Genomic DNA, 60,074 nt, shown 5'->3' with positions numbered 1-60,074 from the left:
GACCCCCTAAATATAGACCCCAGACCTGACCCCCTAAATACAGACCCCAGACCAGACCCCCTAAATACAGACCCCCTAAACACAGACCCCAGATCCCTTAAACAAATCCATGATCCCCTTATACTTACCTCGCAGTTCACCTCACAGTCTTCTCTCTTACTGCTGTTGTAGGACCTGTGGTCATGTGACCAGCAGGTCTCTAATCCGTAACAAGAACTGCAGACATAAAGTCATGTGACCTTTATGTCTGCAGGTCCTTTTCAGGACATACACAATGCCGTTTTGTCGCAGTTTTTGCCGCCCAAAACGCCCAATGATGATTCGCCATTGGTTAGCGGATTAGATGAGGATTTAGGTGCTCCAATGCTAGCAGGGGCCCATACTTTGTTGTTGCACAGGGGCCACCCTGTATCTATATAATATACCCTGTGATAATATATGGCCCACAAGCACTGATCATGGAGACCGCAGCTCTGGACAGGGATTGGTTATTGCACACACGGCTCATTCATATCGGATGCTCTGTGTGTAATCTATAGACGTATCCTGTGCAGACAAAGTGTAAGACAACTTCAGGATTTTGTTAACTATGATGCTAAAGCAAAAGAATAAGTATCCCAATAACTGCACTCTCATCATCTAATGTCCTGATCACTGCACTCTCATCATCTAATGTCCTGATCACTGCACTCTCATCATCTAATGTCCTGATCACTGCACTCTCATCATCTAATGTCCTGATCACTGCACTCTCATCATCTAATGTCCTGATCACTGCACTCTCATCATCTAATGTCCTGATCACTGCACTCTCATCATCTAATGTCCTGATCACTGCACTCTCATCATCTAATGTCCTGATCACTGCACTCTCATCATCTAATACCCTGATCACTGCACTCTCATCATCTAATATCCTGATCACTGCACTCTCATCATCTAATGTCCTGATCACTGCACTCTCATCATCTAATGTCCTGATCACTGCACTCTCATCATCTAATGTCCTGATCACTGCACTCTCATCATCTAATGTCCTGATCACTGCACTCTCATCATCTAATACCCTGATCACTGCACTCTCATCATCTAATATCCTGATCACTGCACTCTCATCATCTAATGTCCTGATCACTGCACTCTCATCATCTAATATCCTGATCACTGCACTCTCATGATCTAATGTCCTGATCACTGCACTCTCATCATCTAATGTCCTGATCACTGCACTCTCATCATCTAATGTCCTGATCACTGCACTCTCATCATCTAATGTCCTGATCACTGCACTCTCATCATCTAATGTCCTGATCACTGCACTCTCATCATCTAATGTCCTGATCACTGCACTCTCATCATCTAATGTCCTGATCACTGCACTCTCATCATCTAATACCCTGATCACTGCACTCTCATCATCTAATATCCTGATCACTGCACTCTCATCATCTAATGTCCTGATCACTGCACTCTCATCATCTAATATCCTGATCACTGCACTCTCATGATCTAATGTCCTGATCACTGCACTCTCATCATCTAATGTCCTGATCACTGCACTCTCATCATCTAATGTCCTGATCACTGCACTCTCATCATCTAATGTCCTGATCACTGCACTCTCATCATCTAATGTCCTGATCACTGCACTCTCATCATCTAATGTCCTGATCACTGCACTCTCATCATCTAATGTCCTGATCACTGCACTCTCATCATCTAATGTCCTGATCACTGCACTCTCATCATCTAATGTCCTGATCACTGCACTCTCATCATCTAATGTCCTGATCACTGCACTCTCATCATCTAATGTCCTGATCACTGCACTCTCATCATCTAATGTCCTGATCACTGCACTCTCATCATCTAATATCCTGATCACTGCACTCTCATCATCTAATGTCCTGATCACTGCACTCTCATCATCTAATGTCCTGATCACTGCACTCTCATCATCTAATGTCCTGGTCACTGCACTCTCATCATCTAATGTCCTAATCATTGCACTCTCATGATCTAATGTCCTGATCACTGCACTCTCATGATCTAATGTCCTGATCACTGCACTCTCATCATCTAATGTCCTGATCACTGCACTCTCATCATATAATATCCTGATCCCTGCACTCTCATCATCTAATATCCTGATCACTGCACTCTCATCATCTAATGTCCTGATCACTGCACTCTCATGATCTAATGTCCTGATCACTGCACTCTCATCATCTAATATCCTGATCACTGCACTCTCATCATCTAATATCGTGATCACTGCACTCTCATCATCTAATATCCTGATCACTGCACTCTCATCATCTAATATCGTGATCACTGCACTCTCATCATCTAACATCGTGATCACTGCACTCTCATCATCTAATATCCTGATTACTGCACTCTCATCATCTAATATCCTGATCACTGCACTCTCATCATCTAATATCCTGATCACTGCACTCTCATCATCTAATATCGTGATCACTGCACTCTCATTATCTAATGTCCTGATCACTGCACTCTCATCATCTAATGTCCTGATCACTGCACTCTCATCTAATATCCTGATCACTGCACTCTCATCATCTAATATCCTGATCACTGCACTCTCATCATCTAATGTCCTGATCACTGCACTCTCATCATCTAATGTCCTGATCACTGCACTCTCATCATCTAATGTCCTGATCACTGCACTCTCATCATCTAATATCCTGATCACTGCACTCTCATCATCTAATATCCTGATCACTGCACTCTCATCATCTAATATACTGATCACTGCACTCTCATCATCTAATGTCCTGATCACTGCACTCTCATCATCTAATATCCTGATCACTGCACTCTCATCATCTAATATCCTGACCACTGCACTCTTATCATCTAATGTCCTGGTCACTGCACTCTCATCATCTAATATCCTAATCACTGCACTCTCATCATCATCTAATGTCCTGGTCACTGCACTCTCATCATCTAATATCCTAATCACTGCACTCTCATCATCATCTAATGTCCTGGTCACTGCACTCTCATCATCTAATATCCTAATCACTGCACTCTCATCATCTAATGTCCTGATCACTGCACTCTCATGATCTAATGTCCTGATCACTGCACTCTCATCATCTAATATCGTGATCACTGCACTCTCATCATCTAATGTCCTGATCACTGCACTCTCATCTAATATCCTGATCACTGCACTCTCATCATCTAATATCCTGACCACTGCACTCTCATCTAATATCCTGATCACTGCACTCTCATCATCTAATGTCCTGATCACTGCACTCTCATCATCTAATGTCCTGATCACTGCACTCTCATCATCTAATGTCCTGATCACTGCACTCTCATCATCTAATGTCCTGATCACTGCACTCTCATCATCTAATGTCCTGATCACTGCACTCTCATCATCTAATGTCCTGATCACTGCACTCTCATCATCTAATGTCTTGATCACTGCACTCTCATCATCTAATGTCCTGATCACTGCACTCTCATCATCTAATGTCCTGATCACTGCACTCTCATCATCTAATGTCCTGATCACTGCACTCTCATCATCTAATACCCTGATCGATCACTGCACTCTCATCATCTAATGTCCTGATCACTGCACTCTCATCATCTAATGTCCTGATCACTGCACTCTCATCATCTAATGTCCTGATCACTGCACTCTCATCATCTAATGTCCTGATCACTGCACTCTCATCATCTAATGTCCTGATCACTGCACTCTCATCATCTAATGTCCTGATCACTGCACTCTCATCATCTAATGTCCTGATCACTGCACTCTCATCATCTAATGTCCTGATCACTGCACTCTCATCATCTAATGTCCTGATCACTGCACTCTCATCATCTAATGTCCTGATCACTGCACTCTCATCATCTAATGTCCTGATCACTGCACTCTCATCATCTAATGTCCTGATCACTGCACTCTCATCATCTAATATCCTGATCACTGCACTCTCATCATCTAATGTCCTGATCACTGCACTCTCATCATCTAATGTCCTGATCACTGCACTCTCATCATCTAATGTCCTGATCACTGCACTCTCATCATCTAATGTCCTGGTCACTGCACTCTCATCATCTAATATCCTAATCATTGCACTCTCATCATCTAATGTCCTGATCACTGCACTCTCATCATCTAATATCCTGATCCCTGCACTCTCATCATCTAATATCGTGATCACTGCACTCTCATCATCTAATGTCCTGATCACTGCACTCTCATGATCTAATGTCCTGATCACTGCACTCTCATCATCTAATATCGTGATCACTGCACTCTCATCATCTAATATCCTGATCACTGCACTCTCATCATCTAATATCGTGATCACTGCACTCTCATCATCTAATATCCTGATCACTGCACTCTCATCATCTAATATCGTGATCACTGCACTCTCATCATCTAATATCCTGATTACTGCACTCTCATCATCTAATATCCTGATCACTGCACTCTCATCATCTAATATCCTGATCACTGCACTCTCATCATCTAATATCGTGATCACTGCACTCTCATCATCTAATGTCCTGATCACTGCACTCTCATCATCTAATGTCCTGATCACTGCACTCTCATCTAATATCCTGATCACTGCACTCTCATCATCTAATATCCTGATCACTGCACTCATCATCTAATGTCCTGATCACTGCACTCTCATCATCTAATGTCCTGATCACTGCACTCTCATCATCTAATGTCCTGATCACTGCACTCTCATCATCTAATATCCTGATCACTGCACTCTCATCATCTAATATCCTGATCACTGCACTCTCATCATCTAATATTGTGATCACTGCACTCTCATCATCTAATGTCCTGATCACTGCACTCTCATCATCTAATATCCTGATCACTGCACTCTCATCATCTAATATCCTGACCACTGCACTCTTATCATCTAATGTCCTGGTCACTGCACTCTCATCATCTAATATCCTGATCACTGCACTCTCATCATCTAATATCCTAATCACTGCACTCTCATCATCATCTAATGTCCTGGTCACTGCACTCTCATCATCTAATATCGTGATCACTGCACTCTCATCATCTAATGTCCTGATCACTGCACTCTCATCTAATATCCTGATCACTGCACTCTCATCATCTAATATCCTGACCACTGCACTCTCATCTAATATCCTGATCACTGCACTCTCATCATCTAATGTCCTGATCACTGCACTCTCATCATCTAATATCCTGATCACTGCACTCTCATCATCTAATACCCTGATCACTGCACTCTCATCATCTAATGTCCTGATCACTGCACTCTCATCATCTAATGTCCTGATCACTGCACTCTCATCATCTAATATCCTGATCACTGCACTCTCATCATCTAATGTCCTGATCACTGCACTCTCATCATCTAATATCCTGATCACTGCACTCTCATCATCTAATATCCTAATCACTGCACTCTCATCATCATCTAATGTCCTGGTCACTGCACTCTCATCATCTAATGTCCTGATCACTGCACTCTCATCATCTAATGTCCTGATCACTGCACTCTCATCTAATATCCTGATCACTGCACTCTCATCATCTAATATCCTGATCACTGCACTCTCATCATCTAATGTCCTGATCACTGCACTCTCATCATCATCTAATGTCCTGATCACTGCACTCTCATAATCTAATGTCCTAATTACAACATTCTCATCATCTGGTGCCCTCTGAACAGTCCGGGGAGGCACCCCACCCAATAAATGTTAAAGGGATATTACCATCTTACACATATGTGGCATTCCCTGTAATTCCATGATTGGTGTGGGTCCCACCAATGCTTAGCACTTTCTTTAATCGAGGCGGCACAGAACTGGCGAACCGGGGATTCACGGGACCCCCTTCTCCCAAAGTGTGAGCCCCACCTCCAAATCAGCGTTGCAGACCTTATTATTCTCAGGATTGGTGGGGGTCCCAGAGGTCGGACCCCCACAGATCATAAAGTGATGGCATATCACAGGGATATGGCATCAATATAGGAAATGTCTTGTTTCTCTCTGCTCTGTATTTTTCTTTTGATCTTGTGAAAAATTCGCATTACATTGCAGTTCTGTGCTGGAAGAAAAAGTGACGGTTACTGGATCACTGAATACTGAAACATCTATTCTAACTTGAGTTTGAATTCGTCACTATTTTCAAGAGTTCTGCTTGCTGTCAGTGAACATCCATATGTTGAAAACCCATCCCTACCTAAGGCGTCATGCACACGACCGCAGTTTTGTGGCCGTATACTATCCACAATTGCAGATAGTATAGAACACATGTTTTCCTATGGGCCAATGCACACGACCGTGGTTTACATGGTCCCGTAATCAAGGACCGTACACACAGCTATGGCCCTGTGCAGGAAGCCTAAGGGCATGTTCACACGCAGTGTTTTCAGACGTAATTCGTGCGTTTTACGCCTTGAATTACGCCTGAAAAAACGCCCCTAATACGCCTACAAACATCTGCCCATTGCTTTCAATGGGTTTTACGATGTTCAGTTCCCCCGAGGTGTAATTTTACGCATCTCTGTCAAAAAATGGGGCGTAAAAAGACGCCCGCGTCAAAGAAGTGCCTGTCACTTCTTGGGACGTTTTTGGAGCCGTTTTTCATTGACTCCATTGAAAAACAGCTGCAATAGTGCCCGTAAAATACGCCGCGAAAAACACGAGTTGCTACAAAAACGTCTGAAAATCAGGAGCTGTTTTCGCCTGAACACGGCTCCGTATTTTCAGACGTATTTTGCTAAGCCGTGTGAACATACCCTAATACTTCTGACTGCTCAGAGTTTGCTACAATTGTATCTAGTCTAAGGCCCCATGCACACGACCGTATTTTTCATCCGCAATTACGGACCCATTCTTTTCTATGGGCTGCGGACACCTTTCTGTATTTTTACGGATGGGTGTCCGTTCCGTAGAAATGATCCGTAAAATATAGAACATGTCCTATTCTTGTCCGGAATTACGGCACGGACTCCCCATAGAAGTCTATGGGCGCTTCCGTAATTACCAACGGCTACGGATGTGCACCCGTAGCCGTCCGTAATGATGAATGCGTTGCTAGGCGACGCCAGGTTTGCAGATGTTGCACATCATTTGTGGTTTTCTTCTTTCTGCGGACCCGTATATACGGCTGTACTATGGAGCGTATATGCGTATAAGTTGCGGTTATCTACGGATCCGTATTCATGAACAATATTTACTTATGGATGAAAATACGGTCGTGTGCACGGGGCCTAAGCAACATCAGCAGCACAAATCCCTCTCCTGTTCTACTGTCATATTATAATGTAGAGAAGCATCCTCCTCACCACTATGGTTCGCCCCTGCTTCTGAGTAATTCCCGGGTGCAGCAGGCTGTGTCTCCTGTCTCATAAACTCTAGAACGACGTCACAGACTGGTTTATGGTTATAATAAATAAAAAGGAAAAGAAAATAACATCACTACTCATGCAATGCCGTATATGGCCAGCAGGTGGCGAGCGTTCTTCTCACTGTCTTTCTATCCCAGCCGCTGCAGCCTCCTTGGTATCGCCCAGTTCCTGTCTGTGTAGGGGTTCTCTCTATGGTGGTGGCTGGGCGATACCATTGAATAGGGAAGCGGGGGTGCATTGCCGGTGTCCACGGAGGGTGACAAGAAGATGGCGCAAGCTCTGTCTGAGGACGAGTTCCAGCGGATGCAGGTAACTTTGCACTAGGGCCTGTTCAGGTGATGGCTGACGTATGACGTTATTACAAACAACACGGTGACGTCATGTTGTAGTGGCGGTGGAGGTTTTAGTGTAGTGCAGTTTCTCCACCCAATTAAATGAATGGAGGTAGAGCGACAACCGGCTGACTGGCTGCCAGTCATTGTTATTCCCTACTGTGCATTGAATGGTGTTCCTGTTATGTCATCTGTCAGTGCCAGGTGCGCCCGTGATGTCAGACGTGCCTGCCATGTGCGCCCGTGATGTCAGACGTGCCTGCCATGTGCGCCCGTGATGTCAGACGTGCCTGCCGGGTGCGCCCGTGATGTCAGACGTGCCTGCCAGGTGCGCCCGTGATGTCAGACGTGCCTGCCGGGTGCGCCCGTGATGTCAGACGTGCCTGCCGGGTGCGCCCGTGATGTCAGACGTGCCTGCCAGGTGCGCCCGTGATGTCAGACGTGCCTGCCAGGTGCGCCCGTGATGTCAGACGTGCCTGCCAGGTGCGCCCGTGATGTCAGACGTGCCTGCCAGGTGCGCCCGTGATGTCAGATGTGCCTGCTAGGTGTGCCTGTGATGCCATACATACATGCCTGCCAGGTGCGCCCGTGATGTCAGGCGTGCCTGTCCTGTGTGCCCGCGATGTCAGGCGCGCCCGTCCTGTGTGCCCGCGATGTCAGGCGCGCCCGTCCTGTGTGCCCGCGATGTCAGGCGCGCCCGTCCTGTGTGCCCGCGATGTCAGGCGCGCCCGTCCTGTGTGCCCGCGATGTCAGACGCGCCCGTCCTGTGTGCCCGTGATGTCAGGTCATTATCAGGCATCTGTCTGCTTGAGGCTAAACATACATATAAAAGCCTTCAATATGCCATCTGTCATTGCCCGTGTTTTACCAACCAATAAATGGAAAATTACAGGCAGATTGTCTGGTATTCTGATTAGTGATGCTCTGTAGTGCCCATTATGTATAATTGGCATTGTATGGCCTGGCAGGTGGATGTGGGATGAGATGTGACTGCAGGATATCCTATTCCCCTATGTCGCTATCATCTTACTGTCGGGTATCTGCGTTGTCACCCATAATATAATGTAAACCTCCAGGGTACCAGCCATATGTCACAGCTGGTAAAGGCCTTGTGTGTCCGCTGGGTATTGCCCATATAACCCGGCACCACTTCCACTGAAAACATCACTTGTAACCTAAACCTTCACCCATCAATGACCCCCATTATTCAGTATGTATTGGCATGTTTATTGGTCGTCGACCAGCTTTTTCCTCTTCCCAGCATGCCGCAGTGTTTGCCCGATCACATGTTCGGGAACGGCGGTGATTAGTTCTGCATCCATCGCTCGCCGGGGTCACTAGGTTTGCATGTGACAGAGCACACAGAGCTTTGTGTATGAGGTCAGCAGCTAAAGTCTAATTCCGGTGTGCCCTCTGTTGTGAAACTACAACTCCCAGCATGTTGCGGTCAGGGAATGCTGGGAGTAGTGGTTTCACAACAGCTGGAGTGGACCTGATCTACATAATATACATTTGTGGTGCAGTTGAATATCATCTACTGAGATATTTCAGATTGGGGAGAGGATGACCCCCCCCCCCCCCCCCCCCCCTGTCACATATGTCCGGCTGCTCATCTCATGCTAGATCTATATTGTGTCTCTTATATAACAGGCTCAGCTCCTGGAGCTCAGGACCCAGAACTACCAGCTGTCAGACAACCTGCGGAAAAACAACCAAGGTGAGTGTGCCCCCCCCCCCCCCCACCTTCCCCCCAATGTCACCTCATCTTTTATTTTCCTTCTTTACTGCGCCTGACTCTTCACTTTCATCTCTCTTAAAGGGGCTCTCCACCTAACCTTTTAGAAAAATCTGATTACTAACACAGGCTGAGATGTGACATGACCTGATGTGATTCTAAACCGCACAGGGACAATCTGGTTTTGAGTCCGACACCTCAGTCATGTCTGACAGATTGGTTGTTAGGCACCTTGTCCTTAGCAACCAGTCTGTCATTTATTCAGATAATTGGAGGTGTCATGAGGCTTGACATAAACCACATCATCCTGTGCCAAGATAGACATTTATTACTTATTCACAGGGTAGGTGATAAATGTCTGAACGCTGGGGGCCCCCCACTGATGGGCGCTCAGCAATCACTGAAATGGTCCCGAGCCCCCCTTTCCACCCCCCCTGTAGTGAGAAGTATGAATGAATCAGCGATCCAGCGTGCGCCCTGCTGCTCCATTCAATGTCTATGGGGCTTACGGAAACGGCTCCATTCGAAGTTCTCCTCGCTGCAGTCGTGCCATGAGGAGGATCGGGGCCCCGTTCTAGTGATCAATGGGGGTTCCAGTGATCAGACACCTCACCTACCCAGTGTCTGTCTTGGCACAACCCCTTTAATGCTTTTATAAGTAACATTTTTGTACAAAGTGTGCATTTAGGTTGGGGTTCCCTTTTACTATTTTGCCTGGTTCATGAACAGTTCTGTTGGGCACTCCTGGATAATTAAATCTTTTGTTTTCCAGAACTTACATTTGTTCGTCAGAAACATGTGTCTCTGGAGAAGGAGTTTCAGAAGGCCCAGAAGGTAAGTGTTGTAAATGTGGGGGGCTGCGCCCCATCAGAGGGCCACTCCGGGTAGAACTGATCACTGTGTTATGGCTAGTTCAGGGTCTGAGGGGGCGGAGCATGACACAGGGATTCTTTGAATTCCTGTTATATTCTCCACCCTCACGGGCCCTGCACTAGACATCACACAGTAGATCAGTTCCTACATGGAGTGTTCCTTGAAGACTGGTGTGACTCGTCCTTCCTAGGGCGACATGTTGTGATGCGTTTCCCTCTGATGCCGCGTACGCCGTGTGGTTTTGTATCTTTCGCTGCGTCCGCAGCACTTCACGTGTTTCTGGTTTGTTCACAGGCACTCAGCAAAAGCAAGAAAGCCCAGGTGAGACGAGAGCTCTTGGACCCTTTCCGTTCAATGTCTTGTTATTATTCAATGGAACTTGTTTGGGTGGTTGCATAGCAACAGTCCATGTATGCAGCCGGTGACCACTGCAGATGTCCAACCTGTGTGATCTGCCAATCTGTGATCTAATCTGGCTAATAGTGGGGGGTTCGGAGCCGGTGACCCCCCTCTATATGCCCTGATAGGGGGACAAACCCTTTAACAGTTCAGGAGGAACTCCCAGAGTTTGTTCTTAAACATTTTTATACCTAGAAAGCGATCAGAGGGCACCCGCAGAGAAATATTTAACTCGGGGTTAAATCAGTAGGGGGTTTATGGTGGGGGGGGGGGGTGTGCCAGTTGGCAACGTGGCAATAACTGAGTTATCCGCATGCTCTTTCCTCAGGAGGTGGAGGCCTTGTTGGGTGAGAATGAAATGCTCCAAGGAAAACTCCACAGTCAGGAAGATGATTTCAGACTGCAGAACAGCACCTTAATGCAGGAGCTGTCCAAGGTACGTAGGCGTCCGCTGGCACAGAGCGGAGGGTCCGGGGTGGGTTTAGTTTGTTTTCTCTTTGCTCGCTCATTTCTTATGTACGCAGCTCTGTTCCCAAATTGAGCAACTGGAAACGGAGAATCGGGAGCTGAAGGAAGAAAGTCCGTCCCAGGAGAGCGTCGCCGGGGCTGCGGAAGGCGAGCTGAGACGACTCCAGGCTGAGAACACCGCGCTGCAGAGGACTATCGGCTGTAAGACGCTTAAACGGACGTATATTTTTTCATGAACGAGCGGTTATACAAAAATTCGTACAATAATCGCTCCGTCTAATAGGACCTTTCGTTATATTGAATATTAGGGGGTCCCGTGTGAGACGTCCTCCTTTTTCTGAGAAAATTACAGCTCCTATGATGATTATCATCCAACTTTCCCAGAATCCTGAATGTCACATCTGCCTATTTCTTCATTGATACAGCCCTAGATCCCATAACAATGCTTAAATGGGTTTTCTGAGATATCCGACAATGCACTACATGCAAGATATGGCATAAAATAATAATAAAAAAGAACCTGTACTCCCCTGATAAACCCGCCGCCACTCCGGTGTTCCCTGCAGCGATGACGTGCCCATATACCCACACGTGTCCGCTGCAGCCATTCGTATGTCTGGAAAGCAGGATGGCAATGCTTATGGGAGCGGAAATGGCAGCCATATTGGATGTCACCCAGCTTTCCCAGAATCGGATACAAAATAGAACTTCGCAACTCAGGGATTATTACTGGTGATATTTTGTTTTTAAGGGGAAATGCAATTGGATCTATCCTTGGTGGGATCATGTATATATTTGATCTGTGGCTTTCAGCACTTCAGGAACGACATGAGAAGGAAATCGCGTCACTGAGGAGCCAAGAAACGCAGGCTAATGACCTCCGCACCGCACGTACAAGCCGGGAGAGCGAGGCCCAGGATGCACAGACAGATGGACAGACCCACGTACAACAGGTGATCCAAAGCTATATACATATACATATAGAATGAATGGATGACATTTCATGATCAATGGCGCCATCAGGAAGGACTATCGCCCCTTTAAGAATAACTGTTGTCAGTATTTATGTCCTTTTGTATAGACACGAGACGGTGAATTATAATTTATTACAGGAGGGCGAGCAGAACAATAGCTGGGAGCTGAAAGATGACAATCTGCACGGTGAGTGGGATGCCATTACTAATTTTATGGAAAGCTCCCCAGGATGGGTCTGCCCTGCAGCGAGCGTACATCATGCTCCGATGCTATATATATATATATATATATATATATATATAGCGCCATACATATCCGGTAACTGGCTCAGCTGTTTGTCGTCCATTTAACGGTCATATTGTGCCATGCATGAATACATGGGTCCGGTAGGGGCTAAGCAGCAAGGTGTGAATCCATAGTAATACATTATTAATTACAAATACTTCTATTGGGGGGCTTGTGCTTTACACAGCAGCTAATCTGAATGAGCAGGGCTGCAGTATAAAGTACAGTAGCATCTTGAATATAAATTTTAGACCTCAAATTCTGCTTTGATAGTCCCTCTTGTCCTAAGCATCTCTATTTCTTCAGGGGTAACGCTGAAACTGGCGACACAAACAGAAGAGAACAAACTGCTGAGAGACAAAATAAACACGCTACAGGTCAGTGCCGAGCGGCGGGATCCATTGTGATTATTGTCTCGCTTGGTTAATTGTAGTTTTACTCCTCAGAGAGTCTTTGATCCTCAGCGATTTCTCACCGTTTGTAGATCTCCTCCCATTATAACTTGGGTGGAGTAACCTTATGATTCTCTGCTGTTCACCTGCTAATAATACCTGTGTACAATAATCCCCGCTGGTCCTGCATGCAATAGTGTAAGGCTACACTCATACGAACGTAGCCCACCTCGTATACGTGAAAAACTGCCGTTTTCCGAGTCCGAGGTGGACCCGTGCGGGACGCGTTGTCACGGATCCCCCACAGACTACAGTCTATGGAGGGATGCGTGACACGCGGTAAAATAGGACTCCGTTGAAGCAAAGGTCATGTGAACGGCCACATTGAAATACATGGGTCCGTGTGACGACCGTTGTTTTAACAGCCATCACACGGACCAGATTCCCGTTCGTGTGAATGAGCCGTTGATGTAGTAGCGGCCCTGTGACAACACTTAATGTCACGGCTGTTATTTGTCATGAGTATGATGTCATGTGTAGTCCTGTCAGAGAGAAGTGAAGCTCAAATAATAGCAGGATATCTCTAAGGCATTGAACAGGATTAGAAAAACATGGCTGCTTTCTACCCTAAACCGCGCCACGCCTGTCCTCTCCTCAGGTATTACAGCTCTGCTTTATGACTAGGGGTCGTCTCATCAGAGAGGACAACCCCCTCCATAGTGAACCTGTACGGTGCTCAGCTGATCGCTGCGGGACCAGCTACCCCCACAGCTGATTTTGAAGGGGCAGGAGCCATTTGCCCTGTAGTATCAGATGACAACCATCCAGATATGATACATGCTCGGCCGTGAGTCCACCAGAACCGCTCTTATAAAGTGGCTCTCCGTTCTGGCTCGTAGAGGGAAGTCCCGATTTGAGGACCCCCCTATGACATTCATATTCCCTAATAGTGCCGCCTTCATGAGACAACCCCTTATAGTGAATGGGGCTGAGCTGCAATACCACACACAACCCATGTAGAGCTGCGGCACTGTTTTTTGGAAGAGACCAGACGTATTTCTTATCCTTTCCAACCCTTTTACGAGTAGGTAATATTGTATTCTACCTGGCTTTCTGTTGCAACCCCTCCCCCAACCTCTGTTACTGATTCACTATCGCCTTTGTCAACAAAAATAATGTCCCTCCTGCCAGTTTTCACCTCCACGGCCTCATGCGTAAAAATAGTTTGAAGAAAAAGTGCCAGCAGCCAATCAAATTCCTGCATTCATTTCCCCAGAAAATTCCAGTTCTGAAAGTGAACAAAGTAATCTGATTGGTTGCTATCGGCAACGTCAGCACTTTTTGTTGAGCAGTTTTTGCGCGCCCGTGTTTCCTTTTAGTTCATACGTAATTTTTTGGGTGTCCAATGTTCCTTTTGTTTATTTGCAGGGGGAGATCTCCAGGCTTCAAGACGAAAACACAAAGGTACGAAGATGCTAAATCACTGCATGATGAAAAGCTCTGCAACTCTGATCTGTTTTGTGGTTTAAATCCTTAACGTTTTCGAGATCTCTGCTTGCTGTCATTGAATGGGCATATGCTTATTTACGTCTAGCGGCTCATAACTGTTCAGTTGTATCCAGTCTAGACAATAGGCTGTGAGCCATCTCCAGTTGGACATATTTTACCTGCGCTGATACATTGTGACAAAGTATCAAGACAGGAGAGCGTGTTGTGCTGTTGTTGTAACTAGTTTGCAAAGGGTTGTACTGACTGGATACAATTGTAGCAAACTTCCAGTTGTGAAAAGCATGAGGTCTGTAAAACCTTGCGATTTTTAAAACCGAGCAATTGAAAAACAAAGTAAACCGGAAAGTTGCCGATTTTTTTTTGTTATACAATGAATAATCTTTACATAAAACGGGAAAATCCCTTTAATATTGCATGTGGGTCAGTTTCCTAGGGGGTGTGTTGCTTTATAATAAGGATCTGTAGATCACGGTTACCCAGCAGGCCTTGCCAGGGCTGTGACCTGACCCTCAGACGGGGCGCAGCATGATGGCTCTTCCTCTGATAGAGAATCTAATACAACAGTTTGGGCATTGCTGATAAGAATTACGCCCCATGTCGGATTAAAAGGGATTTACCTGATAGACTGGAATTGCAGGGTTTATTTACTGTCTTTTTCTGGGGCTCCAACTCATCAATTGGGATGTTAAAGGGAATGTGTCGCTAGAAAAATATATATATTTTTTTTAGTTAAACAGTTAGTGTATAAGTGATTAAACATTGTTCTAATTTTTTTAATTTTTTCACGAGTCAGGAAATATTATAAATTTAGATTCTAATTTATAATATTTCCCAGTGCTGGTCACTAGAGGGAGCAATTCCCAAAATTGCAGCATTGGCATGTGGTAAAGCAACCTCATTGCTTTATGCTGCAAAATTGGAGAAGACACACTCGCTCTAGCGTCCCCAAACAATCCCCCCTCCTTTATCCTGGCTAGTGCCAGGAGAAAGGAGGGGGTTGAATGTTCAAACCTCCGACACTGTGTGCCGCCATTTTTTGAGTGAATGCACAGTGTAGGAGGATTAGATACAGTGGTAATCACACCGTAAAACACGAAACAAACACAGACATAACTTACCTGCTCCTGCCGCCGCCGCCGCCGCTCCTAGTCCTTGCTTCTGAACATATGGCCGGAAGCCGTGACCGGAATTAGTCATCTTACTGTCCGGACGCAGCTTCCGGTCCACATGAAAATGGCGCCGGATGTCGCTCTACCGAAGACCTTCCTTTTGGACTGTGTGGGAGCGGTGCATGCGCCGTTCCCACACAGACGGCGTACGCTATAGTGAATGGAACGGCTCCCGTTCGCATTCTCTATGGGGATGTATGTGCCGTATTCCATCTCTGTATGTGTCGTTAATTGCCACATACAGAGATGGAAAAAAAAATGGCAGCCCCATAGAGAAGTAAAAGAAAGAAAAAAGTACAACACAAATAAATAAAATTGATTTTAATGACATACTAAAAGCAATAACATATATAAAAAAAAAATTTGTGACACCTTCCCTGGGCCGCAGGGCACACGTTTTAGAGCGTTTGGCCAAAGCTATTCCTTCCGGCTCTCCCATACACGTGCATACTCGGCTCGGCGGAGCGTGGATGACTTCTCCGGGAGAGAACCGGTGCCAGCGGCTTATCTAATAACGAACAAAAGGATCGGGCATGTTGAAAGTCAACATGCCTGGCCTTCTATCCCCCGAGTCAGGACTCCGCCATACACATTAGATGGTCGGCCGGTCCCGCCGTGTTTGGCCACCTTTATGTTCATGCACATTCCAGCGCTGATGTCCGTCATCATTAGAATATGGGGGGCGGTGGACCTGAGCTGGGGGGTTAGTGTGCGTAATAAACACACTCACGCTCATCCAGAATTATTGGAATTTTTCTATTATCCTGCCCCTAATTTTGATTCCTACTTTTTTCTGTGACAGATATCTGAAAAGTTAAAGAAGAAACATGACAGGTAAGTGACCTACGGAGAAGCCTGTGGAGAAACCGGACTCTGTCATGTGTAAGTTTAGTATTGAAGAAAATGAAATCTCAAATCCGAGACTCCTTATACGCCTCACATATAGACTGGGCTCACGTTTGATAAGAATATGCACACGCTTAATGAGTCGGAGCAACTGCACCCACTAAATGGGCTCCCCCAAACGGTTGGGGAGAGCCTCAGACTTTCCCGACTTCTTAAGCTGTCAACTGAAAGCTATTCCTCCCGACTGCCCATACACATGCAGGCTGGACTCGGCCGAGCGTGCGCATGTTTTCAATGGGGAGAGCAGATAAGCCGCTGCCAGACATTTCCCCTTCCCGTGAAATCCAACATGCCCGATCCTTCTTTCCCCTGATCTCTGCCATTGGGGGTGGTCAGGACACCCCTGTAAATATTAGTCGGCCAGTCCTGCCAAAATTTGTCCGTGCACGCTGAGAATCCCCTCTCTTGTTTTACTGCTTGTCATGTACGAGGAGTGTTTGCTTCATTTCATGTATAACTTTCTCTCTCCCTCCCGACAGTTATCTACGTCTCCAAACGGACAAGGAAGCGTTGTACAATGACAGCAGGTGAGTCCAGTATCCGCATTGAGCAAGGGGGAAGGGGGTTCTGATCACCGCCGTGCTGTGACTTTACCTTCTCCAAAAAAGAACGAAAATAGAGGAAATCCAGCAGAGGAAAGAGGAAGAGGTGAAAGCCTCAACCACACGGAACCAGAAGTTGCAGCAAGACTTGAATTCTGCTCAACAGGTAATTGAGGACTGATGTTCTCTAAGGACCATTTGTGAAACTCCTCCTCACCTCAGTCTTACATTTGCTCACCTTGTTTCCTCCAGGCATTAAACTTACAATTCTCACCAAATTCTCACCAAATTAAGAATCCTTGTTTTATGTTTTGTCACCCGGGAGCGTAATTATTTTTTCTCTTGGGATGGACCTAAAACAAGTCTGTGTAGCACGGAGAGGCAGTGTATTGTACAGCAGATAATGCTGTGACCCCTGCTATACATGTACTAAAATAGCGGTCACCTATAGAGGTGTGCAAGTGATTGCTGGAATACTAATGTGACTACTGTATAGTATGGAGTACAAGAATGACCAGGTACATACATACCGAGACCGTCCATGTGGCTTTTATGGGCCCCAGCTCCGGTTTTCCCTATCCCCTGTGGTAATGAAGAGCTTTGCTGGGCGGGCCCATCCACATATTCGTATACAAGGAATTGAATACTCAGCCCTAGTGTCATACGTTCTTATCACCAAAAGGGAGGGGGCAAAAAAGTGCTAATCCCTTCTGATTCAAAATAAGGGAATGATAGTGTAAGCCTGGACTTGGAGGGATAGTGCATCAAAATGGGACATGTCCCCCTTTTTCTCTCTCCGCCTCTGAGAAAGTAGCTCACGACCGAGTAGTTGAGTTTTATATCGCCATTGCCTTATATCAGAAGTTTCCAACTCTGCGGCTCACCAGCTATACAACTCTCAACATGCCCTGACAGCCGGTGGTTGCTGGGAGTTGTAGTTTCCCAACAGCTGGAGAGCTACGGGTTAAAGTGCAATGCTATATCTCTCTACAGACTTGTACTGATCTGAAGGAGCAGATCCAGAGCCTGAAACAAGATCATGAGAAGGCCCTTCAAGGACTACAGGAGCAGGTACATAGACCACGGACCTCAAGGCCTGGTAATGCTGAGCGCTAACGTCTGATTCTATCACTTAACTCTCCTCTTTCCCGCTCTTCTCCCGTCGTCTGTCTTCTTCTTGCCTCTGCTCCCTTCTGCTGCTGCTTTCTCGGGTATAGGTAGCGTGGCAAAGTGCGGAGAGCCAGGAGCAGGTTGACAACATTTTGTCAGAGAACGATGCCCTGCGTACCAACTTAGCGGCCTTGGAGCAGGTATATAATCCTTCAACATCAACCGAATCATATCAATCACAACTGACCCAAATCCTCTCAATCATGTGTCATATATTTGAGTATATTCATAGATAGGCCAATTCCTCAGTTCATTCACCTACGTGATGTCAATAAGCGATGCTGAACATTAAAGGGTAACTAAACTTCTAAAAAAAACTTTTGACATTTTATAGTGACATGTCAGAAGTTTTGCTCGGTGGGGATCCATACACTGAGTCTCCCACCGATCGCTAAAACGTAACGGCAGAAGCGCTCGGATGAGCACCACGTGACGCTTAGTTTCTGATCGCCTTTTTTCAGAAAGCCAAGTGAGCGGTGTTCAGGCTCATAGACTTTATTGAGCCTGCGCACCGCTCCGAGTAAAGCGGAGTACAAATAAAGCGGCGCAGTGCTCATCTGATCGCTGGGGGTCTTAGTGCTCGGATCTCCACTGACTAGGACTTCTGACGTGTCACTATGACACAAAAGTTTAGTTGCCCTTAAAACCACTAAATGGATGCTTCCGCTTTGTGTGAATAGGATGGACTTCTAGGCTTATACAGATGGATGTCTTTTTTTGCTAATATTACCATCTTCTCTTAGAATTCTGACAACTATAGGCTTAGTGTTCGGCTTTCTAAGTTTTGTACGCGTAGGTTGGTGGTTTTGTAAGGCAATGACTTGGCTTGGTCACAGGATGTATTCTATTTACTCAGTTGTTTAGTCTTCTTTTTTTTTTTTTTTTTTTTAAAGCCCGTGCTGTGCTTTCTCTCACCCAAGTACATAAAAAGTGCACAAGGATGCGTTCTATCGCAGCCCTTCTCTTAGAAGAGAGAGGCCCCGCATAACCATTCCCCGACCCTCAAAACCATAGGTCTAGAGGATCCCCCCTCGCCGAAGCTTAGGGAGACCCAAACACACTCCTAGGCTTCTTCCTGGGCTGCCACCCCAGACGGAGCGGAAGTGAGCGCTGGCGTCTCCTAGGAGGGAGACGGGGATCAGCGCTCACAGATCCATGGCTGCGGGCGTCGGGAGGTGAGTAAACCCGACGGCCCGCGGCCATGGACGCTACACCTACAGTGGCCCATCAACCACCGGCAGGGATGATTACTAACCTCAGCTTGAGCAGGTACTACACTTGACATTAGCCAAAAGGCCGAGAAGCGAGTTGTTTAGTCATACCCAAACAGGAATCTTTTTTTTTTTTTTTTTTTTTTTTTTTTTTTAAAGGCTTTATTTTCAAAAACTTTTGTTGTACAAAACACGTACCAATATCCAATCATTACAAAACAAAAGACATTCAGAAACGCATGAGAAGGAAATGTCAATCCAAAGCAGATGCGTTATATAACATATATAAAATAAATGAGATTATCGTCCCCGAGAGCCTCCCTGAATCCCACTACCACACACACACATTCATCCTTGTGCTCAAACCCCCCCCCCCTCCCGCCACTTTCAAGTGACAATTAAACCGCAGTCCATAGAGTCTCCAACCACCGCGACCAAATTTTCCCGAATTTTTCCAGACATTTCCTACTAAGGTAGAGCTTCTTATACATAGGTATATATTTACTAGTTGCAGCCAGTGTAGCAAACTCGGGCGTTCTGTGCTCTTCCAAGCCATAATTACAATCTTACGGGCACAGAACCTAACAAAGCGAAAGAATATCTTATCATAGCGGGTGGGTATAACGTCATCCATAATGCCCAAGAGGCACAGCTGAGGGGTAAGAAGTCGCGGACTCATAATGGGTATGAAGAAATTCCACCACCTCTGACCAAAAGGGGGAAACTCTGGGACACATCCACACGCAATGTAGAAAGGTACAAACGTCTGACTGGCAGCGAAAACAACTGTCCGAAGCCAATGCTCCCATCCGCTGAAGCCGAACTGGCGTGTAATAGACCCTATCCAAGAACCCAGACTGTATTAGAAAATCCCTTGCACTCCCCACTGAATCAAAAAAAGAGGATTCTTCCTCCCGCCAGTCCTCCTCTGTCAAGGTAGGGACATCATCGCTCCATCGCAAAAATGCCTTATCAAATGGTCCAGTTCCCATGGATGTAATGATGGTGTACAATTTAGTGAGAACCCCTGAGAGATCTGGAGCCCCCGCCAGGAATCTTTTAAAGGGGGTTTTCTGGGCAAACGCATTGATGGACAATTCTTTAGGGATCAGTAGGGTTCGGGACTAATCTGCAGTACCTGACACAGCCACACGAACGGCTGCACCGCAGTTCCTGGAAAAACATTGAAGCATGTGGGGTAAATTTTTTAATTTTAGAGGTTACTATGACTGCTGGGGTGGGGGAGAAGCTCTGAAGGTGAATGTACCCGTGTGGACAGTATAAAATACATCCGTCTGCTTGAGTCTTAATTAACAGTGGCTGATTATTCATGATTGTCATTGAATTGTTTAACCCCTCCCCCCCCCACATTCTGCATCTAATTACCACCAGACTAGCGGAGAATTTGCATGGTTCACCCTCACGTCCCTAATTATGAGCCACCCAGTCCTTTGTTGCTTTTGCATTAATTATCTTCAGAATATTAATGATATTGAAATTCATTACACGTGTTTTCTTTATGACGTAGATTCAGACATCTAGAACCCAGGAGCTGAGCTTAATACGGGACCAAAACGTAGCACTGACGGCAGAACTTCAACAGCAGCAGAATGAGAAGGAGACGCATCTGGCCCTGAGAGAAGACCTTAAATCTCAGCTGCAGGTGGGATATAACACGGGTATCGAGTAGAATCAAAGTCCTTTTATCTTCTATGTATTTGGTGGTTTATCCATATTAGCTGATCACAATAATCTTACAAATCCTAAATCAATTGCTATGTTTAATATATGATCGACTCAAGATATAGGCCCGAGGCTGAGGCTGCACCACTGAGAGATTATGATGACAACATTTCTCCTGATTTCTGTCAGGACACACTAAATGGATTGAAGTCACCAAATACAACAATATTTACATCCTGACGAATGTTATATCCACACAAGGACTCCTTGACATCACTGTATCTGACAGAGATCAGAAGGGGACATGTTGTCATTAGATTTTCTCAGTAGTGCAGCCTCTGGCGTCGGCCCTGTAACTTAAAAGGTAAAAACTGGCCATATTATTACCCAGATTTTATCTCCTGTATGAGTGGATAGAGGTACTACAATCAGGTATGTATCATAGGTTTCCATTTTTTAACCCTGTCTTTTTTGGTCAGGAGTCCAGCCGTGCCCATGGCCGACTGCTGGAGCAGCTGCAGGAACAGAAGCAAGAGATTCAGCAGTTGCTGCAGGATCTGGATGAAGCACGGAAGGTACCGAGTCTTTCTCTTCTCCTCCTTCTCCGTTTTGAATCTCTTCACATCTGGCGGGTGACACGCGCTCCTTTTTCTTGCAGAGCGCTGATAAGCGGAAAGGCATGCTGGATGAGATGGCCATCGAAATGCTTCAGGAGAAGGCCCGGCACAAAGAAGAAGTGGGAAACATTAAGCTCCAGCATGAGAAGGAGGTACTAAGCATACGAGCCAAGTACGAGAAGGAGCTGAGGGAGCTCCACGAAGAGAAGAACCGCGGAGAAGAAGAACTGAGAGGTCAGCTCAGGGATGAGAAGGTATGGCCTACCGATCGGGGACGTCCTTATGAGATTATTCATGGAACTAGACCTCAGTGAGAGCAAAGCAGGTCAGGGCTAGAAAACGGGGCCCTGGGCAATAAGTAATGTAACCTCCGCGCGCTCACCGTTTTTAGACATTTGTTCTCGGAACTTCAAAATATGACAGAGGTATATATGCACTTTTTACCTGAATGTTAATACTCAAATGCTGTCATATAATGGCAAATAATTCTATCCGACCATTCCCACACAATTCTACGATTCGTTGCCTAAAAAATAATACAGTATCCAAACAGTACTAGTATAAAGTGCCAACCTAACACGGCCATATATCCTCTACAAAACACTGCCATTCAGTTTTCAAATGTTACCGCCATTCCTGAGTGTACACCTGTATATAATAATCACAACACACAATGTCTCTCTAGGCCCGCAGTCGGGAGCTGGAAGGATTGCATCAAACCACAGAAGAGCTGCGCTTACAGATTCAGTCACTAGAGGGAACCAAAGGCTGGTTTGAGCGTCGATTAAAGGAGGCCGAAGTAAGTGTGGGGTTAGTCTGTCTGTTTCACTGCTCCAATACTATGTCTCACTGACTGTATACAGCTCCTAATCTGCCCGTACACATAAGGGGGCAGTCCGCTACACATCCAACATGCTTTGTCCTTGTTTCCCTCATGGCGGTTGTTGGGGGACCGTAGGATTCTGTACGAGTCTCCACAGCCAGGTTGTGGACCTTTGATCTATGTCCTATCTCATCTATCTCATGTTCTTAGGAGACAATTGAGAGGAACCAGTTACATCATGAAGAGGATTTGGGCAAACTGCGAAAGGAGCATTTTGCTGATCTGCAGGTAAATCTGTGGCTTTATGGTACTTAATACTCTGGCTGTTTAAAGGAACACTATAGCTTTAAGGGTTATTACCGTCACAGAAAGAGATTACTTTCTGATCGGTGGGGGACCCCCCTCTGGGCCGCTAAGATTGAAAGCACTGCTTTAGCAATATATCACAGAAAGTGAAGGCCAAGAGAGCCGCCATGCAGGAAAAATAGTGAAGGGATGCAGTGCTCGGTGGGGGTTTCGGTAGTTCCCCCTCCACTGAGTTCTCGGCATCTCTTAGTGATATTGCCATCATTTTCTGTGATTGGAATAACCCTTTAAAGTGGACCGGTCACCTCTCCTGACATGTCTATTTTAGTAAATACTTGTATTCCCAATAAAATAATTATGAAACAGATTTTCTTAAAACTCTGCGTTGTGCCGTTCCTCTGTTATTCCTCCTAGAAATGTCTTAGTGAATTGACAACTGGCTGTAACCATTCCCCTTGTCCAAGGGGGCGTGTCCCGCAATCTCACTCTGTCATCACTGATTGGACAGTGTCAGACTGTGCAGGGACACACCCCCAACTGGTTACACCCAGTTGCCAATTTATTCATAATTTTCTAGGAGGAATAACAGAGGATCGACAGACTGTAGAGTTCTAGGAAAAAATGCTCCAGAATTGTTATTTTATGGGGAATACAATTATTTACTAAAACAGACAAGTCAGGAGAGGTGACACATGGACAATCTCCTTTAGGTAAAAGGGTCCCCTGAGGATAAACTGAGCACAGAGTGTCCCACTAATAGAAGCCCCCAGCAATGAATGATAAGACTATTCTATATTTTGATCAAATTAATCTTACCGTCTTGCTTACCGTCACAGGTGAAGGAACAGGATCGGGAGACACTGACAGAACAAATAAAGTTTTCTGAGAAAGACAAAGAAGATCTTCAGGAAACAATAGAGCGGCTGAAACAGGTAAGAACACAGACATCAGATAGGGGTCCGTCTGCTGGTCCAATCAGTTACTTCAGACTTGAGCCCCAGTTATTCAGCAATTTTGGACCCATTTTCTACACTTTAGGAGAAAAACAATCAAAGAACAATATGCGCAATGCACAAATCGACGCAGCAGGACACGTGTCGCAATCATGTGTATTGATAATGTGTTCTCATTATTAGGAAGTCAAGGATACAGCAGATGGACAGAGAATCCTGGAGAAGAGGGGGAGCGCGGCTGTGAGTATTAGAGGACGAATTATTAAATGGGGTTCAGCATATGGACGTCACAGGAGGATCCCTTTCTCTGGATCCCCTCTTTGAACCAAAGCGAAGAGCCGCTAACTAGTACTATTACATAGGCGGCCATTCATACTACATTTCTCCTAGTGGCCGTTACTGGGAATGTGAGCAGACAAAGGCAATTTCCCCCTGGCCCGGGGATTGTCTGTAATAAGACAGCCACTTTAATCACTGCATTATAAGGATATTCAGCGGAGACTGAGCGCTTTTATCCAGGTCATAGAAATATGAGCTCACGTCCTCCGTGATTTATAGGTAGGGTTATTATTAATGGCTTGTGAGCGCTCACATTCATCATGGTATAGATAGACTGGAAATATTAGTATATTGCGTATCTTACCGCATTTTATACAGCGTGGAGGATGAATACTTACATTATGATATTGATGCAAATCATTAGATCATAGAACTGTATTTCTCATCTCATAATGTACATACACTATATACAGTGAAGGAAATAAGTATTTGATCCCTTGCTGATTTTGTAAGTTTGCCCACTGTCAGTCATGAACAGTCTAGAATTTTTAGGCTAGGTTAATTTTACCAGTGAGAGATAGATTATATAAAAAAAAACAGAAAATCACATTGTCAAAATGATGTATATTTATTTGCGTTGTGCACAGAGAAATAAGTATTTGACCCCCTACCAACCATTAAGAGTTCAGCCTCCTCCAGACCAGTTACACGCTCCAAATCAACTTGGTGCCTGCATTAGACAGCTCTTACATGGTCACCTGTATAAAAGACTCCTGTCCACAGACTCAATTCATCAGTCTGACTCTAACCTCTACAACATGGGCAAGACCAAAGAGCTTTCTAAGGATGTCAGGGACAAGATCATAGACCTGCACAAGGCTGGAATGGGCTACAAAACCATAAGTAAGACGCTGGGTGAGAAGGAGACAACTGTTGGTGCAATAGTAAGAAAATGGAAGACATACAAAATGACTGTCAATCGACATCGATCTGGGGCTCCATGCAAAATCTCACCTCGTGGGGTATCCTTGATCCTGAGGAAGGTGAGAGCTCAGCCGAAAACTACACGGGGGGAACTTGTTAATGATCTCAAGGCAGCTGGGACCACAGTCACCAAGAAAACCATTGGTAACACATTGCACCGTAATGGATTAAAATCCTGCAGTGCCCGCAAGGTCCCCCTGCTCAAGAAGGCACATGTACAGCCCGTCTGAACATTGCAAATGAACATCTGGATGATTCTGAGAGTGATTGGGAGAAGGTGCTGTGGTCAGATGAGACTAAAATTGAGCTCTTTGGCATTAACTCAACTCGCCGTGTTTGGAGGAAGAGAAATGCTGCCTATGACCCAAAGAACACCGTCCCCACTGTCAAGCATGGAGGTGGAAACATTATGTTTTGGGGGTGTTTCTCTGCTAAGGGCACAGGACTACTTCACCGCATCAATGGGAGAATGGATGGAGCCATGTACCGTCAAATCCTGAGTGACAACCTCCTTCCCTCCACCAGGACATTAAAAATGGCTCGTGGCTGGGTCTTCCAGCACGACAATGACCCGAAACAAACAGCCAAGGCAACAAAGGAGTGGCTCAAAAAGAAGCACATTAAGGTCATGGAGTGGCCTAGCCAGTCTCCAGACTTTAATCCCATCTAAAACTTATGGAGGGAGCTGAAGATCCGAGTTGCCAAGCGACAGCTTCGAAATCTTAATGATTTACAGATGATCTGCAAAGAGGAGTGGGCCAAAATTCCATCTAACATGTGTGCAAACCTCATCATCAACTACATAAAACGTCTGACTGCTGTGCTTGCCAACAAGGGTTTTGCCACCAAGTATTAAGTCTTGTTTGCCAAAGGGATCAAATACTTATTTCTCTGTGCGCAATGCAAATAAATATATATAATTTTGACTGTGATTTTCTGTTTTTTTTTTTTATGTAATCTATCTCTCACTGGTAAAATTAACCTAGCCTAAAAATTCTAGACTGTTCATGTGTTTGACAGTGGGCAAACTTACAAAATCAGCAAGGGATCAAATACTTATTTCCTTCACTGTGTGTATATATATATATATATATATATATATATAATTATAATTTATTTATTTATTTTGCCTTTCGTCACAGCTAAAAGATCTGAAAAGACAGCTGCACCTGGAGAGGAAAAGGGCAGATAAACTGCAGGAACGTCTACAGGACATTCTCACCAATAGTAAAACCCGGACAGGTGAGTGCGCGGCTGATATATGGCGCATATAGATGTATACAGCTTCTTTTGGACTCAATGGCGGCTGTAAAAATCCTTAGTGTCGGCTGCCGGCAAATGCCATGTCCTCAGGAAGCAGGAGCAGCAGTTCTGTGTTTGGCCCCCTTTTACCACGGGCTCCATAGCATGGGGGTCTGCCTCTATGGAAAGTACACCACTTCTGAAATTCCTTGGCAAAAGTCTGCCAGGTAATCTGAAATTTCGGAAGCCATACGCATAAGGTCAGCTGAACAAGCGTTCTCCTTACTTCCCCCATAAACATGCACGCTTGTATTGGCCATGCATGTTTACTTCTGCCAGACACATCTGGCATCGCTTCTCTCCAGTGGCAACAAAGGATTGGGCATATTGGAATATAACGTGAAGATAATCGACTGCCCCGCACAAATGAGACTGCCTGACAATCCTTCTGACATAAGCTGGCTCAGCTAACCGTTATCCAATGTATATGGCCAGCGTAAAGGGCCATATCAGACATTTATGGCATATCCATAAAATATGCCATAAATGACTGATAAGTGCAAGGTCCTGACTCTGAAAACTGTATCTATGTGGAGAACGGAGGTCTTTCGGCTTGGTGAGGTGATCGCTGCATCCAGGTGGAGAAGGAATGGAGAGGTAGGTGCACAAGTGCGGGGCTGTTTTCATTCCCTCCTATGGGTTCTACAGAAACAGCCAAGCTCGGACACAGTGGGCAGTGACCGTCTTACCAGGTGACGCAGGGGCTGGGGATGTCTGTTCTCCACATAAGTGCGGGTTCCAGTGGTGGGGCTTGTTCCTATCAGGCAGTTATAGCTAATCCTGTGGATATGCCATAAATGTCTGAGGTGGGGGGGACCTCTCGAAAGCGTAGGTTAATTTAATGTAATGGCCTTTTAAAAATTAGGGACAATGAAAGAATTGTCAGAATTAGACATTAATGTTCCTGTACGCACTTTGCTCCTTTATTAGTTCACAGTAGGAGGCCTGAATGAGCAGCCATAATGTGCTTCGCATACTTGAGCAATCTCAAATGTCACCATGTTCGGCATAAACATTTAGGATGCGGTTTAAACCCCCCGTGTACAGTATTTGCATTCAAAAGCCCACAAGGGGGCAGCAGCGGTCATGTTACTTCATGTTGACTGTATTCACTCATATCTGTTGTAGTAGGTGCTCATATACCGATTAATTGGCAGCTTTCGTTCCGCTATATTATATGCCGTATATAAAGTGACTGTGGCTGAACACGCACATTGAAATTTCCACTGCAGCCAAGCTTTGATTTTTCTGAGCCAGGTTGGAAAATGAAAAAGACGGCCATATTGGTGGATGTGGGCAGCTCCTCCACTTTTTTCTTTTCTCCTTTATTGCGCGCCAAATTAGTATGAAGACAACCCCACATCTGTAACATTAAAGAGGCTCTCTGCCTATATATTTCTACATACCTCATTCTGGTATGTAGAATAGCATGGCTCTTCTTCCTTGCTAAGAGCACAATAGTCAGGTCTGACAGTCTGGTTGCTAGGGATACACATGAGGTTGTCAGGCAGGACATCCTTAGCAACCAGTCTGTCTGACCTTACTCAGGTCTTCAGCTCAAGGTGTTAAAAGCACCGATCTGAGGGCAAGGAGGCTGGGCAGAACTCAAACCATGTCATTACAGCTCGCTGCCTTGAGCCAAACCTGGACCTATTGTTGTATTTGAGAAAATCGCATGTATGGCAATTCCGTAGAATATTTATATGACTGTAATTGCACCTTTTATGGGCAGGAACAGAACATCGCCTTGTGTCTGCTGCTCCATAGGTAGAATGCCGGCTGGTATACTTGGCAGCCTGTTTTCTTTGGGTAGTGAGAAAAGAATTGGTATCTCCCTGCACCCATATTATGTTTTTTCAATGTAAATAAGTCCAAAATTTAGTGCCAATTAATTTCTTGGTTTATCTTTTTATAGAGGTTAAAGCTCAGTTTTACTGATATAGAGCTCCACTAGGGGCGGTTCACTGCATACGGTTTATACATTGAACTCCATAATAAACCAGTATGCAAAAAGTTCCTAGGCTCCCCCTAATGGCGGTCAAAATTTAAAGGTGTTTTCCGATCTTTAAAAATTGTGTGCAAATGGTTTTAACTGCAGTGAGATTAGTCTCTTACAAACGCACAGCTCAGCAACCTTCGGCACTCCAGCTGTTGTAATACTACAATTCTCAGCATGCCCTGACCGTCTTAAGCTGGAATAATAAAGCCTTGGGCTGTCAGGCACTTCTGGGAGTTGTAGTTTCCCAACAGCTCAAGTGTCGTAGGCTGCTGACCCCTGTACTAATGTACTGTCTGTAGCTGAAATGCCTCTGTAAGCCAGTCCTGCATGCAGTCACATGACCATCTCCTGCTTGTGTGATATCCCGTCCTCTGAACGCGTTCCTATCTCTCCTCTACCCTCTCCCTGTAGTACAGGAGGTCACACATTACATGACTCTAATCTCCACTGCCCGCTTCTCTCCCTTCCTGTCTCTGGAGGGATTGTGTTTCACATACTAGGCAGCTGATTGTGCAATGTCAGGAGCAGAGCAACATCTAAGTAGCAGACTGGGTTATTACAGCACTACCTTACACCCTGTAATAGAGGGGCATGCAGGCAGCTGTAAATACCGGCAATGTCTGAGAGAGGAGAGAGGAATCATGGGAACTGTAGTCCTTTACATGGTAATCTTACCCACAGCAAGCCCTCTGTATATTGTATGCATTTTCCTTGGATCACTTTACCATAGTCGACTGTAGTTTTTATATGTATGTGTGAATCTTGGTAATAGTCATTTGACACAATAAAGCCCCTAGTGCCTAATGAGCTGGGCATTAGTACAGTTTCCACATCGCCAGCCTGTGCGGGCACCACGAGTCCATTTTATAACCAGTGCTATTCTGCAATAAAAAAACAAAACCCTTATTAACTTCACAAGATACAATTATAAAAGGACAATGATCAATGGCGGCCGCTCTCTTCTGAGCCAATCACCAGAGGAAATCGAGTCATTGACTACGCGGATGAGAACGGCTTCTCTGGGAATATTGAAAGTGTCACGCGGGTGAACGGGAGAAACAAATCACACAGTCCAGTGAATGCGGGGCCGGGATCCACAGAAAAAGCGCAGCCACAGTAAAGCGCCGGCCTTATAAACTCACATGAAAATCCAATTACCCTAATGACTGCAATTAGATCATTCCCATTAGTTTACAAATGGACAAAACGGGGGATTAATACGGCTGAAAAAAAAACACGGCAGTATTTTAATTCCTTTTCAATGGGAAATTACATCAGTCGATCCAAGTGTTACTCCTTACCGCTTCAAGAAAATCTAGATTATGGTTAACCCTTCAGTACAGATAAGCAGGGTAATATGACGGCTCTTAAAGGGGTTTTCCACTTTCGACAAGTCTCTTTTTGTTAGAAGGCTTCCCTGAAAATGATGATCACCGCTGCAAACCTTGAGGGAACGCGACACAAATATTTAATTTCCCTGCAGCGCCTCCACAGGGGAAATGAAGCATTACACAGTATACATTGAAATGAATGGGCTGTCCATGTCATACACAGAGGTGCCGGTTCCTCCAGGGTGAGAGATGCTCTTTTAAATTGTTCTCTGTTTAAGTTGATGATAATTCAGCTAAAATGAGCGTATATGAGCAAGGAAAGGAGATAGATTGGCTGAAAATCGGAAAACTTCCCCCCCCCCCCTCCAAATGTAACCCCTTCCTGACCTGGCCCGCGGCCGGGAGGGAAAGTATGGAACAGGCTCACAGACTGAACCCGCTTCATAAGTTGAGCGTGTCGGCTGTGGTCCGTAGCGAACACGTAATCTAAACTGTTAGAAAGAGGGAGGCATCCCTCTCTGACAGCCCATCGCGCCCCCGCAGCATGATCGCGGGGTGCCAATAATTGTCATGGCAGCTTGAGAGCCTAATGGAGGCCCCCAGGTTTGCCATCTTTGTACTCTTATTAAGCTCCGCCAGAGGATGTAATAATCACGATATACTGTACTGCAATACATTAGCATTGCAGTATGTCGTGCAAGCAATCCAATCGCTGGTTCAAGTCCCCTCCGTGGACTAATAAAAAACATAAAATAGAGTAAAATTACGTTTATATACATATATACACAAAAAATAATAAAAAACATTGTCATTTTTGATTTTTTTATATAACTGGTATCCTTGCGCTTGTAGAAGTCCGAACTATTACATTATAAGATTATTTAACCCCAGTAGTACAAAACAAAACACAAATGGGTATGTATAAGGATATAGCAAATCCATGCTAAACCTGATCTCTTGGGGGATGCCACCCTGATAGTGGCTAAACAAAGAAGCCCCAACCGGACCACCCAAAAAAAAACCTCTGATAACAATGTAGTTTGCATGTAAATGAATAAAAAGAATATTGCATCAAACCGTTTTGCAAGTATGCAGCATGGTAACTGGGTAACCAAGGAAGGGTCTGAATACCCCACACGTATCGCCATATTGCTCAGGGGTAGGAAGCCACGGGGCATTCAGCCCCTTCTCTCCCTTACACCGCCAGAATCGCAGTTTTTTTTTTTTCACCTCATTTTCCACACAAAAAATGGACTAAAAAGTAATCAAAAAGTCTCATGTGGCCCAAAATGGTACTATTAAAAACTACAGCTCGGCCCGCAAAAAATAAGCCCTAACACCGCTCAATGGACGGAAAAATGTAAATGTTATGGTTCTCAGAATTTGGCGACACAATAAAAAAAAAATTTTTTTTTTTTTTTAACAATTAGTTTTTCCCTTGTAAAAGTAGTAAAATGTATAAAGATAATAATATAAATTTGGTATTTTCGTAGCTGTATTGGCCCTTCAGAAGTTAGAATGCCGTTTTTACTGCACGGTGAACGCCGTAAAAACGAAACCTAAAAAACAATGGATGAATCTGTTTTTTTTTCCCATTCCACTCTACAAATAATTTTTTCCCAGTTCCTCATTACATTATATGGTACAATAAATGGTGCCATAAAAAACTACAACTTGTCCCGCAAAAATTAAGCCCTCATACAGCTATATCAACAGAAGAAAAAAAGCTATGCTTCTTCCTCTTCTTCTTCTTCTTCCTTCTTCTTCTTCCTCTTCTTTCTCCTCCTCCTCTTCTTCCTCTTCTTCCTCCTTCTCCTCTTCCTCTTTTTCTTCCTCTTTTTCTTCCTCTTTTTCTTCCTCTTTTTCTTCTTCTTCTTCCTCTTCCTCTTTTTCTTCCTCTTCCTCTTTTTCTTCTTCCTCTTCCTCCTCTTCTACCTTCTTCTTCCATCACATAATTGTTGTGGCCATAGTACGAACGCAAAAATAAAACTATGTCACGGCCACGTGAATTGAGCTTATCGGTATATCTAGTATAGAAAGTATATTTATGTGAATACACTACCCTGGATATTGGCAACTAGAATAAAAGCCTCCATTCTTTACACTACAGGCTGCATCCAGGCATTTTTATTATTTTATAATTAAAGAGCTTTATTTATATACAGGTTTCGATTCCCTTTACACATACAGCGTAGTTCATCATATCCCTGGTTATAATCCTATATAGGATATCAGAATCATTGTTCATTTAAACCCCCTCATCCTTGTATTTTCCCCCTTTATGCTCTGCGGACGGTTTGTCAGGCTGGTGGTGTATAGAGGTGTATATGTTTAGAAGCTGAGACCAATCTATATACCGGTAGCTGTTTGTGTGTTCGCCTCTCCTCCCTCTGAAGTCCCATTAGCTGCGGAAATCATTTTATTTTCCTTTAAACTATGCTAGAAACTCATACCTGATTGATTTGCTCCGTTCCTGGCAAATGACACTCTAAATGTTGAATATAATTAACACCGGACGGCTCGTTACACTGTGGCGGACACATTATCTCCTACACAGGTGGAAGGCAGAGGAGCCGGAATAGTGCGGAATAGCAGAGATGATACTGATGCGGAAAATGTAAGGAGGGACTCATCCATTTGTGGGAACTAAGGGAGCCGTGGGGTGAAGACGAAGCAGAGGGCACATCATGAGACAGAATGGGAACCTGACGTAGCAAAGGCGCAGAGAATCCGAAGCAGCGGCAGGGTGAGATGAAGTGTAGTGGGTGGTAGGAATAGCAGAGAGGACAATTATGGAAATCACAACGTCCACGTAGTGGGAGGTAATAATAGTAGTGAAGACGAGGGTGAAAAAGCAGAATTGGAGGCAGCAGAAATCAGAAGGGGCGCCTTTTATCAGAAACCTTGGCAGACCTGTGTATTTATAACTTTGCTGGGATAAGTTTGTAAAATTGTTATGATCTGAGCAATATCTGAAGCAGATTTCTTAAAATGTTGGATATCGTAAGATGAATGCCTCTAATACTAATGGGCACAAACTCTATGCCAGGCAAGTCTGTCCTGGGCACATGTGCTCCATTTGTAATCAGAAAAAAATTAGATCATAACTCCATATTTATGAATTAAAAATGTGGTAACCGTTTCTTAATCTCTTACTTCTATGCTGAGATAAGATGATTTGAAGTTATAGGCCCAAAAGCCTGAGGCTGCACTACTGAGAGAGTCTGAAAACAACATGTCCCCTTCTGATTTCTGTCAGGTGCAGTGTTGTCATGGAGAGAGAGTGTGGATCCATATCATCCAAGTACAGCAATATCTACATCCTATTGGCTTGAATAGTGTCAGATATACATACCTTCAAACTTCAAGTATCGCAAAAAGGGACAACCACATTTTTTCCAGGAGCGGAATCCCCAGCCAGAGCATTGGCCACGGTCTGGCCGGGGATTCCACCCCAAGAGGAGCCCCTGATGTCACTGTCCATATATGGACAGTGACGTCAAGGGATTTTCCAAGACCGGATTCCCTAGCCAGAGAGCTTGCACTGCTCTGGCCCGGGACTCTATAGCTGAATGCTGAAGCAGGGAACTGCTTCAGCATTGGATACTGCATTGCTTACAACTGTATCTGCGTCCTCAGGACGCAGATACAGTTGAAACCGGAACATACCACCGGCCGCCCGAGGCAGCGGGACACCACCCGGAATCCAGGGCGGTTGGGAGGTATGGATATATGTGTGTATGTGGCGACGTTGATACTGATTTGGATCCTTACAAAGTTTATATGACAACTGGTCCTGACAGGTGATATCCTGGTATCAGAAACTCTCAGGCTTTGGGCCTTATACATTTCTTCTGATTGGTCTCCTTTCAGGCCATCCATCCACTCAGCATTATCCTCATGGTGATCTTCCCTCATGAGACATCTTGGTCTCTACCCTTTTCCACAATCACTCTCCCAGTCCACTTTGTCGTTATCCTCGCTTTCTCCGTCCTATGTTATAATTATTCCCCCCTCCCCCGCTCCATCTATTCTCCCTCTTATTACCTGTTCTATCCCTGCCCATGACTTTCTGTAGTAGTCACCAGTCATTGAATGCTAGACCTACCTTTTTATCTTACTCTTCCGGAAGTGTGTGTGGAGGAGGGGGGACAGTCCAATAATATAGCGAAGACCTCCATGATTGACTGAGCGGCTGGGAGGGGAGTACCGGAGTTCTTAGTGATCCAGTCCACAGAATGTCATAGTACCGGAGCTAATGATGTCATTACTGGACCCGGGACGCACGTCCATTTCCTCTCATATTATAAGACTCCGGTCTCTCCTCTGGATATGCTGAGCAAGACTTTCTAATCCTGTTGATGAAGTTTCCATGAGATTGTATAATCCGGGTCTCTGAGTTCTCCCCTATTATGTCACATCTTTATCCATAGTACACACGGTTATTCCTGCAGGATTATACATAGTACACACGGTTATTCCTGCAGGATTATACATAGTAAACACTGCGTTATTCCGGGAGTACTGCAGGATTATACATAGTACACACGGTTATTCCTGCAGGATTATACATAGTACACACGGTTATTCCTGCAGGATTATACATAGTACACACTGTTATTCGGGAGTACTGCAGGATTATACATAGTACACACTGTTATTCTAGAGTACTGCAGGATTATACATAGTACACACTGTTATTCTAGAGTACTGCAGGATTATACATAGTACACACTGTTATTCTAGAGTACTGCAGGATTATACATGGTACACACTGTTATTCTAGAGTACTGCAGGATTATACATAGTACACACTGTTATTCTAGAGTACTGCAGGATTATACATAGTACACACTGTTATTCTAGAGTACTGCAGGATTATACATGGTACACACTGCGTTATTCCGGGAGTACTGCAGGATTATACATAGTACACACTGTTATTCCTGCAGGATTATACATAGTACACACTGTTATTCGGGAGTACTGCAGGATTATACATAGTACACACTGTTATTCTAGAGTACTGCAGGATTATACATGGTACACACTGTTATTCTAGAGTACTGCAGGAGTATACATAGTACACACTGTTATTCTAGAGTACTGCAGGATTATACATAGTACACACTGTTATTCTAGAGTACTGCAGGAGTATACATAGTACACACTGTTATTCCTGCAGGATTATACATAGTACACACTGTTATTCGGGAGTACTGCAGGATTATACATAGTACACACTGTTATTCTAGAGTACTGCAGGATTATACATGGTACACACTGTTATTCTAGAGTACTGCAGGAGTATACATAGTACACACTGTTATTCTAGAGTACTGCAGGATTATACATAGTACACACTGTTATTCTAGAGTACTGCAGGATTATACATGGTACACACTGTTATTCCTGCAGGATTATACATAGTACACACTGTTATTCCTGCAGGATTATACATAGTACACACTGTTATTCGGGAGTACTGCAGGATTATACATGGTACACACTGTTATTCTAGAGTACTGCAGGAGTATACATAGTACACACTGTTATTCTAGAGTACTGCAGGAGTATACATAGTACACACTGTTATTCGGGAGTACTGCAGGAGTATACATAGTACACACTGTTATTCTAGAGTACTGCAGGATTATTCATAGTACACACTGTTATTCGGGAGTACTGCAGGATTATACATAGTACACACTGTTATTCGGGAGTACTGCAGGATTATACATAGTACACACTGTTATTCGGGAGTACTGCAGGATTATACATAGTACACACTGTTATTCTAGAGTACTGCAGGATTATACATAGTACACACTGTTATTCTAGAGTACTGCAGGATTATTCATAGTACACACTGTTATTCGGGAGTACTGCAGGATTATACATAGTACACACTGTTATTCTAGAGTACTGCAGGATTATACATGGTACACACTGTTATTCTAGAGTACTGCAGGAGTATACATAGTACACACTGTTATTCTAGAGTACTGCAGGATTATACATGGTACACACTGTTATTCCTGCAGGATTATACATAGTACACACTGTTATTCCTGCAGGATTATACATAGTACACACTGTTATTCGGGAGTACTGCAGGATTATACATGGTACACACTGTTATTCTAGAGTACTGCAGGAGTATACATAGTACACACTGTTATTCTAGAGTACTGCAGGAGTATACATAGTACACACTGTTATTCGGGAGTACTGCAGGAGTATACATAGTACACACTGTTATTCTAGAGTACTGCAGGATTATTCATAGTACACACTGTTATTCGGGAGTACTGCAGGATTATACATAGTACACACTGTTATTCGGGAGTACTGCAGGATTATACATAGTACACACTGTTATTCGGGAGTACTGCAGGATTATACATAGTACACACTGTTATTCTAGAGTACTGCAGGATTATACATAGTACACACTGTTATTCTAGAGTACTGCAGGATTATACATAGTACACACTGCGTTATTCCGGGGTACTGCAGGATTATACATGGTACATACACTGTGTTATTCCGGGGTACTGCAGGATTATACATGGTACATACACTGCGTTATTCCGGGGGTACTGCAGGATTATTCATGGTACATACACTGCGTTATTCCGGGGGTACTGCAGGATTATACATGGTACATACACTGCGTTATTCCGGGGGTACTGCAGGATTATACATGGTACATACACTGTGTTATTCCGGGGTACTGCAGGATTATACATGGTACATACACTGCGTTATTCCGGGGGTACTGCAGGATTATTCATGGTACATACACTGTGTTATTCCGGGGTACTGCAGGATTATACATGGTACATACACTGTGTTATTCCGGGGTACTGCAGGATTATTCCTGGTACATACACTGCGTTATTCCGGGGTACTGCAGGATTATTCCTGGTACATACACTGCGTTATTCCGGGGTACTGCAGGATTATTCCTGGTACATACACTGCGTTATTCCGGGGTACTGCAGGATTATTCCTGGTACATACACTGCGTTATTCCGGGGTACTTGGTTGGCAGGCGCGGCGTGTACGTGTTTCTCGCACTCCTCTCCTCCCGGCTCTGCAGTGCGAGGCTCGGCCTCCAGGGACGTCTCGTTATCTCCACATCATTGCCAATACTCGGCTGCCCGGTTATAAATGGAGCTGTCAGGGCTTTGTTTTCTTCCTTTTATTCCTGACACGAAATATCCAATACTCGGATTCTCTGCAGTGGAGCCGCACGCTGTAAAGTGATCCTGCTGCAGCAAAGCCTCAGCCCCCGAGTCAATGAGCGCGTCCGGGGTCAGGCCCATTTCATTGCTGTCTCGTCACCTGGGGCTTCATATATTTCTGCCACTCGGCTGCGTGTTCCCTGCTTTATCATCACTGCAGCCCTGAGAGACGTATACTATCCATAGGCATTGGGATTTAAAGGGCAAGTGACCCTTAACAATGATCCCTCCGCTCACAATCCTAACATGTGACGCATGCGCTTGGCAGAATTTCTGAACTAATGGATGCCGGATTGAAGGAATCTAATTGCATGAACCTATTATTAGTGGAAATGCTCTTTCGAAACATTCTCTCTGCAGTTTATATTTTATAGGTTCCGATTAGATTATTCTGATTTCTAGTATTAACACACAGACTGTGCTCGCCAGCGGTATAATAAAATAGTACATATCCCAAACATCTTGTGTACAATGTCTAGAAACCGGGTCTTCAGCAGAAAGATACGGTCCTCAAAAAAGTACATATGATTTTTGTGAATTACCTAGTAAAATATTTGTGACCACTAGGGGCGCTGTCCTATTGAAATTGACTGCACATTTCCCGTATATTCTGAAGTATATTCATGTATGAAAAAAAATAAACTATTTGGAGATTCTTACAGGACGTTATTGCCAATCAATAGGAGAAATTGCTACGCCATGACTTCTAATGCTGTAACATTAACCCTTGTTCTGCATGAACCGAAAATCGTTCTCAAGTCAAGCCCTCCTGTCAGGCTGCTATCAATTCTATGCATTTATTAAAAATTATGTCTATACCCGACATAGCTGGGTGACATCCTATAAGTCCGCCAAGCCCCCCGACTTAAAAAAAATATATACTAAAACTGTTTGCTTCAATGTAAAATTCCTTCAATCCGGCATTAAATCTTATACGTCATTGCAATCAACTAGATCTGCCATTTAAAGTGACAGTACAGCAAAAGCTGAAAATACAACTGTATCCCGGAGTGGAGGTGCCTGTCCCAACCCCAAAGTCTTCCTTGCATGGTTGCTGCCACTCGGGAGCTCCACAGGTGTCTCCTGCCAGGCTGCTCCTGTCTGTACGTTCAGATCCTGTATTTGATGTGAGCATGACGCCCGTAGATCTGATCAGCAGGGACCTAGTTTAGAACTATACAATGAAGCCATAAATATTCCAGGATATCCCAGCAGTAATGCACGGACCTCGGGAGGTGCGTCTCCCTCTTCTTAACTGGATTTTCCGTTTTTGTTTTTTTTTGTAAGTGGAGCTTAAAGTTTGTCAACTTTTTAATACACTTTGGGTTTCAATTCATCACCATTATTAAGATCTCTGCAATGTAATCGGTTTTGTTTACTTATAGAGGCTGTCGTGACCATGTTCTGCTCACACAGCTGCAGGGTTTGTTACAAAGGAGACCTCTAATATAGTTAGCAAGCTGCACAGCTTATGATCAGGACAGGGATTTTACCTCTGGATGTAAATGGGAATGTTTCCATTCACTGACTGCAAGCAGGGCAGCACAGCACCATTCATTCTGGCCTTCCTGGGTCATGAATATAAGGCCGAACTGAAGTGAGTACTGACACTTCAAAAGCAGAGAAAGCTGGGGGGAATATTACAGCATAACCATGCAGATTTTTACGCCATTCAGGGTGTGTAGAAAGCTGTGATCGATGGTATTGTATATGAGTCGGGGACCAGTGTAGGAGCGGTCTTCTCCCTGTATATGTATGCGTATGTACAGCTTCCCTCCCGATCCTGCCGGGCTTTATTCATGGTTTTGTGTATGTGGGGACCTCGCTCCCCGTCTCCCGCCTCCTTCGTCTCTCTAGCGCAGGCTGCTTCGTCTGCCCCGCCACTCCTTCCTTCATCATAATCCCACTAGAAGCATTAAGACTTTCAACAGAGCATTAATATTTCATTGCTGTGATGAGTCAGGAGGTGGGAGGCAGCAACAGCCCAACCCGTTCTTAAAAAAAAATCAGGATGGAAAGTGCTGAGCTGAAGTAAAACTGGACTCTATACACAGTGAAGGCTGCACCAGGAGGAGGGGGATGAGGGCACAAAAAATTCAGAGATGTTCCCGTGACACTGTATAGTGCGGGCAGTGACTGGAGTCCTGTGACACTGTGTATAGTGCGGGCAGTGACTGGAGTCCTGTGACACTGTGTATAGTGCGGGCAGTGACTGGAGTCCTGTGACACTGTGTATAGTGCGGGCAGTGACTGGAGTCCTGTGACACTGTGTATAGTGCGGGCAGTGACTGGAGTCCTGTGACACTGTGTATAGTGCCGGCAGTGACTGGAGTCCTGTGACACTGTGTATAGTGCCGGCAGTGACTGGAGTCCTGTGACACTGTGTATAGTGCCGGCAGTGACTGGAGTCCTGTGACACTGTGTATAGTGCCGGCAGTGACTGGAGTCCTGTGACACTGTGTATAGTGCGGGCAGTGACTGGAGTCCTGTGACACTGTGTATAGTGCAGGCAGTGACTGGAGTCCTGTGACACTGTGTATAGTGTGGGCAGTGACTGGAGTCCTGTGACACTGTGTATAGTGCGGGCAGTGACCGGAGTCCTGTGACACTGTGTATAGTGCGGGCAGTGACCGGAGTCCTGTGACACTGTGTATAGTGCAGGCAGTGACTGGAGTCCTGTGACGCTGTGTATAGTCGGGCAGTGACTGGAGTCCTGTGACACTGTGTATAGTGCGGGCAGTGACCGGAGTCCTGTGACACTGTGTATAGTGCCGGCAGTGACCGGAGTCCTGTGACACTGTGTATAGTGCAGGCAGTGACTGGAGTCCTGTGACGCTGTGTATAGTGCGGGCAGTGACTGGAGTCCTGTGACACTGTGTATAGTGCGGGCAGTGACCGGAGTCCTGTGACACTGTGTATAGTGCGGGCAGTGACCGGAGTCCTGTGACACTGTGTATAGTGCCGGCAGTGACCGGAGTCCTGTGACACTGTGTATAGTGCTGGCACTGGTCATGGTTCGTTCATGGTGGCTATGGGTTCAAATCCTACCTAAGCAGCTTCATGTGTGTCTCGCGTTTCCTGGGCATTTCTGGCTAGTAACCCACATTCTTCTTTGTTTTAGGTTTGGAGGACCTGGTATTGGCTGAACTCAGTTCTCCTAGTCGGACACAGACCGGCGATAGCAGCAGCGTCTCCTCCTTCAGCTACCGGGAGATTATGAAGGAGAATGCAACCCCCAGCAGCAATAAGGTAATGGTGTGTATAAAGTGCGTGCGTGCGCGCGCGCTAAGTCAAAAGTCAGGAACCACCCAAGGTCCCATTAGGCCATAGACCAATGAATGTACCCATGATGGATGCTGCCCTAAAGCAGTGGACTCCAACCTGCGGCTCCCCAGCCGCATGCTGAGGGTTGTAGTTCCGAGGTTGGAGACCTGCGCCCCTAGAGCACAAGCACCGCCATCTTGGATTCCATTGTAATGGGCTCTTTCCTGACATTGGACTTTCCTTGCGTGGTAATCCCACAAATATTTCCACTATCTGTAATGTAAAAGCTTTTCATCATTAGTCCTTGTCCTGTGACATGTCAGAAGTTTAGTAATTGAGGGGATAGTGAAGATAGGACTGTGTAATACAGCGAGACATAGCTCAGATCTTACTAGACCTATTGTGATCGCTCGGATGACTTCCCTCCAGACGCTCGGCTCTCCTTACAAGGGAAACCATATAAGCAGGTTAATTGGCTTGCAGGATCTTTGCTCTGGGTTATTGCGTGCGGCAGGGGGTGGACTGTGATGAATTCATTCTCTTTACAGCACGACTAAGTATATTTGGGATATAAAGAAAATGACAGATGATTGTAATGCTGTCATGTTCTTTAGTTGCCACCCAGGGGTCTGATCACTGAATTCCCCGGCAAGAAACATTAAAGGGTTTGTAGGACATTCGAAAAATGTCCTTTTTTTCAGAAACAGCGCCACTTTTGTTTCTAGGCTGTGTCTGGTATTACAGCTCAGCTCTATATTCAAATGAATACTGCAATACCAGATACAACCTGTGAACAAGAATGGCGCTGTTCCTGGGGAAAAAAAACAAACCTATTTTTAGGGCTGGAGTTTTTATCTTTCCAGCTTTCCCAGACTCTTCAATGTCCAATTCGCCAAGTAATGCAAAATTACCTCCCACATCACTACATTATTGTTAACCAAAAGTATAGGAAATACGGGTGACAACCTGTATGGGAGCTGTAATGGCAGCTTCTCACCCAATTTTTCCAAAAACAGCCACGGTCATTTGGTAAAATGGCGGAGAATGATGACCTCACGACAAGCCCTTAACACGAACCCTACAAATATGTTTGTTTTTCTCCCCCCAAGAAACAGCGCCAATCTTGTTTACAGGTTGTTTCTGGTATTGCGGCTCAGCTCTATTCAAATGAATGCTGCAATACCAGACGCGACCTGCAAACAAGAGTGGCGCTGTTTCTGGGGAAAAAAATTATATATATTTGTAGGGCTGGAGTTAAGGGCTTGTTATGAGGTCATCATTCTCCGCCATTTTACTAAATGACCGTGGCATTTGTGGTTATGTCTGTTTTGGGAAAAATTGGGTGACGATGCTATTACAGCTCCCATACTGGTTGTTACCCAGGTTTCCTAATCCATTGGTTAACAATAATGTGCGGATGTAGGAGGCATTTTAGCATTACATGGCACATATGACATTCAGGAGTCTGGGAAAGCTGGAAAACATAAGAAATGGCTAAAAATAATTTGGGAGGACAAGGTTTAGAATAATAAGGGATTTTTAGGCCTCATTCACACGACAGGGTCTGAGTGTCGGCCGGGAAAATCGGCCGTTTTTGGCCGATTTTCCCGGCCGGTTTGCATCCGTTCCGATTCCGTTCCGGGCCGTGTTGCCGTTTTTACCGGCCGATTTGGACCCGATTTGCATCCGTTTTTTCCCTGTCCGTTTTAAAATCGGATGAATTTCATTTAAATTTGTTGCCACACACAGCCCTTTGTAGATAATGCCACACAGCCCCCTGTTGGTAATGCCACCCAGCCCCCTGCAGGTGATGCCACCCAGCCCCCTGCAGGTGATGCCACCCAGCCCCCTGCAGGTGATGCCACCCAGCCCCCTGCAGGTGATGCCAACCAGCCCCCTGCAGGTGATGCCACCCAGCCCCCTGCAGGTGATGCCACCCAGTCCCCTGCAGGTGATGCCACCCAGTCCCCTGCAGGTGATGCCACCCAGTCCCCTGCAGGTGATGCCACCCAGTCCCCTGCAGGTGATGCCACCCAGTCCCCTGCAGGTGATGCCACCCTGCCCCCTGCAGGTGATGCCACCCTGCCCCCCGCAGGTGATGCCACCCTGCCCCCCGTAGGTGATGCCACCCTGCCCCCTGTAGGTGATGCCACCCTGCCCCCTGTAGGTGATGCCACCCTGCCCCCTGTAGATGATGCCACCCTGCCCCCTGTAGGTGATGCCACCCTGCCCCCTGTAGGTGATGCCACCCTGCCCCCTGTAGGTGATGCCACCCAGCCCCCTGTAGGTTGCACCCATCCCCCCCCCTTCCAGGAGAAGTCACTGACTTCAATGTCCATATATGGACAGTGTAGTCACTGACTTCTCCTGGAGAGGAATTCCCTGCCACAGGTCGGGAATTCCGCTTCAGAAGTGAGTGACGTCACTCTGTCCATATATGGACAGTGTAGTCACTCACTTCTCCTGTAGCGGCATCCCCGGCCGGGGATTGGGGATTCCGACTCCTACAGGGAGCAAAAAAAGACCCTCCTCCTCCTCACATGCACTCTGCACTGTGAGGAGGAGGAGAGAGAGCGTGAGTGACGGTAGACCCGGCCATCACTCGGGACACATTCCGGTGATGGCCGTGTATTACCCGGCCCCATAGACTTCTATGGGAGCCGGGCGGCCGGGTAACCGGCCGAAAATGGGGCATGTCCCATTTTTTTGACGGCCGGTTTTGCCGGCCCGTCGAAAAATCGGTCGTGTGAATAGCCCCATTAGGGGTCTATTGTTCCTAATGCAGCCGGGTGCCGGCCGATTTATGAACGGCCGGCACCTGGCCGGGAAACCCTGTCGTGTGAATTCCGCCTTAGAGTAGAATTGGTGCGTTTTCATGCTATGTCATAAAGGGAGACCAGTCCTCAATACCAGATTCTGCTCTAGTCTAACAGTGGGAGTCCGCAGTCCCAGCCACAGAGACCGGCCGAGCTGTCTGATGAGGAGGTGTCCGACCTGTTCCAAAGATTAGCCGAAATCCAGCAAGAAAAATGGATGCTGGAAGAAAAGGTAAACTGCCCTTGTCGCTGTCTGTTCACATGGAAGCCATCATGCCCTGTTTTTTCCTTACAGTCGACCTGTTAAAGGTCCAAACCCCTGCTGATAAGTATATAATCCTCGGGGTCTGAGCTCCATTTTTATCTGATCTAGAGCTCCAAATCCCCTGCTTCCCTTCACACAGTCATAGAGCTACATGATAACATTCTGACTACCTGCAAAAACCACTAGAGGGAGCTCTCTGTAGACATTACTGTTATTCAGTTCATTGGGAGCGGTATAAATCATGTATGGCGTTGCACTCTTCGATTTTGGCCTGATCAATTGCAAACCACATCCCGCAATATCTGCTGAGCGTCAATGACAAGAAACGGCTGACAAGTCACTGCCACCATATTGATATTAATCTGACATACTTAAAATTTTGTGTTGTCAGGCAGGCCCTATTGTGGTGACCGTTGTGTGGCCTCCCAATGTCAAACTCCCATCAATGATATACAGGAACTGTGCAGTAGGTGAAAAACCATCATGATCTAGTGCTGCTTATCTATAGCTGAAGGTTTGTTGCAGTGTATCAGACCAGGCAGTTCTCTTTGAGCTAAGCACAGGTGCAGCGCAAATCTCTCCGGTTTTAGGCTCCATACTGACAGCCCTTACTTGCATTGATTCATGGTAGCAAACTGCAGCTGTGTTTAAAGTCGATGTAGGTCTGTTTCTATTCACTTACAGCAAGCAGTTTTCTTGGACATGATGAGAAAATGAAACAATGTATATTAGAAATTTGCGGAACAATTCATTGTGCAATAAATGAGCTTTATTTACATAAGACCGGACAAGCTATGTAAAGGGGCATACGGTACAAGGCACGTCAATGAAGTGGTTAATTGTTCATTGCTGGCTTTTCTTTTATCCGAGCAATGCACAATGTGAATCGTAAAGATACAGCGCCACTCCTGTCCATGGGCTGCTTCTGGTATTGCAGCTCGGTTCCATTTACTTGAGCCGCAATACCACATATGGACAGGAGTGGCGCTGTTTCTGGAAAAAATAAATGCCGGCCCTTTTTTGGAGTCTCAGAGCTCTGTCTACACGTTCCTCCTTTTTTTACATGTTTGCCATCCGTTCCTGGGTAAGAAATAAGTTACCCGTCTCTTGCTTCTGTGGCGTGACGCTGATGGCGGTATAAACAAGTCTTGACCAGGCGGATGCCGGCTGCGTTACGAAGACTTATGATGTGCAGAATGTTTATAGAGCCGGTTCATATACATCTGTATCGCGCGCTCACCGCAGAGTCCGGACGCATCATCCTTTATTTTTATCTCTCGCCAGTGCTGACCATGGATTTAATGTGGGTTTTATGTCTCTCCTGCAGGTTAAGCACTTAGAAGTGAGCAGCGCGTCTATGGCTGAGGATCTGTGCAGGAAGAGCGCCATCATAGAGGCATACGTCATGGACAGTAGGATAGGTGAGTGCCCCGTGTGATGGGGGTTATGCCAGGCATGCTGGGAGTTGTAGCTATGCAGCTCCTGTTCAAGGATATTTTTTGTCGCTTTAGCAACCCGGGTCGATAAACAAACATGAATGAAATAATACAAAGGTGGGTCGGCGCACACAGGCCCCAATCACTGCATACAATTCAGTCAGAGAAGAGAAAAGAAAGGGGGGAGGGGAAAGATGTGGAATTAGGAGAGGGGGGGAATCGCCACAGTCCTCACTCCGTAGGTGCGTCAGGCCATCCCAGGAAGAGGCAAGTGGAGTACTGAGGTATCAGTGAGCCATTATGGATCCAGTGATGTCAAGTCCCGGAAACGCCTAGTGATGTCATTAATCTGAGAAGTGAGGCCCTCCATGCGCCGCAGGTCCTCAACTTGTTGAAACCAGAGCTAGGGAGACGGGGGTTCCCGACTTCTCCACCGAGCCGGCTGGCGTGAATGGGATAGAGAAATCTGAGAAGGTGGACGCAATTCTCCATACCTCCCGCCAGAATTGTAATTCTGACCGTCCCAAACTGTCCGTCAGACTAGGTTTGAACTCCGGGGGTCCCAGAATTGGCAGCATGGGAGAAGGATGTGACATTAGGTGGTCTATGGGACTCTTAATCACCGCCAGCATCGGGGAGATAGTAGGGTGGGAAGGGGAGATGTGAGGGGGAGCATTTAGCCAGGTGGTGACGTGGAGTAGGGAAGGGAAAGTTGGAGAATCCAAGGAAACCCAACACTTGGTATTTGTATGTCTTTGTCAGTCAACCAACCGAGTACGGTGTGAAGCCACAAAATAAGCGTGGATGTTAGGAAAAGCGACACCACCTGCCTCCTCGGGCCTATAGAGAATCGCCTTGGAAATTCTACCCGGCTTGTTATTCCAGATAAATTTGGTGAAACGAGTGGCTACCTTGTCAGAGAAGGATCGGGGAATGTGGATCGGTAGGGCCTGCAGGAGATATAAGATCCTAGGTGGACCGTTCTGAAACCGGGTGAAGGTCCCTGGTATCCAATGGTCTAAGTTTGTTTGAGGGACTGAAGGAGAGGAGGGAAATTTACTTGATGGAGCCTGGAAGCGTGTGAGGTTACATGGATCCCGAGGTATTTCAACGTCGAAGAGGACCACCGGAATGGATAAGGAGGAAAGGAGCGTGGGGGTTAAGGATATATTGAGGGCCTCCTATTTTTGAAGGTTGATTTTATAATTGGAAAGGGTCGTGTATTGTGACAATTCGGAGAGAAGATCGGGGAGGGATACCAGGGGTTTGGATATGAAGAAGAGCAGGTTATCCGCGTAAGCCGCAACTATGTGCTCCCGATGGGGACCCCCGAGACATCCACGTTCTGACGTATGCAAGAACCATCTTTTTGTTACTGACACGTTTCTCTTGTAGTTATAAAATGGGTCAAAATATTAAAATAGCATCAAGCTGAGAAAAAAAGAGGTCAGGAGTTGAACATAGGGGACTCATAACCTTATTCATACCCCATACTGGATCACAATCCGAGCTTCACACTTCAGGGGACCCGGTTTTATTTCTTATATATCTGATGATTTTATTTATTATCAGTAAAGTTTCTGTATATTATCTAATCAAATATGACTTCTGAGAATGTGTATATGGTGCACGTGCCAGGTTGGTGCCCATTACTGGGTATTCTCAATGCTTATGATATTTGGTTGACATCCGGCGTCTTCTCCGTCCCCACACATTAGACCGTAAAGCTGTCCATCATAGACGTCAGGTATTTGTTGGCAGATTTTGCCAAGTTTGACTGCCCACCCACATCAAGGAGAAATATATAGAGGTATATATATATGTAGGAGGTATATATATTTATCTGGTGTCCACCTATTTCACTCTCCTGTTGCAAAAATGGGCACATTCTGCTGAGCTGTTGGCCAAACGAGCTATAGTATGTCAGATAAACGTGAATGTACACCTTTTAACACACTTTGATTTTTTTTAGGTCCAAAATTCTAAACTGATACATTTTTTTATATAAATTGATTGCGGTCAGAGCTCTGTCGTTCTAATACTGAGTTCCGGCTTAGACATAGTCAAAAGATAACAATCTAACTGCCTGCAGCCACCACTAGAGGGAGCTTACTGTATACTGTTTTATAATTGGGTTTAATGTATAAACCGTATTCAGTTAGCTCTTCAGCTCCCTCTAGTGGTGGCTGCAGGTAGTCTGCCTGTTATTTTTTTAACTCTAGGACAATGCAGTGGATTTGGCGCTCTGTATAAAAAAAACAAACAAAGGTCTGACTACGAATAAAGCCGAAAACGTGACTCATTAGAGAAGACTACCCTTTGCCAATCATCGGTGATCCAATTCTGATATGGCCGTGCAAATTGAATCCTTTTTTTCCAATGCCCCTTTGTTGGCATAGGAGCAGTGCCCATCTGTCGGCTTCGGAGCCCCATACGCAGTCGGGTTCGCTGAACTGTTGTTTTAGACACGTCTGGTCGCCCCCTGTTTGGTTTTCACGGTGATCTGCTCCACTGTAGTGAGGTTTGGCCCTCGCGCACCTTCGCAGCCGACGTTCACCTCTCACATCGATGGCAAGTGGTGCTCCGCAGTTTCCATGTCGGTTATTCCCAATGGTGCCATTTGTGCACTCACGATACACTGTCACCACAGCAGCACGCGGACAGTTCACAAACTGCGCTGTGTGAGAAATGCTCCACCCTGGGCCCGAAAGCCAAAAATCATCCCTTTTTTGCTTCACTAATAAATCGCCCCTTTTACCCGGGACAACGAGTGATATGTGATCAGATTATCGCACACCTTATATACCCACCAAACCCACGACACATCACTTCCTGCATGGTCTACTCGCTGCCGACGTCGAAAATAGGAGCTCATAATAATGTGACTCGACTTTGTATATATACACAATAATATTACTTCCCTAGAAGCCATTCTCGCGGTGTGCTGCAATGTATTCTGCTGCATCTGTATAAAGTAATTGTATAAATCACACTCATTCATTGATTGAGACATTATTACCCCGTTACAATGGTTAATGCGTCCTAAACGCACGACGCTCCTGGATCGCTGTGGTAAGACGCAGGGGCTCCTCGTGTTTATTCCGGAGCGCAGCGTGGGTGTAACCGCTGCCAATAATAAAGCTTTTTTTTTTCTTCTCCTTACGGTTATTTACTTGTGTAAGCCATCGCTCGCAGTCATTAAATAAACACTTTCCTGTAGAGAATTCAGCAGCTCGCAGTTCACGTTCACTTATTGCCAGGCGCTGTGGGTGTTTGAGCGGATGTAGATGAGATGCCAGCGCTACCGTTCCTCCCACCACCTGTTTGCCAGTCTGCGTTGGCATCCCTGCCCCCCCCCCCCCCCCGCCTCCTCCTCCTCGCCGGCTTATGTTGGCTCGTCTCACGCTATCTGTCCTTGGTTTGTCACTGGATCTTGTTACCTCTTCACTTGCGTAGCCTCAAAATGTGACCTACAAACTTATCAAAGACATATCTGCTCCTCAGGGGCCTCCTCTCGCTGTATGGGAAGATGCCGTACAGGAGTTTAAAGAGTGGGGTTGTTGTATTTGTAGAGCATCTCATCAAAATGTCACAGAGCTGCAGTACCAGACACGGCCTGTGGACAGCGGTGGTGCAGTTTCTGGGGGGGGGGAAGCAGATCCTTTTTTTTTTTTTTTTAAATCCTGGACAACCCCTTTGACAATCACTTTGAATGTCCACCTTTTAACATATTAGGGTCCAACATTCTGCACTGATTAATATCAGAGTATATCATTATGTTGGACGGGGCTGTTTTTCCTGATACAGAGCTTCAAATCCCCTGCATAGTCGTAAACTTAAACGGGATAATTAGCCACCACTAGGAGGAGCTAGGGAGCTTATGGCGCACTGTTTTCTAATTGGGTTCAAATAATGTACAGTGTAGTGAGCTCCCCCTAGTGGAGGCTCCAGGCAGACAGAATTTTAACATGTAACCCTTTGTCTATGCTGGGGATTTAGTGCTCTATATCAGCAAAACTAGTCATCAACTGCTATAAAGATATATCATGAAATCGGTCAGCACACAATTTTAATCTCGATTAAAAAATATATACATATATATGTATGTATATAAATATATATTACCTACACCCTCTGAAGTAAATCTACCTGAGTCGTTTCTTTATGGTAGAATCCAGAACTGCTGAGCTCTACAGATAAATGGAAAAAGATTCACTTAAGATTTTAACAACTTAATTAATATTTCAACAAAATGTAAGTGAAATTCGGAATGATGCTTAATACCTGACATACTGAAAAGATGCTGGTGCAGATAGAAGAAACTCTCACAGGAGGGTTTACCCATAATCCCACCGAAAACGCCCCATTTAGAAAGATAATCTCAGTGTAAAGGGTTAAAATGACCAGAGCCATCGATTCGGAAGATGATCTGAACCTCTAAGATGTCTGCAGAAACCATGTCTATTATCGCTGCGGTCGTAAAGTGAGTGGAGCGCCATGTGGGGGTAGCCGTGTTTTATTTTGCTATGATGGGAATGCTTTCATGGCGTGAAGGCCTCTCGTACTGTTGTGGGTTCTCTTATATTTTAAGCGGTGTTGCCATAATCCAGTCACCGTTTTCTTCCTATGTTATTGAAGAAATTCAAAAGATTAGTTAATGGAAACCACTAACAAGCTGCTGTTGATGGATCTGTTATATGTGCTTCTGTTTAGTTCTTTGAGTACATAATGGTATCCTGCTGTGAATGGGCTGTCAGTATAATTGAGTTATTAATGCTCTAATAAACCCTGCAGCCCAGCTCAATAACACATGAATATCTAGTGCTGGGGTCCCCTGTTCTAGCGCAGCAGACGGACCCCCCAACTAAGTAACATTTATCATCTGTCCAATGTATAGTGGATAAATCTTTTTGGCTAGAATACCCCTGTTAATGTTCACAAGCAATAATTGAAATAAAAAATAAATTCATAAGTAGGTCCGTCAGCGACCGCAAACCTACTTGTCGACGGTTTCCAATTAGCAAGAGATTATATTTCTCACTCACTTCTGTAATAGGTAAATGAACAAAATGCTATGTGCTGAAATCTGCTACAGGTTGGCGACAAAGAAGAATTCATGTCTTGCTCGATTTGTAATTCTCAGAAATATAATTGGCTTTGCTGTGATGTCATCATGTGACATGAGCAGGAATTCCATACAACCCAGAAAGGTTTTCATTGATCTTTTGGCATGGCCGCGTCCTACTTTCCATACAAGACATTATTAATAGATCCACTAAAATAGATGTACTAGCGCTAAGTTAAAGGAAACCAGACTAATTCTCTTCTATAGTTAGAGATATAATATATTAAGGGGCCAAAATGTACTGACATTGATTCTCAGGAAACACTATCCCTGGCCTTGTTCTTTAACACATGCTCTAGTTAAGACCGACATTTCAGTGTTATATAGCCTTGTCTCGAGAGGCGCTAAGTAGGTCTTTGGCAGCAGTCTCGATGTGATGAACAGTAATGCTGCTTTGGCTCGGGTAGATTAGGGGTTAAATATCTCTGTTTGAGCCTCCTATCTTGCAGGAGAAGGGTCGTCGTCGAGTACCATGGTCATGTAAGGTACATGATTATGCAATGCTGGGCTCTGGAAAGAACGCTATCTGGGCAAACAAGGGTTAATTTTTGCTGCATCGGACTCTACCCGTAATGTGTGCAGGAGGCGACTTTCACTAGGGATTTAAGGGCGTCTAGCGCAGATTAGGTAACACGCTGATTTTATAATGTCTGGATGCCTGGCGGTTGCGCTGCCACCGTGCTTGGTGTAAGACTGTCAGTCTGACATATGTTACCGCTGGAGGAGCCTGACGTGATCCCTGCTGCTCCTAGTGATCGAACTGCGTTGGGTGGACAGAATTTTGATGACTTCAGTCGTCTCGTCTTGAGGAGTGTCCGTGCCAACGTGTTATTGGTGCCAGTCTATTTCTGCCCTGACCATGCTTATGTTAGGGGTATATTATGCGTCGAGCACAGTACCCCCTTCCCTGAGCCCTACACCTCTGCCCTGTAAGTATACCGTAGCGTCAGGGGACTCAGCTGAGCCTAATGCAGTGTCAGGCTTCCCCCCCTCATCCTATATCACACAGTGATGCATGGCCTCGACCCCATCCACCTGATCGGAGACTAACAGGACCTGACACGCATTGTGGATTTTGAGGCCGTCAGCAAGTGGGGGGCTGCAAGGTGTGAATAATTTAGCTGCAGGAAGATTGGCTGATGTTTTATTTACTAAGGCATAAAATGGAGAGGTGAGGGGTGTGCCATGCAGCCGAGGACACAGCGGGCAGACGAGTGTGGGCAGATTCAGCTTCTGGGAATATGGATGGACATTAGAAAAACCTGAATTATTTACATTACAATCAAAACATCAATGTATGATTCCCATCTAATTCTAGTGGCAGAGGCCACGGGATGAGTAGGACGGAGACCTTCTAGTATGGTGGAGATCTTCACCGGCAATGAATTTGGCACATACAATGGAGCTGCCATCTCCTACTTGGGACACGCGTCTGTCCTCAATCCTCCCTGCACATCAAGAACCTTAAAACCTCCACTCTATAGTATTTCCATGTTTAGGATGAAGAACCCGCTTCCAGCAGATGGTTGTAGAGCTTTGTGTAATCCAGCCACATGGACCAACATTGTATCTTCTACTGTCCCGTTCTCAAAGTCTTCTCCTCGTTCCTTCAGGTGTAACGCTCGTCTTTTCCTTTTCTTGCAGATGTTTCGGCCATGCACGGGCAGGTAGATCGCAGCAGTCTTAGCAGTGTCCTCCGAGATCTGGTGAAACCAGGTGATGAGAACCTGAGGGAGATGAACAAGAAACTGCAGAACATGCTGGAGGAACAGCTCACAAAGAACATGCACCTGCAGAAGGTGAGGGCATGATGTGACTCCAGAGTACTAGTAATATAATAAGTGCTAATAGAGATTTCCAGGGTAGGAGAGACTGCTAGCACTCCCGAAGAGACAGGGAGAACACCAGCATGACCGGAGAGACTGACAGCAAGCATGGAGGAGCAGAAAGACTTCTAGCGTGCTAGAAGATACAATGAGACACGCTGTGCCATTATTCTGCGAGACTTAATGGAGCCAACATTCTGGGACTGGCAGTGCCAGTCTGCTCTTGACTGTCAAAGAAGGTAATCAATATACTGGGTGGGGGCCTGTTCACATCATGTTTTGGCCCTACGTTTAGCGTGTACATTGGGAAAGCTCCCTAGGTACACGCTAAACGTGTCCATAGCGCTACAATAGCCCGACGAAGAGTGTCCCTTTTGGTCTCTGTCGGGCTGGTATATGTCGGTATACTTTTTTTTTCTTTTTTTAAGAATGGGATACCCTAGTATTTTCATCCTGTGGGATCCCGCAAAAAAAATAATGTATACTGCGCGGTATACGTTTTGTTTTTTTACATGGGAGCTTATCTGTGATGGATGCCATTATATGGCATCCGTCACAGTTATGTGTTAAATGTATACCTTGGGAGCTTTACGAGGGCCGGAATCCCATGGAAAAGCATCAGGCAGCATTTGGCCCGGGGATTCTGGCCCTGGGGAAGCCTCTGACATCACTGTCCATGTATGGACAGTGACTTTAGGGGCTTTCAACTACAGAGTCCCCGGCCAGAGCATCATTACCACTCTGGCTTTGGAGTCCGGGACTGAAAAAGCCCTTAACTTCACTGTCCTTTTATGACTCTCTAGGAGCAGAATCCCCGGGCAGGGAATTGCCGACGCTCTGGCTGGGGATTCTCACATTACAAAGCCTCTAAAGCCACTATCCATATATGGACAGTGACTTCAAGGACTTTCCCAAGACAGGAGTTTCTGGCCACAGCGCTACCGATGCTCTGGTCGGGGACAATAGTTGAAAGCCCCTGACACCACTGTCCATATATGGACAGTGAGGTCAGGGGCTTCCCCGGGCTCACTTCTTAAAAAAGCGCTGTGCCCAGGGAGTTGGGGCTTCGTATCTATCTGTATGCTTGTACAGTGGGATACGTTGGTACCTTCCGTCGGAGGTATACGTCAGGACTCATTGACAAGGAAAAAAGTGTGATGTGAACAGGCCGTGAGCGTGCTCCCTGCAAAAAGGGAAACTTCGAACACACTTTTGTATGTCTTTCCTATTTTGCCTTGCATACAAGGCATTCTGGGAAAATGTAGCCTACACTCCAAGCACCATGACTCGATGATCAGGAAAATAATTGATAGTCATTTTATACATCGAGCATGCACACTTCTTAACCAAATGGAAACGTTACCATTTTTAAAAAGTGACGCTTCATCTAGTTCGTTCCCTTTTTCTTTGTCTCCCTCACTCCAGTGTCACATAGCCCCCCCCCCCAGCACCTCTGGGGTATTCCTGACTTCTGCAGCATAGCCTAGGTCTCCTCTCGCTTGATGTTGCTGAGGCAAGTAATAGGCTAGTGCTTGGGAGAGCTCAGTGGAAAATAAGCCACGAGGCAATATCCGTCTTATCATTTTGCGAGACTTATAATCAATACTAGGAAATTAGCATTTTAGCAATGTGCTGATACAGGAGCACTCAAGGGATGTCCATGCCGTCCAGGGGCCAATGCTAGTGAGAAACGCTGCTCTGTGCACTGTCCTGGACTGATCACCGTGCGTCGTGAGCCGCTGATCATCGCTATATAACAGGCCTTACTGCAAACGGAGGAAAATGATAAAATGATATGGCTCGTCAGACTAGACCAGTCTGGATGTGTAGCTACCAGTAAAGTTACGTGGTGCCACCTCTGTTGGCAAAAGTAGATGACCTTCGGACAGTAAGTGCTGGCATCCAGGAGGTCACTGCCCCTATGGGGAGCAGTAGTCGTATACACAGTGAACCCCCGTGTGCTGGACGTCTTTACAGCTGGTCAATTGAGACGCCCGCTCAGAAATACCATCTGCCGTTACCCAAGTGGCCCCATGGAAGTCCGTGACCTCCTGACACCCAGCGGTTCCTGCCCACTGCTTACCTGCCTATGCCCAATAAAGAGCAACCCATACCGCACACTAATTGTGCTGCACATAATACAGAATGAAAAGTCAAATATTTCTCCCCACCCTCATACGTTTAGGCCCATACAGAAAAAAGAGCACCTAGAGGGTGGCAAATGATAAGAGTAGTAGTAGAACAAGTTTTCAGAATATAAAAGGCGAGAGAGTTAATATAAAGATGCAGGTCTGCTCAATGGAAAGAGTTAGTCGCGCAGCAATGGAGGGATCTGCTGTATTTCTTGCCCCGTCAGAACCAGGTAGTACAAGTCCCCGGTTATGTTACTGGAGAGGGAAGGCTATCAATCAATCAATCGCAGAATCTTAGTAAAACCTTTCTGAAGTCATAATGATGGAGCTTTTTGCATCGAGCCCGACTCACAATGTCCTAGCTCAGCACTGATCCTGGTGCACGGTAAAAGGGATAATTCATTTATGGCCTGTACAAAAGCTTCCCGTAGACGATGCTGTAATTTACTGTGGATTTCACCTTTTTTTTTTGTAGTAGATGTCACACACTGAATATTTCTTATTATTAGCAATGTGTTTTTATAGGGGCTCTATGACATTAGAAAAAAGGACTGCTCGTTTTCCTGAAACAGCGACATTCCTGTCTATAGGCTTTGTCAAGTGAATCCTGCAATATCAGATACAGACCAGTCACTACACCCACAGCCTGTCCCCTCCAGTCACTACACGCACAGCCTGTCCCCTCCAGTCACTACACACACAGCCTATCATCTCCAGTCACTACACACACACACACACAGCCTGTCCCCTCCAGTCACTACACACACAGCCTATCATCTCCAGTCACTACACACACACACACACACACAGCCTGTCCCCTCCAGTCACTTCACACACACAGCCTATCATCTCCAGTCACTACACACACACACACACACACACACACACACACAGCCTGTCCCCTCCAGTCACTACACGCACAGCCTGTCCTCTCCAGTCACTACACACACACAGCCTGTCCTCTCCAGTCACTACACGCACAGCCTGTCCTCTCCAGTAACTACACGCACAGCCTGTCCTCTCCAGTAACTACACGCACAGCCTGTCCTCTCCAGTCACTACACCCACACAGCCTGTCCTCTCCAGTCACTATATGCACAGCCTGTCCTCTCCAGTCACTACACGCACAGCCTGTCCTCTCCAGTCACTACACGCACAGCCTGTCCTCTCCAGTCACTACACACAGCCTGTCCTCTCCAGTCACTACACGCACAGCCTGTCCTCTCCAGTCACTACACGCACAGCCTGTCCTCTCCAGTCACTACACGCACATCCTGTCCTCTCCAGTCACTACACGCACAGCCTGTCCTCTCCAGTAACTACACGCACAGCCTGTCCTCTCCAGTAACTACACGCACAGCCTGTCCTCCCCAGTCACTACACGCACAGCCTGTCCTCCCCAGTCACTACATGCACAGCCTGTCCTCCCCAGTCACTACACGCACAGCCTGTCCTCCCCAGTCACTACACGCACAGCCTGTCCTCTCCAGTCACTACACGCACAGCCTGTCCTCTCCAGTCGCTACACGCACAGCCTGTCCTCTCCAGTCACTACACGCACAGCCTGTCCTCTCCAGTCACTACACGCACAGCCTGTCCTCCCCAGTCACTACACGCACAGCCTGTCCTCCCCAGTCACTACACGCACAGCCTGTCCCCTCCAGTCACTACACGCACAGCCTGTCCTCTCCAGTCACTACACGCACAGCCTGGCCCCTCCAGTCACTACACGCACAGCCTGTCCCCTCCAGTCACTACACACACAGCCTGTCCTCTCCAGTCACTACACGCACAGCCTGGCCCCTTCAGTCACTACACGCACAGCCTGTCCCCTCCAGTCACTACACGCACAGCCTGTCCTCTCCAGTCGCTACACGCACAGCCTGTCCTCTCCAGTCACTACACGCACAGCCTGTCCTCTCCAGTCACTACACACACAGCCTGTCCTCTCCAGTCGCTACACGCACAGCCTGTCCTCTCCAGTCGCTACACAACCCCAGCACACACTTTTAGACTTGTAGGCTATTTCTTGCAGTTTTTACTTTCTTGGGTACGAGGAGGACATGAGAAGGTCAAACAGATCTCAGGCTGCCAGTGTGCAAGGAATCCATTCCATTGATTTTCCGATTGCATAGAACCTGCAGCCTGGGAATAGCAACATGAAAAGCCTCTTCCTACTGCTGGGAGAAGCAGATTTCTGAAGTGTCGCCTTAACCTTCATGTAGGAAGCATTGTGGTCCACGTGACGGACATGATCACAGATTACTGGGGGGGGGTGTATGGTCAGCATAGATGAGTGATCGGACTCCTCCTCAGGTGGTGGTCTTTATGCTCTTGACATTAGTTATACGGTAAAACTTATTCTAAATCTCTACTTTTTCTATGGCCTATGTGTGATACTACCTACTGAGCGGTGTATCTAAGCCTATCATGTGTAATACTGTCTGCTGAGCTGGTATATTTAAGTCTATGACTTGTGATACCTTCTACTGAGCTGTGTATCTAAGCCTATCATATGTGATACTTTCTGCTGAGCCAGTGTTTTTAATCCTATCATGTGTGATACTGTCTACTAAGCTGTGTATCCAAGAATATCACATGTGATACCTTCAGCTCAGCTGGTTGTCTAAGCCCATCATTTGTGATACTGTCTGCTGTGCCTGTGTATCTAAGCTTATGTGTTATGCTGTCTGCTGAGCAAGTGTATCTAAGCCTTTCATGTTTAATGCTGACTGCTGAGCCGCTGTATCTAAGCCCATCATATGTGATACTCTGCCAAGCTAGTGTATCTAAGCCCATCATGTGTAATATTGTCTGCAGAGCCAGTGTATCTAAGCCTTTCATGTGTAATACTGACTGCTGAGCCACTGTATCTAAGCCCATCATATGTGATACTCTGCCAAGCTGGTGTATCTAAGCCCATCATGTGTAATATTGTCTGCAGAGCCAGTGTATCTAAGCCTATCGTGTGCTCTTCTGAGACCATGTCACACAGCACTACGTTCCCTATGTAGTTACGCTTCAGTATGGGGGGGGGGGAGGATGTAGCACCTCCTAAAAGTCAGATTTGCCATTCAGAACAGCTGAGCCCCGTTGGAGGGGGAATAGTGACCATATTGGTTTTCACCCTTCTTTCCCAGGAACAGATCCAAACAGCAGAACAACATATTTTATAGTCGCACAACAGAAAAGAACGACTCCCGTGTGTTACCTCCGTGATTAACTCTTTCTCCTTCTCTCGTGCAGGACCTAGAAGCTCTGTCCCAGGAGATTGTCCGACTCAGCAAGGAATGTGTGCCCACCCATGGGAGCCCCCACACCCCCGCCACGAGCTGAAACCAGGACTGCGGCTTTACTTCCACCGTCTCAAACCTCCCACTGGTATAGCAGCCCGGTCTGATTTAGTTGAACTGTATGTGGGCATTTCCCCCAATTTTAGTCTTAAGTCCCCCCCGTCCCCCCAGGCTTGTGCGTTCATTTTTATCTCCTAGGAGCATTTTCTCTTCTGGATGTTGTGGAGTCGCAGTGAGTCCAGGTTATAATGCCCCCCCCCCCCCCCCCTCGCCTCTCAATTTTCATAGGTTTCCGATTTATTTTCTTCTCTTATAAATTAATTTTCTGTCCATGCTTAAAGATCTACTGCCATGTATAACGTCATCTGCTAAAGCAGGTCTTCAATCATTCCCTGGCCTTACCCCTCACATCCGCAGATCCTACGTGTAACTTTAATGGATCTTAAAGTGAATGTCCACTGTGGAGAACCATTTTATCTAAATTGGTCCAGCATTCGGTGCTGATTCATTTCTTAATATACCTTTATAGCGGTTGTAGATGTTTTTCTGATAGACATCTCAACTGCCCTACGTTGACTTAGAATTAAATGATTCTGACTGCTTGCAATCACCACTAGAGGGAGCCGGTTACATACTGTTTTATTATTGAGCTGTTAAGCTCCTATGCTCCCCCTAGTGGTGGTTGCAGGCAGGTAGAATTTCATTGGTTTTAAAGAGTATCATCACTTTCTAAAAGATTTTGATATGTGATAGAGACATATCAGAAGTTTTGATCGGTGGTGGTTCGGATGCTGAGACCCCCACCGTCGCTGAAACGAAGGTGCAGAAGCGCTGCGCTAAGCGTCCTGCACCTTCCACCTTGTTAGACTGAGGGCGACTTACAAAGAACATCCATGATCCGTCTTTAGCCTAACAAGGAGCGACGAACACAGCCGAAGTTTCAGGGCGCTCAGCTTAGAACTTCTACACCTTCGTTTTAGTGACAGTGGGGCTCTCGTCACCCGGACCCCCAACAATCAAAAATTCTGTCTCCTATGACATATCAAAAGTTTTTTACTCTTTAACTTCTATGTCTATGCAGGAGATTTCTGAGCTCTGTATCAGAAAAACGAAGATCTGCGACCGCTATAAAGATTTATTAAGAAATGAATCAACCTAAAAATGATATGGTCTTGAAAGATGGTCGTTCACTTGAAGTTGGCCATAGACTATGCCAAGTCTACTCCATCCTGGTCTGAACGCCTCTCCCTGCCACTAATGCCATGAATACCTGTGTAATCTGAGACAGACTGGTTGCTATGGACGTGCTGCCTGGTGACCCTGTTTAAAAGGCTGTGGTTGTTAGGGAGAGTGTTCATAGTAACCAGGCTGACCCAAATGATTTAGCTGTTAAGTTCAAAGCCGGATTGACATAGAGGGGGAAAAAGGAATAGCAGCTAAGCAGCAGTCATGTCACCAACATTTTCATCTCAATTTGCTTTATTTATCAGAATTATTATTTTTTTTTAAATTACTTCAGGTGGAGAACTTCTTTAAAAGAGATTTCACTCAGATATATCTACTGTTATGTCTTATTTTAGGGGCACTGTGCTGGGACCCCCCAGATTCTCATCATGAAGGTGCTATATAAAGTGTCCAAACTCTTTTACTATTGATTAGATGTCACTTGGAATCGCTGTCACGTTCCTCTTTTGCAAGCGCAGGATTGGAGATTCTGAGTAGCCAAAATGGCTCCTTCATTTTCGGAATCTGCCTCTCCCGGCTTACAACTACCCTCACCAATATTATCAGCTTACATGCCAGAAGCTAAATATAGGTGGAATGCCCCTTTAAGCCTTAAAGGTCTAGGCAGGTCTGTTCACTTATATACGTGTATTTAAGCAATTAATTTTTTGTTTAGCGCTCAGTGGGGGAGGAGTGAGGCCTGGAGTAAAAAAACAAAAAACCTTGTATATTGCATTAGTCCTGTCACCTATACACTGTAGACTCGGACATTTTCTAATATTAGACCGTCGTGTCTTCATGTGATCACTGATGGCTAACCCATTGGCTGCAGACCTTTTCCCACCAACAAAATGGCTTCCTCTAACGTGTGCAGGACAGGCTTCTAAAGAGATATCGCTGGGTCTGTATATAATGTTATGTGCTATGCTCTCTGGCTCGGACTGACGTGTGGATCTGCTATCTATAAATATATATTTAATGCTCCGTAACTTGTAAAATGACTTGTGTGTATATATATATATATATATCATTCTCGTGAGATTGTGTCCGTCTTGCAGCAAGGACAGGGCGGACCACGTTACACTGGAGGTATGTTGGCCGTCCACGGCCGGTGAGCAGCGAACTACGTCTTTTATTGACTTTTTGTTTTATGGACACTTTAGTTTCTTTATAATATAAAGTACAGATCTGCATCAACGTGGGCAGGAACGGCGCCTGCAACGCATCACGAGGACGTCCAAACAGCCATATTCTAGGGTCACGCATGCCACCTGCCAGCACAGGACTGCAACATGTACGTGACTGGAAATAAAGTGTTAAACATTCACACTGGTGTCGATTTGTTTCATGTCACGTTGTTAAAGGGGACCCGACGTTCAGCATTGAGTCGGCTTTACTTAGTGACCGACCATAATTTATTCAAGGTTAATTACTTTATTATGGTGAGCGCTGCTTAATATTGAAGGTCTCCGCACCACCTCTGGTTCGTGCGTGGATTCAGCTTCATCCCACAAGACGTGGCCATTTGACCCACGCTCTTTACAGAGAGTCCGTCACCTTCCATCTCACATATGGATTATTCATTACCATTAGTATCCTCCGCAATATCTCTGCTGCCTGATCTCTTAACTGCTTAAGTCTTGTAAATACTCTGCTTGCTTTAGCGTTGCCATGATAGCAGCAACAGACTAATTCTGTATTGCCTTCCTGTCATGTGACCTCCACTCACGAGAACACATTCATAACAGTGGCGGTCACATGACA

At 45.6% G+C, this 60,074-nt stretch overlaps 1 protein-coding gene across 2 annotated transcripts; it reads left to right on the top strand.

Moving 5' to 3' along the window:
* Positions 1-7,576: 7,576 nt before the first annotated feature.
* GRIPAP1 (GRIP1 associated protein 1) lies at positions 7,577-59,637 on the top strand. 2 transcript variants are annotated; one of them, XM_075835005.1, is made up of 28 exons: positions 7,577-7,745; positions 9,419-9,485; positions 10,276-10,337; positions 10,671-10,697; positions 11,104-11,211; positions 11,300-11,444; positions 12,057-12,196; positions 12,356-12,404; positions 12,810-12,880; positions 14,324-14,359; positions 16,376-16,407; positions 16,959-17,006; positions 17,088-17,187; positions 18,015-18,092; positions 18,239-18,331; positions 20,931-21,065; positions 21,565-21,660; positions 21,744-21,956; positions 22,388-22,501; positions 22,736-22,813; positions 23,668-23,763; positions 23,968-24,024; positions 26,190-26,289; positions 40,051-40,178; positions 43,119-43,241; positions 44,602-44,695; positions 51,480-51,634; positions 57,040-59,637. In XM_075835005.1, the coding sequence occupies exons 1-28, from the start codon at positions 7,704-7,706 to the stop codon at positions 57,127-57,129; spliced, it is 2,577 nt and encodes an 858-aa protein (XP_075691120.1). In that variant the 5' UTR covers positions 7,577-7,703; the 3' UTR covers positions 57,130-59,637. The 2 variants fall into 2 exon arrangements, with proteins under 2 accessions (XP_075691120.1, XP_075691121.1); XM_075835006.1 differs by lacking the exon at positions 18,239-18,331.
* The last annotated feature ends 437 nt before the right edge of the window (positions 59,638-60,074 follow it).

The sequence above is a fragment of the Rhinoderma darwinii genome, chromosome 8, assembly GCF_050947455.1.
Source record: "Rhinoderma darwinii isolate aRhiDar2 chromosome 8, aRhiDar2.hap1, whole genome shotgun sequence".
NCBI classification, from domain to species: Eukaryota; Metazoa; Chordata; class Amphibia; order Anura; family Rhinodermatidae; genus Rhinoderma; species Rhinoderma darwinii.
This window is presented reverse-complemented; position numbering and strand designations above follow the sequence as displayed.

Excerpts from the sequence above, each read along its gene's own strand:
- GRIPAP1 (XM_075835005.1), top strand. The coding sequence starts at position 7,704 with ATGGCGCAAGCTCTGTCTGAGGACGAGTTCCAGCGGATGCAG. Across the intron at positions 10,338-10,670 it reads AGTTTCAGAAGGCCCAGAAG|GCACTCAGCAAAAGCAAGAA; the intron begins GTAAGTGTTGTA and ends GTTTGTTCACAG. Across the intron at positions 11,445-12,056 it reads GCTGCAGAGGACTATCGGCT|CACTTCAGGAACGACATGAG; the intron begins GTAAGACGCTTA and ends TGTGGCTTTCAG.